The sequence below is a fragment of the Ischnura elegans genome, chromosome X (genome assembly GCF_921293095.1).
Source record: "Ischnura elegans chromosome X, ioIscEleg1.1, whole genome shotgun sequence".
Classification (NCBI taxonomy): domain Eukaryota; kingdom Metazoa; phylum Arthropoda; class Insecta; order Odonata; family Coenagrionidae; genus Ischnura; species Ischnura elegans.
The window spans coordinates 85,643,233-85,715,321 of NC_060259.1; the positions used below are offsets into that span (position 1 = coordinate 85,643,233).

Sequence of the window (72,089 nt, forward strand, 5' to 3'; positions counted from 1 at the left end):
AATCCGTGTTGTTCGCGATGAATCAACTTTCCACGATTGATTTCGACGACTCGCAATCTACTCCTTGCGAAGCACGAGAGAGTTGAAAAAAAGACATATCTTTATTTATACTCTGCTGCTGGAGGTAAGTACTCAACTTATCTAAAATTGAATTCAGACAAACTTAAACAGTCAAATTTTGAAGTAACACTTGATTAGATATCAGTATGTAATGTGTTTTCCTTTTAATTTCAGGAAGGAAGCCAAAGAGGCAAATGAATTGAGCGGCCATGCCTTAACAAGACTTTCATTTTTATGTTTATAATCATGAGTATATGTATTTGTATTTAATAAATTTCTTTTATTTTCATATCTTATTGTCATTTATTGTGCTCCACGGCGTTAGTACTGAAACTTCATCAACAAAAACTATCAAGGTGGGCATATTTGTGGCAACTAGACAAATAGCACTGACGTAAATTTTGGTGGTTTTTATGTTGAGTGCCCGTTGATGTGCAGAATAGGATTTGTCAATTTTTTTCATAGAACCTAAGTGCTTCGATAGCAATATTTTTAGTACCATAAACTTTGTTCATATTAAGGAAGTGGAACGTAACAAATTCAGTGAGTGTCTGTTAGGAATATGGTTTATCTTTCCTTAGACTAGTCAACATTCGAATGAGTGTAGTCGTTTTGGCCACTGTTATCTCTTTGCTGTTTTCTGATTGGATCAGGCAACCAATCTTCAAACACCCAAAAAGGGAACTATATATCTCTGCTAATTGTCCTATCTTGATTTAATTCTGCTTCTTGTTTTCAATAAGATATACAGGGAATGCAATAGCCACATCAAGACTCAATTATTGATTCGTGGAAAGAGTATTACAGTAAAAACTGTGCTATGGCAGCTGCACTGTGGCTGTGCTATGGCAACTGCACTATGACTGTGCTAAGGCAACTGTACTCTGACTGTGCTATGACAACTCCACTGTGACTGTGCTATGGCAACTCCACTGTGACTGTGCTATGACAACTCCACTGTGACTGTGCTATGGCAACTGCACTCTGGCCGTGCTATAACTGTACTGCGATGTTTCAATTCAAGTGCAGTTTAAGTAGAGTCCCAGTACAGCCCTTTTAGCACAGTTACAGTGCAGCTTTAGTACAGCCACAGCACAGATTTTTTTGTATGGGAATGCATCGTTGATTTTTTTCTAATTTTGAGGGATCGCCTGAATTTCCTTGGTTTGCTTGGTGACTTTTGTGGCATCCGTTTTTTTCTTTGTTTCTGGTTGTCATATTGAATCCGTCTAATATATAGTCACAGTCAATTAAAAAATGCATTAAATAAAATATTTTATTAGATTTCTAGATTAAAAATTATCTGCAATTAACAAAGTATGTCAATACTTGAGCCATTGAAATATGATTTGATATGTCTTTCTGAAAACTTATGAAATATGGACAACCAAAATATTGCTTGCTCACTCTGTTTCCATGCCCCCAATATGGGATTTTGCTGTTAAATTTAGCCACTTTTGGCAAGATTCTAATTTTCTTTCAACTCTTAATTTCGGAGTATGAAAAAATAATTTTTGGTATACCTGTACCGTCATTCCTTTATACGAACACTTCAATGATAAGTTTCATTATACCAATCGTGTCGTTCAAATCCAGTTTTTGTGATAGATTTTCTGAGCTTTCCCGATCTCTGATCGAAAGTTGTATGGAGGACATTTTCAAGCGCAACATTCGGTCCGTCGGATGGGACGTTAAGCCGTGGTCCCCTTGGCGCCTTTCGTTAAGAGAAATTACCAGAGGGCACCACGCCGGCGATTGGAAATGCCAAGGAGACAGCAAAGAGGAGGCCTGTTTCCACCCCATAGAAGGCTGATTTCCTACGCCTCCTCTGTCGCCTTTCATTCGGTTTTCAATACTGATCACGGCGCGGTTATGAGTGCAATGCAATCCACTTTTTTACCTATATTTTGCAGTATTCTGTTTTCAATTGCGAGGAATAGCATTGAAATTTTTCGAGTTTCAGTCAATGGCATCATCAAGTATATAAATTTCCGTTAATATCCCTAATAATTCCTTATGTCTCCATATAACTCGGATCAGTTTGTCCGTCAGCGCCGTGACTATTATAAACCCATTTAAATGCGCTGTGGGTGACAACATATTTATTCCTCTTTTGTAATATTCGTGAAAATTGCCATTCAAAAGAACCAGAATGTCTGACGGACGCAGCGCCACTCATCTTCCTTTTATTTTTCCCAGGTCCTCCATCCGACTCCGTGGCCACCATAGCGGACCTGCTACGGATTCCGAGTCTACCAGCCGAGAGGACATCGGTGGCCAAAGACTTGAAGAGCGCGGCTCGCGACGGTCTGGGGGACAGCGCTAAGTCGGTCTCGTGCTCGTGGAATCAGCAGGTGATCGGAGGGCTGACGGATGAGGAAAAAACATTCTAACAAAGTCTAATTTCAAATTGCCTTCTCTGACGCCCGTACTTTCTAAGCTCTTCTCGATAAGTAACCTTTAAATTTAGAGAAACTTCCTTTCACATGTTTGAAGTAATATTTCATTTTTCCTTCTTCAACGTAAATCAAATTTTAGAATCTCAAGCAAGGTGTCGAAACAAAATGAATGTAACATTCACATTATCATCGAAGTTAAATTTTTTTCGCATATTTCGAAGATTTTTGCAGCGTTGACCAGATAATCTCTGCATTCTCTTTGAGTTTTCACCACCTACGTTTGCTTTTGGCGACAACAGTTTCGCTGACATTGTAGTCAGGGTCTTCAGGTCCAAAGTTCACCTTCGATCTGACGCGGTGAAAATCCAAAGAGAATGTAGAGATTATTTTTTCGCGTGTTTCTGAAATAAAATTTCTTCCTCACCTGGGAAAAATCAATGAAATACTTAAAATTCCAACTATCAAGAAGGCGCCCTTTAGGCACCATGCATTTATCTCCTTCTACCCTCCTTCAGAATCATTTTGTCCATCTGCACTTCTCAAATCACTAAACCTTTTCTTTGAGAGCGTCTATCGCCAAATAAATTATGAATTATTTCATGAAAATGTAACCTCTTCTCCACCAATGAAAGTAAATGTATGTTGTAAATTATCTCAGTGACCTGAGTCTTATAGGCTTGTCTATGTTAAAAGGAGGAGTTTTTTAAGCGTAAAAATGTCATCTTGTAGCATACTAATTCCAATTAATTAAATTACATCACCTCACAAAACAGCATCATCATGACATGGGCTACGACAACAATGGCGAGGAGACTCGGAGACAGCGTTGCATGGCAACTCGGCGGGCACTTCGCATCCACCAATAACCGTCCCTGATGAGTACACGGCGGTTTGTTTGTGGTTTTCGCTGACGTCTCGGACGAATTTCAGATCACAAGCCTTCACGGAAGAGGAGTATAAATGATATCGATTCATTGAAAAGGCTTGAGGAGGAACATATCCTATAATGAGGACCTTGCTGTGTGTATTATAATTTTCTAAATGAGAGACGGTGTTCATTACTCAATTTTGGGGAATATCCATTTCATTACTTAACACAGAATTGATATATTGTTTGCTGTTACACATTATAAAGTAATAATTCATGTTTATGTTATAATTTACAACAGAAGCATTTTGAAACCAGCCACCAGATGCACTTCCTTGATTCAAGCAGATTAAATGTAATAATGTAATGAAGTTAATGCAATAAAAAGAAAGCTAACATGTCAGCCCCCATGAGCAGCAAGAGTGGGGAGGGAAAGGTAAGATAACATCATCACGGTAGTATCCATGGTAATTGTTTTATTACTTGGAACACCGTCCGAGGAAAGCAGTGCTGTGCTCCAAGTGCCTTCATCTAAGTACTCTAGCAGGCACCGGGAAATATTGGAAAAATCTCCGCCTTCACCGGTATTTGAATGCGGACCCCTAGGATGAGAAGCCAACACCTTAACGTGCGTTAACTTATGAATATAAATAAATTATATGCATTCTCTGTGCCACTGTTTAAATTTATTACTCAATGGATGTCGTATAATTGTTTAAGTACTCAGCTATTAATCTAGGTTTCTAATTACGAAATTTGATCAAATTCGAGGCTATGCCTATTGTTTAAAAAAGTGACTTATGAAAAATGGTTTTAGTCAAAACATGTAATAATTTATAGCCAACAACCGTGCCATTTTTCAACTTCCTTTCTAAAAAAAACATTTTTGAGGTTTTGTCCAGCTTTTTTCGATTTAAGCCTACTATGCCTCCCCGCTTTCAGAGGATATATTCAAGCGAATCTCGGGTAAGAAAAATCTAGAGGTGATGGGTTGCAAAACACATCAGTACTTTTTGTGCGATGTTCAAAGGCATAGATTTTGTAATACAGAAAATATTTGAAGAATTGGCCATTTTCGACGTTCGATGTATGCACGAATAAGAAACATGGTGACCAATTTAGTGAGTATTTGGAACTGTATTACCCCATAAGGTTAAACCGCCTCAATGTATTAAGTTTGCAATGAAAAGCGAGGGACGAAAAAAAAGAAAGTAGGTCAGTATAAAATTACCGTTGAAAAGAGCATTTAAAAAAGATGAATTTACCACCTGATAATACAAGCAGACATGTAAGAAAAAGGTTCACTTATTCAATAGACGGCACTTAGGGGAAAACGTATTTGAGCAATGATGGCGTGATGAAAACAATAGTTGAAGAAAAGGAAAGGAAAGCATGGTACGGCCCATAATAGAGTGTATACATATATCGATGGCAAAGTTCTAAAAATCAAACGCATCTCAAAATTTGTCCGGTTCGACATAGGTATCTTTAACATAGTGCAATATAATTAAAAAGTAAAATTCAAACAAAAACCACTCTTTTTTTGGCAAATGTATGCATATTTTTCAGTTTCATGAATTTTTGGTTTTTTATTTTAGCATACAATTGGAAATCGTTTTTTTGCTCTCCTGAAAGTTGCTATTTTTGTGATACGTGTTGTTAGAACTTAGCTAACGATATGGGGCTCTTTTCTGCATAGGAACGAGGCTTGGACGTTGACAGCAGGGGAGAAGTCAAGAGTGGAAGCATCCGAAATGAGGTTCTACTGGAGAACGATAAAATGGATCGACTGAGTAAGAAATAAGGATAATTGCAGAGAAGAAAAAGTCTTCTAAAAACCGAAAGAACATGGGACAATTTAGTTCGCCGCATCATGATAGCAAGGGCGGTCTGGCCGCAGGTCGGCGATCGCCGAGGGCCACGAGCTTAGGGAACCCCCACAACGCTCGCGTAAATCGCGAAGCGTATATGAAAATCGTAATAAAAAAATTACATTACTTGGGCCAAAATATTTTTTACAATTATAAAATTCTACGTTTTCATTGGTTGCTTTATTTAAAATATTCTCAGAGTAATAAAATTTTATAAAAATTATTAATAAAATAAAGGCGTCGAATAGTAAAAGAGAATATGGTGCTTCTTTGAAAGGGTCATTCAAAAAGCTTATTTTTAAGGATTTTTAGATTTCGGTGCTGTGTCAAAGAACAAATTCACTTAATAGATGATATAACCATAGTAATTTTGTACTTTTATAATCTCTGAAATTCTCATATTTCATAGTATTTTCCTTACGAAATTGTGATATTTTTGAATTAACATTTATTCAAAATAGCACCAAAATCTAATTTCAGGTATGTGGTATCATAAATTTTTTCGGGGAAAAAATCCCTAATACCCCGGAAAGAAGGGCCACATCATGAGCCCCCGTCCCCAATCGCCCCGGGCCGCCCCTGCAGGATATGCTGATGAGGACGATCGCGCAGAGGGACAGGTGGGCGTGAAGAAGGGCAAGGGACGGCCCCGAATGGTTTACATAGAACGGGTTATTAACTTGGGAACGACATTCTACTGCTCTAATGTTCCTCGCTCACGCAAGTTTCCATTTCAGCGATAAAAAAAAATTTTAAATAAAGAAAATCGTAAATTTAATTATGTGACAATTAGGACATGGATAAAATGTAGAAATATGTAATAAATTTAGCGTGAAATAAATGAAAAGGAAAAAAAATATCCACACGAATAAAAATGCTCTTTAAAAATACCTTCCTAAAATTATATAACGATATGTATTACTTCTTAAAGTTACTATTTGCGGTCATTCACGATAACTATCCCCCATCAATCCTCCCCATAGTTACGCCACTGACCAGGACCATTCTTAACGGCAAAATAAAACTGAAAAAAAACACTTCTTATCCTGATGCTCAGCTTAATATATTTAGAGAAGTGATCTCTTATAAATTTCCATAGGTGTTTCTATATTTTCAGGATTAGGGATGTTGAGATGCTAAGCATAGAAATCACCAGGGCCGCACACTGGGTGGTAGAAGGGGCAGATGGGGTAGACCAAGGCCGACTGCCCCGGGCCAGGGGCCTTAGATTAGTGAAATTTCAAACGCCCTTCGGGGGAGGGGCGCAGCCTATATTGAGCAGTGTCCCAAGCCTACAATGATGTCGGTGGGTCACTGGCACTTCAATGTCGTAGTAGGTATTACAACTTTTTGTTTTGCGAGGTAATGGCAATTTCCACCTCGCTTTATTTTAAAATATAATATGTGAGTAATCAAACCACTTTTTATGGTTAATTTCCTCCGCTAGCAATAATAATTTGTATAACTTTATTCAAAGTTAAATTGAACCAGCTTCTGATTTCTCACATGAGAATAAATTTAACAAATCAATAAAAACGAGGGATTTCAACTTGAAATCGAAATAATTTTTTATTCAAAGGATTAATTATTGTTTTATATCATGTCGCTTTTAAACATTTTTAACCTTTGATTACCCTAAAATCTCAATCATGTCGGAGGCAACAATTGATTTCAAATCCCCTTCATTCGTTACCATGGATGAGATGTTCAAGGCTCTGGCGCTGAGCAACAATGGGAGTTCCATGGAGACCACTTCTCGGGTTCCTCATTTGGCCTTAATAGCTCCTTAGTTGTGGACTTGTTTTCTTTAAGCCATAACTAAGAGACATAATGGGCTGCGTTCTTTGCTGCTGCCGACGCCAGGTGACGGTCCTGGCTGAAGCAGTGATGGAGGGAGTTGTGGAGGGAGGCTATCTGGGGGACAAAGGAGACGAAGGAGAGGAGGAGCTTCTACCTGTCCCCCACGATGGCAGCGGTGAGGGCTCGGGGTCCTATCACCACTTTCAGCCGCTGGTTGAGAGGGGCCATGGGTCTTTCGAGCGCAGCCTGATGGCTGGAGGTGACTTCTCAATGGATGACATCTTCCACGAGTGGTTCCTCTATTACTTTCTTTAATACTAGTATTAAAGGAGGCCATGGGTACCTCAGTCAGCAAGCTGTGGAGTGAGTGAGAATGAACGGGACCAGAGGAGGGTCACGGCCCTACTCTGACCTCGGGGTGCGTGGCATAGGCCTGACCGGAACCGCAGGGGACCGGAAAGGGAATCCCCACGTTAAACAGGATAACGAGCCGAAAGCGCGGCCTCCTGGGCTAGGCATGGAATGCGCTGAAGAAACGTGGAACGCAACAATTGTTCAACCCAAATGAAATTGAAATCAATCCATGTAAATTAATCACTCAAATAAAATATATTTTCGTCTGTGACTTGCCTTTATTAATCCTTCGTCCTTCAATCCCGACGAGAGTAATTGGATGTCCATGAGTTTTAAATATTTTTTATATTTCTCTGAGGCTTTGGAGGAGGATCTATCCCCCTCTCCCCCCCCTCTAGTTACGCCGTTGTCATGAGACATCAATGCCTGATGGAGTCGAGGTACAACTGGATGGCAGGAATGGAAAAGGAAGACCACGAAGAGAGGACGTGGAACATATTAAGAAGGACTTGAAATTAAAGATATACGTACAGTGGCGGCTCGTGAGTCAAATGCTGGGGGGGCGCACTCCACCGAGGGGTCATACATTTTTAATATTTTGTTTAATTTAGTGAGTTTTTTAAGTGAATATAGGTATTAAATTTTGTGGTACCATATGTTCCGTTTTTTTCGACAAAAATACCTAGTTTTCCTGATAAAGCTTGGCTAATAAATACTGAATGCAGTAGACTCTCGGTCATACGGATCAGCTTAGTCCGGACTCTCGATTGTACTGATCAATGATCTTGAAGAATAAAAATATATTTGCTGCGATATTTTACCAATACAAACGAAAATACGTAACTTTGCGTTTAAGCGCCTACATTTTTCGCGCGGATAACCCGCAATAGACTTCTTTTTCGTTTCCGCACTCATAATGCGTTATTAGTCAAATCTATACAATATTTGCAATGATTTAGGTAGCAATGACACTTGTAAAACCTGAGGAGGGGGGGGGAGTGTCAATGACCTCCACTAGGCAAGAAACACTTCTAGAATGCGCGCGCTTTGTTATTGCAGATGTAACCTTCGATTGCTGTGTTGTCGATGTTTCTTGAATACAGTATGATTTAAAATCAATAATTAAACATTTCTCACACATTTTAACAAAATCTGAAATACTCTACTTACCTGCCTTTAGTTATATTGCTTGTAGCAGAAGTCCATCCTTCTTTCCCTTTGTCCAGCAAAGTGATTAATTACACGTTCGTTGAAATCAGCGCCGGGCAAGAATTTTTTTCAAGCCGGCCGGCGCAGCGATGCCAACACACTCGTCGCTCTGCGCATGTCGGGACGGCGTCCCAAGACTCCAATAAGGCACAGGCTTAGACGCGTCATAGCACCAGCAGCCCCCACCACTACCACTCTCCATATATCTGCATTGTGATGAATTGGGACGTTCTGGCCAGCGCCCCACGGCTACAAATACGAACCTTTCGCGCTATTTTTTTTCGTGTTTTTCGTACACTCTCGATGCATGCGATTGAAAATAAAACTTAGATTAATTACATGTACAATGATAAATTAATGGATATTTATTTTTTTCCTTTTTTTAAATATTTGGGAGGGGCGGCGTCCGAGATTCCTTATGGGCAAGACGCCACTGAGCTTCACCCATATTGAAAAATAAATTTGCAAAATATTTTTTCGATTGTGAAATGTGTTAAAATTAATTTAAAACCCTCAACTTACAACTTGTTAGCATGGTGTTAGTACCCTTTTTTTTCAAAAATTTTCCCCCCTGGTTTTGGACCCGCCAAAACGAAATTCCTGGCTACGCCACTGCAACCAGATTTACCTTTAACGAGGAAATATACGTGAAAAGCAGTGGCGCAGCGAGGGGGGATGATTTCATTGAACAGCTTACGTCCATATTTCAATATCACAAAGACAAATTACCATCTCTCAATATGTTAATACCACCTGTGTGTTGCAAAGAACAGAATAACCGCCGCAATTTTGACCTCTATAAAAAATACTTGGAATTGGTCTTCGTAAACGCTGAATCAGACATGTGGCGGATGAAATGGCAGAAAGAGTCTGAAATAGAGCGCCCAGCCCCTACATTGGTTATTGAAGTTATTGGAGGTAGCAATGAGGGGTTATTCCCGATTATTCACAAACTTCTACAGATCTTTGCAACACTGCCTGTTTCCACATGTACTCCTGAGAGGACTTTCTCTTCTCTAGAACGCCGCAAAACTTATTCAAGAAACTCTTCAGGCCAAGAAAGACTAAACGGTTTGCCTTTGATGTCAATCCACCGCAGAATTGACATCGACACCGAGGGGTTAATTAATTTGTTCACTGCAAAGAAAGCTAGAAGGCTAAATTTAATTTTATAATAATATGTTTATATTTTCCTTTAATGGTTTATAATTAGTGTGTGTATATAACGGCATACGCTATTTTATTTATCTGATAATAATAATTTTACGTTTGTGTACTATTCGATTAAACCCCCCCCCCCCCCGAAAATATTTTCTGGCTACGGCCTTGCTTGGTACTACCCCTCCCCTATCGGCGAAGCCATCCGAGAGTGTCCGGGCTCTCACGAAAGCTCAGCCGCAGGCATAAAGTGAATAGACTATAGTGAGTTGACATCGCCGCACCGCCCGACAGCCGTGTAATCTTGGAGTTGCAGTTTTGCAGAATACCTTCTTTTGGTGACCAGTTTAAAATATGCTATTTAGATTGAGATATTATGAAAAAGTAAGAATGTTTATAATTCTATATTAGAGGTGCTAGTTGCCTTCGTCGGGGGAAGGAAGACCAGATGAGGATATATTATATAAAGATGGACATTGTGAGTGCTCCTTCTGTTTGCCTTGATGATGACGCTAGAGCCTTCGAAATTAGTCGACAGCAAATAAACGTTCGTGGAAGAGTGCTACTTGGTTTTCCCTTAACCATGAATATCTCATCGTTCCACGCCAAAATCAGTTGATTTCATTCGTTACTTTTATTCGGTGGTTTTGCCGATCTCTTATGGAATTGTACCCGAAAACAGGATAGATGTAGCAAAGAAAAACCAAAATGTACGCCAACTGCTAACATTGACTTAGAAAAGCAAAACATGCATTTTAAGGTTTTATAATGGGGAAAAACAAGGTTAGCTAAAGTACAACCAGATTAGGCCCAGAAGAAAAAGAGAAAAACCAGAGAAAAAGCTGGACCAAAATAATTTTTCTCCGCATCTCCACTGTCGACCTCAAATTCTCGGAACCCTGAGTGTGCAATGTGCATCCGCTTTTCCCCTGGCTTCACGAAGTTGACGGACAGTTTGACGACGTCGTATCCCTATTCGGCCAACCCACTATAGCCCCTCCACATCTACGAGGCACTGTGCAAGCCACCACAAGGGTGTGTGGCCCGGGGGTGATCCAACACTAACAATAAGTAGGCATACCTACAGCACTCACATCCTAACAAGATAGCCGCAATCAAGAACACGCTCGCTCGTCTGACACGGGCCAAGCGCACAGGAAAGGAAGATGCGGTCAGACCAGAGAATGCTAGGACACGAACATGCGAATAAAACCACTATGTAGAGATATGAAAACGGAAACTAGCGCAGATGAATGCCAAAGAAACTCATACAGGTAGTTAGTATTTAGAAATATAATAAGCTATTTACCTGTGCATTATATTCAGATTCTCACCGCGTCCGTTAACTTTTGTTGACAACAGTAATAAGTTATTACCTAAACATACAGAGCCTATCTCACCTATTCCGAGTTAAGCTACCCGAGAGCTAAATTATCGCAGGGATAGTGAATGGTCTCTGAATTTTTGCGGAATAAGCGACGTCTTAACTCTATCGGTTCTGCAGTCTATTTCCCTAACCTTCCCAGGTAAAAATATTTGGTCTGTAACTAATCTGGATCTGGTCTGTAACTGGTCTGAAAGGCTAAATTTTGTTCTGTAACTGGTCTGTCACAGAACTGGACTGGTCTGGATTTCAGAGAGGCAAAGGAAAATGGTCTGTAACTAGTCTGGAATTCTGGTCTGTAACTGTGCTGTAATATTCGATGGTGTGTAACTGATCTGGATCAACTGTCTGTAACTGTACTGTAATTTTCGATGGTCTGCATCTAGTCTGGATCTATTCTGTAACTATGCTGAAATATTCTATGAGTTTCAACTGGTCTGGAACTATTCTGGAAAAATTCCAAGTGAGTCAACTGGTCTGGATTCTGATGTGACATGAGATCTGATATTTTATTTGGTCATCTGCAATTGCTCTTAAATTTATTTGTAACAGTGAAATTATTATAATGTATATCAGGTATTACTACTTAATGGAATTAGGAATCCTGGGCTATGGAGTGGTCAATTTTTAATGTCCATTAATTTTTTTTCAAGAAGGGTTACAATTTTATATTTGTTATTTCATAGATGAATTTCACGTGGGTTCAAAGGTACCCACTGCCCACAATCATGGCTTGAGGAGAGTTGCGTTATTTGGATGGCATTAGAAAGGGCTGCATCATAAATTGAGACTAATATCAGAAGTACGTCTGATATTAGTCTCAATTTATGATGCAAACTTTAAGCATTTAAGCAAGCTTGGTAAAATAGTAAAAATATCACTTCTATATGATTGCACAAGCAATGAAGGTTGAAATATCAAATAGGGTTTTGGAAAGTAGTTAGCAGTCAATAAAATAATTTGCAATGGTTTATTCTAATTCCAATGTATTTACCAATTTCAGGCAAAACTTTTTGCCCGCAACTTCCACTGTAATAAAAATGAACTCCTCCATGGTGGGTAGACATAGGGTAAATGAAGGGTAGTACCCTCCATGGTGTGTAGTTAACCCTCCATCAACCCATGCTCTACATTCCAGGGAGGGTAAGGCAAGGGTAGCACTACCATGGAAGAAGGATTCTTCCATGGCACTACCTTTCCTAAGATCTCCTTCACTCACCAAACATCTACACTTACATGTTACATACTAACATAACTACTTCTTTCAAAAAATTGCATTGCATTTCTGTAGGGAAGGGGTGCAGTTAATGAGCTGATTGTAAGAAAAATTTAATATCTTCCAGCTAGTAGCGCTTACACACTTTATTTGGGCTTTGGAAGCATAAAATAATATACTTAAGTATCTATTTGCCCCCTCAAATGCAAATGGATCTCAATTCAGAACACCGTGTATAAAATGGTAATAATGTGAACGTAATGCATCATTTCAGTAATCCATTCAAATTAAAGTATTTGTTGAAGAGGAAAATATCTGAAAAGTCCCTCAGGTACCTTCGTGAAGGTACACCTCGCACCTATAAGAAGCTGGTGCACCTGCTCCAGAGAAATTTAGTTCTGTAAAAGAATGTAATAACTGCGGTAGATACATATTTTGCGGATTAAAAATTTGAGTTACAATTTTTTCCCATTATATAACGTATTAAAAATCGTATTTTGAAACTTGCGCCAAAACAACCAGCGGCCATCTTCTATACCACGTGACCTAACAGCCATTGGCACTGGAATTTTGTTTACACTCGTAGATACAGTAGTTTCCGACTTTGTGAATTAATCTGTGCCTTAAAACCGTATTTTACAAGCAACTGTATGTTTAAGAACGTATGGATGAGGAAAATATAACGTTTTTCAAAGTGAAAACTTCCAAAAAGGAATCGAAAAAAATACTGTTTCATGCCAATTGCATAGTATCACAATGAAATCAACGCCGGATAAAGTTTTTATTTACCGGGTTTGCGGAAAAAGTGGCTCCTTGCAGCACGTAGAGATTTAAAGAAGATGCATTGGTCAGCATCAACCCATCTCTACTGCGCTGACTATTTTAATGTAAGTAGGTACATGGAACATATTTTTACAATCCATAGTAAATCAACGAACTTGAGTATCAACAATTTTGAGGACTAATGCAATTAATGAACTACTTCTTTCAACCCAATAGTTATAAAAGATTATTAATTACTACGTTCTCACTGTGATTACAATTTAGGTTGATCTTTGGCTTAACTTGTATATTAAAAATACAATTCATTCAGATCGATTAAGTTGAAATATTTCAAGTTACTTTTCTCGCGTTAGAAACCACATTGTTAGCAGTTTTTCATGGCATAATAAAGTAGTAGCCACACTATAAATTCATTTGTGCGTGAAAGGTTTTTCTTGAAATTGAATAACCATATTAGAGAATATGTGGAACAATTTTAAGTTACTTTGAGTACTTATAACTTAGCTGGTTATTAAATGTTACAATTCTCATTTTCCAGGATTGATGGCGATGGACACTAGACGTTTTCTCTACTACAATACATGTTAACTGTGTTACTAGGACTAGAGAATGTTTTGAGTACATCAATAAATGTTAAATTGCCTGTATAGATTTATTTTATTGCATAGAAAATCATCCACCTCCATACGAATCCAAAATTTCCTGTTGCAGGGGATATGTTATTGATGGTTTGTCAAAAGTCATATGCTAACATGTTTAGAACTTTGATGGGAGTTCACAGCTGAAATGCAGTTGCCATGTGTGAGTACAATGAATATCTTACGATCGGATTGACATTTGTTAAATTCTGAATTCCATTTGCACTCATACTGGCATAATCGGGAGATACATCAACTCTGAGCTTTTGATTGTTGTAAGAATTATTCAACTTTCTTGCCCCTTACAGCTGAAGACATCCATAGAGATGTATCATCGCTTTTCAAAATTAACAATTTATTGAATTGATTATGTAAGAATGCTATTGTAACAATTGAAGATTACTGCTTTGAGAGTACGCCTTTATCTCTGTCATATTTGGCTGGCTGGGAAATGCCTTCAGTATGCTTCTCAGATTTATTTGTTTAGGCTGTTCCCTTTTCCTTACTAGCTGAACTGAACCAGTCAGATCAATGAGATTGACTGATCTTTTAGTTATCCTGAGTCTCAGGTTAAGTAGTATAAACCAAACTAGTCACTAGAACAGATTAGTTCCAGACCACATAGTCCCACTGAGAACAGATCAGATCCAGAGCAGTACAGACCAGTTACAGACCTGGGTCCAGACCAGTTTACCCACCCGTTGTCCAGACCAGTTGCAGACCAAACTGGTCTGGAGCAATGTTTCAATTTCTTCCCAGTTCCAGACCAGCTGCAGACCTTTAGCTCCACCCCCGTTCCAGACCTGTTCCAGCTCAGTTACAAACCAAATATTTTTACCTGGGTTATCCTTGAGATCGTTTCCACCATATTAATTAGGCCCTCTTAAAATATCTTGACACCAGGCAAAAAAATTACTTGAAATTTCCACAAAGTAATTAATCTAATTTTAACCTCTCAATCGGTCAGACCTTGCCATTCTTAAATCAAAATTACATACACACTACTATTTCAACACATCTTGCTGCTCGCCTCCGTATTCCATTTATACCCAAAACCATTCCTTTTTCATTAGAGTCCCATGCACTAGCGGTGTACACCAAATGGGGTCAAACCTAATATTGTACTACAACTCTGATATCGATGTTTAAAAGTTCGCCTTCAACTTAATTTATTAGATTAAAAGAAAATTATCATTTATTATTATGAATCTGGACGATGCACTTTGTTTTTAGTTGTTATTTAAAAATATGAGAGTAGTAAAACCACTTTTTCGAAGGTTCATTACAATCCGATGACTACAATGGATATTAAACCACTCCATTAAAAGCATAAATCAACCAGCTCCCCACCTCTCATTTCATGCAGTAAATTTATTTTTAAGGTATTAACCCGCGGTAGCACGCGCTTTTCACGCAACGCGATAGCTCGAGGGGCGGGAAAAAGACGGTCGGGTGTTAGGCAGCTAAACATACATTAATAAATAACGCAACGGTCATGTATTTGATACTTTTGAAAAGCTAAATATTTTGTAAACATAAAAACTTATTTTCGATGTAATAAGGAACAATAAGTGACCGAGGCAATGAGAATTGGACAATTTTCAGCTTTGAAGGTAAGCAAAAATAGGCTTATTAGACGGCTAAAAGTTTTACCTGCTTACACTACTCCGCAGATAAATTGGATTAAACCGCTGACAAAAAGGATACAAACATTCTTTTAAAAGAGACATTGCAATGTTTCCACTGAATTTATTTTCACTCGACGAGTTTCGTTGTTACAACAACATTTACAAGTTAATCTTCCATCATATCGTGCCACATATCATACAAGATATAGGATACCAATAGTTTGGGAAAATAAAAGACTCTTCACCTTTGACCCATGGCTTGGCATGCCTGACATTGCTGCCCATTTGGCTAATGGCCCAGGGCTGGCCCATTAGCTTGCAAATGTAGAAGGAAACAATTTATATCAGGCGCGGATTGATAAGCAAATCGGAAACATCGTGCTAACAAAATGGGCTTCAGACGGGATTAATATTAATGTTTCCCACAGGTTGATGTTTGCAATGGTGAACGGTGAGGTGTTTTCGGTAGTCATTGGAATTCCGTTCTAAAGATGGTGCATGTGAGGAGCAACTACCGTTGAGACAGAATGGCTTGGGCGGGAGCGGAGTCGCGTGGCGCGTGTTGTCACAAAGTGGCTAAAACCAGCAAAATGTTATTTGGAAGTGAAACTAGTTAAGTATTGAAGGATAAATAGCAAAAAAAGTTTCCCTTCCCTAGTTTAAGGATGAAAAAGGGAACACATACGTCCCTATGAAAAGACCAGCAGATATGAAGTCCGAATTGAGAGCTGCGTCGAACCAATGATCGGATTGATGGCATCTAATGAAGGTGAAGCACAAAAATGATGAAGGAAGCAAACACCAGGAATTCTCTTTCCATTAAGCACCGTTCAAGCAAGTCGTGGTAACCATGAGACTACGCTCTCTCAGCAGACAACACGGTCGACTCTGTTACGTCAGAAGGACGCACGATTTTCATTTTCCCAAACAGTCGAGTGGATGTGGATACTACTCACAAAGTTCCACGAGTGTCAAAAATGTTTAGATTTTCGCTTATATTTACCTTATTACATCACTCATGCTCATTTTAACGTCCGACGCATTTCCCCCATGTTGCAGAGGAGAGCAAGGAGAGACGAAGCACATTTACCTATTTACAGATATACCTTCTTGCACTTTATTCTCGCCGTGAGGATAAAAGTCTCAAATTAAAAAAAAGATGTCTCTCCGACGTCTTTTTTGCCTTATGACCGATATTTAGAAAATCAGATATTAGTGCCGTATGTTATGTGAGATGGTATCTTCGCAAATGGTATCATTAGAATTTGTTTACTTTTTTCTTCGCGTTCACACCATTTCGTGGCTGTTGCCTGTTCCCTGAGCGGCTGCCTTATCGTCCCTTCCCAAAACGGAAGGCTGTTACTAATGACACCCCTACGCTTATCCTCTTCTCGCAAAGTACATCCCTGAACAACAGCAAACAAAGCAGTGAGAAGGGGGAGGAATATTCGTCCGAATACGTCACGTTTATAGTCAAGTGGAGCAACTTATAGATATACCTTCTTACATGTTATTCTCTCCTTGGGGATACAAGTTTCAAACCTCGAAGAATGTCTTTCCTGGACGTCATTCTATCCCTAGAAGGACATTTTTTGAAGCCAGATATTAGCGTCTCGTATAAAATGTCAGAAGGTATCTTCGTAGATGGTATCAATAGAATTTATATACCTTTTTCCTCTCGTTCTCACCATTTCGTGGTTGTTGGCTTTTCACTCAACGGATGCTTCATCGTCCCTTCCCATAACGGAAGGCTATTCCTAATGACTTCCCTCAGCTCATCCCCTTCTCGCTTACTACCTCGTCGAACAATAGATAAAAAAGGATTTGAGAAGGGGGATGTGTTGTCGCGCGTATATGTCACAGTTATAGTCAAGTGGAGCAGCTTATAGATATACCTTCTTGCACCATATTCTTACCGTGGTTATACACAGGCCCGTCGCTAGCTGATCTGGAGCCCGTGGCAAACTGGGATCGTGCCAAAATCACCACCCCCTTAATTAAATGATATACCTTCAATTGGGAGATATTCAAAATATAATTTAAAACATTTTTTCATCATAAATATATTTTTAGATTATGAATGTAAAACCGACCAGAATAATTAAATATTTCGAAATGAAACAGTACAATAGAAATGAACATACTATAGTATAAATAGTGTTATGGAGGAATATAATTGTTAAATATTATAATAGAATTTTTCTCGCATTACTTTAGCGAAAGAATTGATAAATTCTTGAAAATTTAATTATATACCTTCCTCATTCTCAATAGATAACGTTGCTATTGCAACCAATCGTTCTCACCGACGACCTCTAGTAGGTTTTTGTTAGTTTCAGGTTGCTTGAATAACAGTGACCGCTATCGTGATTAATATCCACAGGTATGTGAATAAGTCCTGGTGGTCACCCTTATTGATAGAATTCAAAATCTTCAATTTCGCTTGTGTTTTTATTTCTTCGTGAATAACTGTGCCGACATGCTGTAGTTCATTGTACAGTACATTCCCGTTAATGCCAGAAATACCTTAACGCGTGAAATAGTTCTGAAGTTCCTGACAACGCATCTCATATAATTGATCCTTTTTCGGGAGGTTGTTTCGATAGGATAGGAATCCCTATTTCTTTTTATGTTCATTGAGCTGGCTGAATCGCTCCTTGAGGGATGTAGATACAGCGTCTATCAGAGGGTAGAACACGTCTCTCGAAAATTCTTCTTCTTGCGTGGCCTCGTAATTATCTGTGCTTTCGTAAGAAAGTTGTTTTTTCTTCTTAACACGTCGATTTCTCGGGAAATCACATAGGATTCCCCACATTTCAGCTATACATATAACATCTATAATGGATTGACTGAATCCTTTTTTTCGATAATTATCAACAAAATGGATACATTTTTCAATTAGAGTTACTGCTAATGAAACATCTGCGGTTCATCTTTTTTTACTGACGAGAGTTTTACTGACGAGATTAACCTGGAATAATAAGGTATGCCAAATCTCTAAGCAGACCAGAAATGAAAAATCTTCGAAATCAGACCATCGGAATTCATCGCAAGAAGGTAGGTGGAAGGGGTCTTCCTCCCCCACAGATACCACGTGATATATGAAGATATTTTATTGCTTGTAACTTTGTACTCGAGGATGACGCCGCTGCGTCGAAACTAGTCTTACCACGAAAATAAAATGGTGGATTAATACCAAGTTTGTTCGTTTTTATTCATTAAAATGAACTTCCACAAAGTTGAGCCTGTGACTATAGAGATTATTAAGTAATATGATATGTGCCTTCGCGATAGAAACAACTGATATTATGCAGAGCTTTCGGAATTACTTTATTTCGATGAAAAAAATTATATACAGATATTTTGAAATGCTTACCATATTATAGGTATACATATTAGATGGATATTTAAATGATATTTCCACAAAAAACGTTTAAGTTTGGCATTGGAAGTGAAGTGATTTATTGCATTATTTCCAAAAATAATATCTTATACCTATTCACCAATTCGTAACTGCACATGTCTTCTTTCTATCGGCACTCAAAAGGCTATAGCGTGCCATTTAAACATTATGAGTCTCAAGCAGTCTTAAAAGCCGCAACAAAGCTTCGATATCATTTTAGTTTTGAAAGAAAAAGACATTTTATTTAAAAAAGTTTCTTGGTCACATATTTATTTGTATATGAAAGGAGAACTGCATTGCAAATCGGTTATATTATCGTCACCTAAGGCGATGTAACGCATTGCTGAGGTATTGGAACTAGCCGATGAAGATTTTGAAGTTGGCTGAGCATCGCTGAGTGTTTGAAAATATTTTAACTCTGAGGAGTCAGCTCATCTCAACACTAGTACTGAAGAGGCTATTACATCCGAGATAATATCTTGATTTACCTCATTTTTAAATACATTGTTGGCTACATTTAGGTTTTTACGTTGATATTATGAGAATAGCAGGTATCTTTCATATTTTTCCTTTGTAACTGCTCTGGGAAAAAGTTTGCTTTGCAACTGCATTGGAACACTTTTGAAACTGCTTTGAAACTCAGTTACCCCACCAATAATAATAGAAGTTTTCGAAAACAATTCAAATGTAAAAAAATAATTCGTCGCTTAAATAACGAAAATGTGTTTGAGCTCAAATACAAAAAATATCAAGGGGACAAAATAATAAATTACACAGCATTAACATTATTTGGGGTAACAGTGTTACCCCGCACAGTCACGGCAGGGTTAACGACAGCTCACAACATCAACAGGTTGTTTTTTTTGGCCCACAGACAAACTAGAAGAATCAGCACTGATAGATTACTTGGACCTTCGCAAGCGTTCGCAACAATTGACTTGGAAACCAGAAACACATGACACACGAATAGTAAATAAAAACAAATTCGAGAAGTATGTGAAGGTTATGAAGGCTAAAAAGACGGCTATAACATTACCCAATCACTCAGATGACGCAATTTAGAGGCTATCGCTAACTTATATCATTCTTAGATCGCCGTAGCGCACACAAAAAGCTTAGAATAATTGCACCATTACTCGCGAATCTGAATCAAAACTCATATCATATCATTCGTCACACGATTGTATACCTTCGTACGCTCACTCAAGATAAACAAATGCCTGCCTGAGGCGACGGCAACCGTAATACCAACACTGAAATATTGAATATGCACCTAATTATTTCTCTCGTCATATTTTGGATATTAACACATCGCAGTAAACAAATCAAATCTCCATTCCAACAAATATGTTTGGCGCGATCACTTCACAATACAGAAAATGTCATCAACCTCACGAAAATGCAATTAGAAATCGAGCGAAGTAGTGCACACTAACCTCAAATATCTACTTTAGAAAACACCGCAATGCACTATTTTACGCACAGAAGTAATCATAAACTTAAAGTTACAAATGGCACCCATACACGTGAGGTTAAATTGAAACAATAATCGTATTTATTAAACACGAATTGTTCCATGCAGTGCAAGGCTTAAAATTCGCAAAGTACAAACCCACAGGAACTCTGGAAGCCAGAAAGTCATTGGAGCTCACGAAAAAAATCATTTTCAACTAAATAAATCAACGAAAGAAAGATAAATATGCAATAAAACGGTATATTCTACGCTCTTACCTTCGAGAACAACATCTATTTACAAACAAACGAAATATATGTGGCGCGTAACCAAGGACAATAATAGCACTAAGTGAAGCTCAATTTCTCTGAAGGAGCAGAAGTAGCGCCGCTCAATTTGCTAAGAAACTTTTGGAAACCACTGTGCTTCATAGAATATATACTTCGTGATATTTTTAGGGCTTAAAAACCAATTATATGTTATATATATAACGTAAAAAAAACCTAGGTTGGGTAGAATCACAAAATACACTAAGAAAGGATAAAAAACACTCACAGCAAGTACTAAATTTTCGGTGGCGTATTACCACCTTCCTCAGAGTTAGGTAGCGCGGCTGCGTACCTTGTCTACCGCCTACTGGCCCTTTTCTTTATATTATGTATGCTATAAATTATGCTCCCCCTTACACGGGACGAGAGTTGCCGTTCGTCTTATATTTATCTCCAGCAAAACTTTAAGCTCTCGCTTAAAGAGGAGCTTTAAACATCGCAGCAAGTCTGCAGATTATTTTTCATTCATGAGCATTTCGGAACCCTTCTTGCCTTAGCAAATTAAAGTAGTCCCAAAGTACGTTTACAACTCTCTTAAAATGGTCAAAGAACAGTTCACCATTTTTCCCTTCTTGTGCCTCTCATGTATCAGTATTTCTGTGGATCACAAAAACAATGAGTGTGAATATAAGTGACTTTGGGAGAATTAAAAGAATGCAGGTGTAGTATCCAAAGAGGCAGTGGCGTAACTACGGGGTAGAACGAGGAGAATAGATCCCTCTTAAAACCTCGAAGGAATAAAAAATTATATAAAACTATTGTTTAGTTTTGACTAATAATAATTACATCCGATTAAAGTTGAAGATCATTTCATATCATATTACGGTAGTGAGACGAACCCCGACCGGAGACTAGGGAGTCAGAGTAGGACGCCCGCTGCCTGAGGGGAGGGTTGTCCGCCATGCCACCCCATTCCCTCCAAAAGCGTATTCCTAGTTACGCCGCTGCGATGAAGTAAATACGTTCCTGTTCCAAATGCATTCATTCATCTTTTATACTGCCACCCTTCTTCATCAGTTTCGATGAAACTGAACGAAATATCCGGAACTCCATTGCTGTTCTCCATTCATGATTAATTCCTTTTCATCAAAACCAGTAATATGAGAAGGCACGACCATGGAGATCCAAGTACGTAACATTGAGGAACTATGAAATGTGTTAATAATTAAGAATCCGGGAAATCAGGGTGAAGACGATTTTTTAAATGTCTTGCGAAAATATGTGTAGCAGATAAAGTTTAAAAATTAAGAAACGTATATTTATCTTATCAATATTTGGTCATTTTTTTTATTTATGGTATCTGTGACAAAATAATTTGCAGCAACGCAAAAAATGAGACAAAACAATTGAAATCCTATTAAACTAATCACGAGGCTGGCCATTCCCGTCACCGCCACCACCGTCTGCTAATTGTTGGTCGGCCTGCTCATGGCCACCGTTCTCTTGATCCGCTTCCCTTTCCTGCACCGGTGCAGCTTCCCGCTCTTCTTCAGCGACTGGCTCCCTCGCCCTCTGGGGTGAGTCCCCACCAGGGCCAGGTGTGTGCACAGGCCGGATGGGATTCTCATCGGCTACCTGGATGATCTCATCGCGGATTCGCTGGCGCATTCTTCTTAGCGCCAATCGGACCAAGGACTGGGCCCGTGACTGGTTCAGCGGTACGTTGATGCGAAAATTCCTTCGTCTTTCCATTGCCTAAAAGAGAATAAGCAGCGACTTGGCATTAGCTTTCAATTTTTTTAAATGTTGACGGGTTACATTTGAGTAAAAATGGATGACTTTGTCTGAGGTAATACTCCCAGTCAGATCAGTGGCGGATACATATATAACATACATAACTTTTTTATAGCTAAAGATGATGTCTTGTATACGTGGATGATCAGTTTGAATAAAACTGTCATAAACTTTGCATAAGGCTTTATGTCATATGACTGATTTTTTTATAGAGTGATAAGTAGAGGTAGCTCAAGAAATATTTTGTGCTCCACCCCGTTAAGTATATTCTGTGTCCACTACTGCGTTAGGTGGCCCATGTTGGCCGTGTCAGTTCTTTCCGACCATCCTCAGTTTTGAGGTATGATACTGGAGATATGTTTTCTCTGGATATGTTTACCATGCTGCATCAACGATGTCGTCGCTAATAGGTAAAGGGTCCGTACTTCCATTTTATTTCTGGGTTTATGTCATGTACGCCAGTATATTGGTTTAAACAGAGATACCTATCACTTCTCATGAAGTTTAAGTTATGCTTCGCAGGAAGAAGGACTAATATTATTTTACAAGGGACAACCAGCTTTCATTTTGAAAACAATAATGAATGGTCATTAAATGGAAAGGAATCATCTTTATAGTTGGGAAAATGAGAATAGAAAACAGAAAGGTAATAACAAACAGAGATAGAATAACAAACAGGAATAGAATAACAAACTAATAACATTATTGATACTTGAAAGTATTGCTCAAAGGATTTAAAAAATCATATACTTAACTGGGAGCAGTTAATTGTAATAAATAAAGCGGCCACTTTCTTCGCTACTTTTGTTGAGATAATGCAAGGGATTTGTCCAAATTCACTGAAAATGTAGTGTAAAATCCAAACACGAATATTTCAAAGAAGAATGGACGAAAACCCAAAGTATAAATATGATGGAAGACAGGGATGGACTTTGAAAACATGGAAGAATGAATTTCGTAATGTAAATTAAAAGGAGGGATATCCAACTTTTAGGATTAACGTATCAAATGGATAAGGTTCCTTAATCGATATGGAATATTGTTAATGAAAGAGCAAAAGGCAATAGCATTGAGTGGAATATAAATGATGTTATCTTAACTTATCTTAATGACCATTGTGAAAGCAAGGAAGCGTGGAATAAATATGCTGACCTCTTTTCTGACGGAATAAGCATATCTTTGCACAAGTGTAACATTTAAGTCAAATAAGATTACATAAAAGGATGTATCTATTCTATAGCTCCTCATTTTGATCATAAGTGCTCCATTTGGGCGTTAAAAAAGATGGATGATGGTCAATTGCATTTCGACTTAGCCATTCAACTATTTTACTCTTTTGAGTCTTTTAATTATTAGATATGTTTTACGCTCCCATAATAATTAAGTATTGACAAGAGGCGGGAGACTCCAAATCTTAAAGAAGAGGAGCTTCTTAGCAAACAAGGCAGGCAGGTCAACTAATTTGGCAAGTGTAAGAATTAAAAGACTTGATTCAAAATGAAATTATACATACTGTGTTTATATTATCCATTAATATTGGTATTTTCAATTGTAATGTAAAAACTGCAATTATATGACCTATTAATAAGTGGCTACTCATAATTACTTATATATACAGGCTAAGCACTATTTATCATCAATGAGTAACATTATGGAAATATATATGGCTGATGCTATTATCACTCACATTAAAACAGCGAATACTAAATGAACATTAATACATGCATATCAAGAAAGAAGAAACAATAAGGGTGTGAAGTATTCTCTTACAACATTAAGCTGAAAATAAATAAGGTAAATCACACGTTGTTACATAAATTGATTAGAGTAAAGCCATTTATAGAGTAAATACAGAACTATTGTTTGCACTAGTTCATGATGTGGGAGCGAGAGGTAACTTTTACCCTCCAAATGATTCATCATATGAAATTTTATTAATCTCATCACCATGGAAAATTAGCCTTGCCAAAATATGAAGGGTATGGACGATGTGATCCCTTGGTCAAGTATACTATGACAGTTTTTATAAGTGATAATAGACTGAAGGTTGAAAATCCATTACCATGCTTACATGCTCATTTATAGGCTTAGGAGAGTAACATATTTGATGCATCACACAATACTTCATGTCACTAAAGATGTGCTTTCGATGAATAATTTGGTATTATGGTGGCATTGATCAGATATGAAATCACAACTTCGTGCTGTAAGCCAATAATAACAAAACATTCTTGGTAAATACGCTATATACGATAGCTAATAACATCTCTGAGAAAGGTTAACAGTAATGCATTTCACCCTGATATGAATTACCACCTCCTGATGTTGAATTTTAATGAGTTTCTAGCTGCAATTCTTTCAGTAGGTGCGATTTGCAAATGTTTAAAGCCAAATGGCTTATCCAGTTTGAATTATTCACATCATGCTTATATTCCATGGAAATAATTGTGATATGTGATTTCATTTGATAAATTTGATATCAAGCTTTCAGTCTTAACTTGATGGAGCCAAATATCTACAGTGCTAAATAACTCGCTTTGTGATGTTACACAAAAATTTATTATTCCAACCCTGAGTTTCAACTACCAAATTAACAAAGTGCCTTGGCTTTGATAATGACATGCAGAAGTTGAAACCCAGAGTCTAAATAATGTTGCAAGTAGAGAAAACACATCTTCGCGGGCTCCTCAGTCATGCATGAGAAGAAAGTAATGGGCATATCAAGCACTAATTCAAATTAAAGCGATTGTTCGGCTGCGGTCAATCCGTGTTGCGGCTTATCCGTGCATGAGTATTACACTTCATTGATGTTTTCCGCGATCTTTATTTTTAAAAATGATCGTACGCGTAAATACCAATAAATTTGCATTTTTATGCAAGACTGTAATGCGATTATTGTTTCCATTAGAATCCTCTTTTTAAAAGGGATTATTTTATTTACTTTTAGACAAGGAATGTTTCAAGTTTCCTTGGACTCAAGAATAGAAGTGAAGGCAGCGAGGGAAGTCCCAGTAGAGATAGCATGAGTCATGGCCAGGCATTCGCCTGCGTAGACAAATTGCCAACAGTCCAGGTTTCAGGGGACATTAGTTTCCCTGATATTTCAAAATATACCTCTATGACCTTTGACCCCCATTATAACCTTCGGAGGTCAAAAAATCAACAATACAAATCCATGAACTTCAAAACTGACTTGAGCGCCCATTAAAACCAATGGTTCCACACGCTGTTAGTCATGGTGACGGTTAACTCTATGACCTTTGACCCCCATTATGACTCTCGGAGCTAAAACCACGACAATATGGATCTATGAACTGCAAAACAGACTTGGGCACCCTTTGAAACCTATGGTTCCACACGTTGGTTGTCATGGCGACGTTTAAAACAATGACCTTTAACCCCAGTATGACCTTCGGAGGTCAAAAAATGAACAATACAGATCCATGAACTGCAAAACCGACTTGGGCACCCTTTAAAACATATGTTTACACATGTTGGTTGTCATTATTGCCCGACGGTTAACTATACCTATGACCTTTGACCCCCATTATGACCTTCGGAGGTTAAAAAATCAACCATACGAATCTCTGAACTGCGAAACGGACTTTGGCACCCTTTAAAACCTATGGTTTGACACATTGGTTGTCACGATGGCTCGACGTTTACCTCTATGACCTTTGACCTCCATATTAGCCTTGGAGGTCAATTAGTAAATTAATTCCGGTATTAGGACAATACCATTGACTTAGGCGCCCTTTAAAACCCATGGATCGACACCTGTGATGGTATGCTATTCTTTTGCCACCCTTATGACCTTGACTGTGACCTTACTGGGTCAGCGGTTGAATTTTCGTAAATAAAAGTGGTACTTTCAGTTCTCTCGTGTCCAAAAACCTAAGAATTTACATCTTGGTCAATGAAATTCAGACTTGTTTCTCTCTCGATTTTTTAACATTGAAACCCCATAAGGCAAAATCAAATCTTTCGTTTGGACCCACATTGTGAGGTCAAAAGGTCAAACTTGTATACTTTTGCTTACACTAGACAAAACTTAGGAACTTTCCCCATAATTATGCCAATTTTCATGAACATTGCTCGATGCGAAGTTTCTAAAGTTAGAGGTCAAAAATGACAAACGACCTGTGGGACAGTCTGTACATGAAGTATTTCCTACATTACTGAAACCTATAAATACAACAAATAAATTACAATCCCATGCTACTTAAATACTGCAATGGGGAAACAGACACATTCCTTCACGATCCTGCCCAAGAAGAACCCAATGTTGTACTATTTTGCATTAAATGATATTGTAGCGATGACAATGCTGAAATTCTTGGTTCTCAATCCTTTATATATTTTATAAAATGGCAAGGAAACGTAGGAACGCTACTACTTGGACTTGGCGTAGTTCAGATAAAATCCCTACCTCCTAATTTTCAACACCAATTTGGACATGTAGACTGCTGTCACGATTACATTCACGGTGTCACTCTGTTTACATTTAGTACCTCTTTACCTGTGATAAAGAGGCTTCTAAAAAGTGAATTTATCTTTGCAACATTCAGTTTACATTTCTTGTCCGCAAAGCGTTTATTCTTGCTCGGACCTCGATTCGCTCAATATGAGTAGCAAAGCAAATAGATTAAAATAGCTTGACAACAACGAGAAATTATTATTCCTATAGCTTATCGTCCAAACGGAGACGCATGACATATGCCCAAGAATCTTTGTAACTGGATATAACTACATGCGAACACAATTCTCTCGTATATTTCAACTGATTTGAATATAAATAAATATGTTATTTCTGACTGGTGGTAAGCGTTTCAGCTAGACTACCAAGGGAAAGCTGTCAGCATACACAAAATCAAACGTTTGGTTCATTAGTTGATCACATTATTTATAGTCACACGAGTCAGTTTCTAATCATTCCAAAATGGCAACCACAATTGAGCATAGCTCTAGATGAAAGTAAAACTAAATGAACCGATTTAAAAGCACTGAGTACTTAATTTTAATTATTACAACACGATGAAGTTCCTCATTTACACTACCCTTTAAATATTAGACATGAATTACCTTAAAAAAATATGAAATATTGTAACGAGAAAAGCACATACCTTCGCACGACGTCCGTAAGAAGAAGAAACCTATCGGCGAAACCTTGCACTAATTTCAATTTATATTGTATCGCACCAATGAAGATATTATTATTGCTTTTTTTTGTTAGCTCAATAGATGGCCCAGGGAAACTTTATACCTTTAACCTGAAGTTACATTGGCAGAAGTAGTTAAAAAGCCGTCCGAATCCTTATCCTGCTGTGACTGCATGAACTTCTTTGGTTAGGACCGGTAGGACCATGACCTCCTTTCATACTTGGTAGGACCGAAACCCGAAAATAAAATAGGAGATAAATATTTCCTGATTGATTCCAGAATTTATCGTCACCTAATAGCGATTGAATGCATTGTGACGGATGAAATGTTGGATATCCCGCCAAAACTTCTTGTTGGCGCGAGATATACTTTTCCCGCCAAAACAGGCATTCGGCGGGAGAGCGAGTTACAATTTTGTTAGTCAGTCACTTTCTTTCATTAATTTGATAAATCGACTGAGATCAGAAAATTACGGCATAAGTAAAACCATAAACATTATACTGGTTGGTCTGCAGAAGTTCCATAGGAAAATTTAACATGGCGAGCATGGGAGAACCGCGGACGTGAGTTGTTTTTGTCTGTGTTTTCAGTGATAAGGTTTATTTTTGACAGTACGAATTAGTGCCAAAAAATTGGTGATATTATAACAGAAAAGTCTGCAATGTTTCAGGAGAAGTGACTTGAAGTAAATCCCGTGCCGTCGGTCGTTGTGAAATCCGGTTTACTTCCCTGTGAGCACGAAGGTTTACGACGATGGATTATGTTTTGTGCCTGGTTTTAAGTCAGGATAAAGGCTACGAAGAAAGAAAATTCCAAACTGGTTGTTATAAATACCCATTTGTTGAAGGCGGCTGTAGGTACAACGAATGCTGTGATGGCTTTTGGATAAGTTTTTTCTTGTGCATATATTTCAGTTGTGATAACAGTGAAGGGAATCGAAGTCTCACTAATATTAGTAGTTGTATATAGGTACAAAATACGAACTTTACAGCTGCGTATCCATAATAACTACATTTACCGAAGATGAAACTGCTTTCCCGTTCATAGTATTTAGTCGACCTTATTCCAAGATGGCAGAATTTGGTAGAAGCGTAGATTTCAATTTTGTAAGTAATTTGTGCCACCTGCGGTCTGTCGTATGACACAACGAGTACGTATTCGCAATGTAATTTAATATTTTTTAAACGATGTCTTGCTGTATCGGATGTAGAATTAAACTCTTGAAAAGTAATTTGTAACTTCACTGGTTGTTTTACTTGGTATGATACTTGATGTTATGGTTTGGGATTCAAGTTTCAATATTACTAGCTGAGAAGCCCTATGTTTTTCAGCAGGACGATGATTAGTAAAACAAAACTTTTGGCTTGTTCTTTCTGTGCATAATTTGGCCGTTGAGCTTGAACTGCTGTTTTTCATTTCCCTTCGACACAAGATTAATAAGTTTTGTTCATCGCGCTCCGTTCGGAATGAAATGGTTTGATTACCATAGAAATACGTATTTGCTATCTTTCTAGACGAACACCGAGTTATTTTTCTTCTCTTGGTCTCTATTTATAACATCATGGAGGGTAGGTCTCAAATAATACAAATGCAATGCAATTAAAAATCCTTATAACTATTTTTCTATGTTATTTTAGCTCGATCGGATACAAATTATATTTGTATAATGGTCTAACAGGCACAGACAAACTTTCATTTTTTATGTATCATATAAAAAGGGCTACAGTTATCTAGCATGGTCGCTCTCGCAATAAATTATCAGCAACGACCTATGGTTGAACTCGGAACCTTTAAAAGACTGGTGCGTGATATAAAAAAATTGAATTTGTTATTTCATAAATGTAAAATTTTGGGAAATAATTGGACTAGCTCACCGCTGAGGTTTATGGATTCGTTTCAGTGCAAATTTAGTGATTAAGTAAAATAAATTGGCTACCTTTCCCTACCAAGTCGCGCGTCATGCATGTATCATGAATGATTTCTCTCTAACCGTGCTCATATTTGTAAATACATGAATGCACAGTGGCAGATCTATGAGGGGGGTCTAAGGGGGCTATAGCCGCCCTTGAACATCCAATTTACACTAGATAGAGAGGCAGTTTTTGTTATGGCCCACAATACTTCTGGGTGTTTACCCCATACTTAGCCCCCCCATTTTCCTTATCCTGGATCCTACTGTGAATGCATATTGATGTCTGATCTGTCAGGGTCCTCAGAAGTAATTATTGTTTTTATTTCCTTAGGATTAACAGGTATATGTGACCAGTGTACCATGGAAATCTGTGGATGAAATTTGATGCAGAGTAATTTTGGGAGATGATATCTAAAAATACTGTCTGAAGGAGTTGAACATTTAGACATAGATCCTCAGATCCAAATGTACAATACTTCCCCCAGAGGAATCTCGCCGCCTTCCAGCAATGTAAATTTTAAAATGCATGAATGCATATTGATCGATCTTAGTATGTTCTTCTAAACTTTTCTGTCAAAGGAATATGAAAATTATGCTCACCTCTGGTGGCATATTTATGAGTATCACCATCTGTGTTTATTAATTTAAGTCAGGTGGCATCAGCCCAAGTTTTATTTTATGAATACAGTTCACAAGCTCCTAGTCCAACATCTGTTGGAGATTTAGTCAGTTAAGATAATTAAGTATGACATCAATCTTGACTTATTTTTAAAGTTGAATCTCTATTTTGTGATTTCAGTCATCTTCGTGCATTGTAACCTTGCATCACCAAAAATGTGGTAAGATATCTAATTTGAAATCCATATTTTCCATAAAGCAAACTTTAATTCCTATCATTTAGGACACCAAGATATTTCATGCGTTCAGTGAACTTGACCTCTACACTATCAATGACAATTATAATTTTTGTCGCAGTATTTAATTTTAGCTTGTGTGCATGAAACCATTAAATAAGTAGAAACTCTCCATTTAAAATATGTATAACAGTATTGACTTCAGAATACTAATAAAAAATCACTGCATCATCTCCAAGTAAAAGAGATTTGCATTTCTTCAATGTGTTTCCCAACTCATTTATGTGCAATATAAATAACAAAGGCACCAGTAAACTGCCTTGAGGTACTCCATGCAAAACATCTTACTTAGCTGAGATAATATTTAAACAACGCCTTTAAGGTAGCACAAAGTTAAACAAATCTAACTATTTATTTTATAGCATTCCACATTTTAGTCTCTGCCATTCAGGTCAATTTCTTCTTTATTATACCTAAATTTTTGTTGTCTAACTAGCTGTGTCACCTTGTTTCTGGCTTCAATATACATTACCCAATATTAAGTATCATTACTCTTGTGTTCATTTTATATTTACTGTATCTATCGTTTACTACTTCCAGAATAATGTGGGGTCATTCCATGTCAGTTCACCCAGGCATGGCACCCACCGACTCGGATTTTAATGAAATTTTTCTCACTATCTACTATCACGTATCTAATGACCCATGTAAAATATTTCCTCTCTTACTCTCATAGTTTGCAAGATATGAGGAGTCCAAGTTTGAGATGTTTGCTCAGAAGTGGCACTAAGTAGTAGGAGTCAAATTCCAGAGTGCAGGGCACAGGGTAAAAATTCATAACTCAGAAACCACATAATATATTTGAATGAAATTTTGAATTCTTGTCTATCCAAGTACATAGCTTCCATATTAATGTCTTTTATTCCCCTTGCATTGTTATTTTAGCCAAAATAATGTCAACAGTTATTAATGAACCGATTTTTTTAGCTCAAAAACATTACTTTATATTTTCAGAATTATCACCAAAAGGCAGAGCAGTAAACTCATCCAATTTTTTTTAATTGAAAGTTAATATGTGCTCCAATATACTGTGAAATAAAAATGGTGGTGTCTTGACTGCCACTATGAGTATTTCAGGTTTTACTTTTTTCTGCCTCCGTGAGAGGGATTTTGGACACGTACTGTAAGATAATAAGTATAAGTGTATCCATACCTTTATGAGGATATATTTGAAATAATGGTCAGTAAATCTAAGACCAAACATGTAGTCTAGTGAATGCGGCTCCAGTTCGTACAATTTTTTTAAGAACAATACTTGGCTTGTGGTAGCTGAGGGGAAAAGAGTCCAAATGGCTCAGAAATGTGAAATGATGCTCTTTTCCTGGAATTTACCCATTTTTCAAGTGTTTAGTTTACGGAAACATGGTATCAACATACACTAGACTGTTACTGTGCATTAGAGGATAAATGGAAATACTAATTTACATAAAATTATTTAAATAATACACTTCAATCATAAAACTTACTTTCAAAGATAGGTGAAATGAGTCTGGCTGAACTGCTGTTGTACAAAGTCAGCCTCACTTTCACTGAAGAAGTACATTCTTCCAGAACCTTTGGTGATGGGAGGGCTGACCGAACAAATGATGTTGCTCATGGGTACATAACAGACATCTCTCTCCCTTGAAGGCCAGTGAAATGATCTGGCAGGGCCACAAGGGTGCATAAATTTCACTTACACATCATGTTCTTCCTCGTGTTTAGAAATCACTAATCCAAAAATCACATGGCATGCCTGAAAATAAATTTTACATCATTTTGGCTCCTAAAATTTTAATCAACGCAGTTGCATTTATTATACATAAAATCTAGACTGGTTTTAAATATTTTTTCATTTCTCTGAGGCTATAGGGAGAATCTACTCCCTCATCCCACTCCCATAGTTACGCCACTGACCTGAACTATGTAACTCATTATTGGCCGTCCCTTACCCTTCTTCCCTTCCCCCTGCCCTTCTTTGATTGCCTTCATAGAGAAATAATAGGACTGTCATATCCTTCATTTCTCGCCAGGCAAGGGCAATCAGGAGGTAGGTAAAGCACGGAAGGAGCGAGGAGGATAGAGGTGGCTATGAGGTCCTTCTACCGGTGAAGCACATAACATCTACGAGTCCGGGGGCTACAGAAACCCAAGGAAGCATTTACACTGCCACTTCATCCGCAAAGGGTGACTTAGCACTGCTACCCAGCACCATGAGCTCCGAGGCATTTAGGAGAAGTCCACCACACCCTAATTCTTTGGTGGAGGAGGAAGACGATGATGGACTCATCCCCGATTGGTTTTTCTGGTAGCCTAATCTTGGAGCAGGTGATGCTGGCCAGGCCCCTCCGTGGCATCCACCTGGGGAGCCAGGCGTGGACACAATGCCAAAGGGCGTTGTGAACGTCATCATCCGCGTGTGGGCAAAAGAAAAGGAGAAGAGTAGGTGGTGTGGGCGGTGTAGTTCGACTTCCCCAATGACGTCGTGGTGGTCTTCCACGGCCACCCAGCACCCGCCGCGGAGGTGCAATGGCCGCGGGCCGGGCCCCAAGGCAAGGGGGTCCCATTTGAGGCCCGCAGCTGGCCTCCATCAAGAGGTGAGTGAATCTTCTTTCACGTAGCTATAATGACTATTGTTAACACTTTGAAGCCCAAGTCCGATCCACTCTCACCGGATGACAATGAAATCTCAATGAAATTCGCGAGAAATTGGCAAGATAATTGGTCCATTTACAAATAAACAATTGGTATTGGTCAACATCCCTACACATGGTGATATAAAATTCATAAATACTAGCACATTTATCCGTACCATCAGTTCTCAACTCGCCGCTCTATTGCCACTTCGTTATGTAGTCTACATATACTATCTACACTGCAAACCGGTACTATAGGCATGTGGCAGAGGTTGTTGAATCACCAGCCGCGTGCAAAAAAGAGAAAACTAAATATGGTGAGCGTTAGAAATATTTAACCGCTGAATCCCACCCAGAATATATAAAAGCCGGGGATCTTGAATGTTCAGGGGAAATTTGAAAACCTAAACCTCCATATATCTCTCTTATACCAACGTTTTTGTCAGGCCAATGGGCATGGCAGATGTGCCGCTTATTTCCATTCAAAATGTAATTTTTTAAGGAATTTCAAATGCATAAATGTGCTAATAATGCCTATTTGTAGTAGCTATATCATATAAATAGAATTATAAAACAAGAGAGGGTTGCCAGAGGTGGAAGACCGAGTGACAATATCAATGATACACAAACATCAAGTCAGTCTACCACTGCCTACGAACCAAGAAAGACCGCGTGATGTAAACGATCGGTTGAAGATATGCCCCAATAGCTGCCCTGTTTTAGCACTTGCGTGATTTGAATTTCCATCATCTCCGAGGAAGCATCCAGTGCTAGCTTATATGCCAATGCCTCATTCTATCCTAGATTAAAATGTCCTTCGTGCAGTTCCAATTCAACGGAAATTTAAGATTATTCAGGTATGAGAAATTTGTGTTTGTCATTGTGATTTCATTCTAATTTTAATTTGCAAGATGTCATTCACTACCCAGGAAAATGTGACATCAATTGTAACTAATACTCATATTTTTTGGTTCACAAGGCTTCATTGAGAATAATGAAATTGCAAGAGAAATGGTGGGAAATACCAAGGGTCTAAGGATAGACGAGAGACGAATTGGGCAGTGGGAACATGAGCATCAACTTATCGCATTTTTATGTAGCAAAATATCAAAATATGCCGTGCTGCAGAGATTGCGTTAACGCAAGTGCGGAATCCTGTCCCCATTCTTGCATCCTCTTGCCTCTTTCAAAATTACTTATAGAATTTGCTATTTCTTTAAGCTATTTCACCGTCAAAACGGAATAAAGTGAAAGGCAATTGGTATCTTTGGTACTATACACATTGGATAAAGCACGTTTACCGATATTTTTTCTTGGGTTGACTTTAATATCCGAAAGAAGATGGAATTTTCTAATCATTGCTTATTCTCTATTTTACCAAATATTCCATCGGTAGTATTTCCTGGGCATACTGGTTGACAAATATTTTCTTAATAATTCATTCATATTATAAGAAATCATTTTCTCAAGGAAATCTTATTTCCAAGCTCCTTTAATGGCAGCAACAAGCACGGAAATACCGCCCATGACTAACACTTTGCGTGCCATGGGCCTAATATTACGTCCTGCTAATCCTTCAAAGGATTGCCATGGACGTAATATTACGTCTATCTGTTTTATTGACTTTGTTTGCGCAAAGCTGTAATATTTCGCCCATGGTACTCTTCCAGTTTACTGTTTAGTGGTTCTGTTATTTCAAAAATCAACTGCTTGATGGAAAAAGAGTTCTTTTAATGTCTTGAGGACGAAAAGTCCTCTGTAGCTACTGGCACCCTTATCTCAGCCTACTTTGTGTGAAAATTCTTTGGAGGAAAGAACCGATCGTTGAGGGTGCAGTGACCCTTATTGTCATCCAGGATTTTGAATGATTTACTTGGAACAATACTTTTGTATGATTTCCATGGTTTAAATAGTTCAAATTGAGCGTAATAAAAAATATTATGCATTTTATGGCGGTACGTCATTTGTTGCAACCTTTTTATTTTTTTTAAACAGTGGGTTTTCATTATTAAAATATATATTTAAAAGTTAGCAATAAATGTTATTCAACTCATACATAAAGAAGAGCAAAGTCCATTTTTATTGAAATACACATCGATATAAATATATTTTTGATGCTAATGTTTTAAAAAAATTTGTGACTTTAGTAAAAATGGCTGGATTTTTCAGTAGGGCTTTAAAATTAGCGGCCGGCACTCAAAGTGCTAATAAACCACATGGGGTGAATGAATTCAATGAGGTGTGAAGCATTCATTTACAATTTTTTCCATCTATTTTTCGCTTCTATTTTCAGTGATTGCTGCCAATGGTACTTTGATGGTAATTTGAAGCAATAATTATGAAATTCCATGGATTGCAAAGTGTGAATTCATGATTCTTACCATACTTAGCTAACATGCATCCTTTTGCACCGATGTTATTCCTCTATGGGCTTGCATGAAAAATGCCAGGGGGCTGTGGGTTTACATCGCATTGAGTCGAGTTCATACAGTGTTCAATGTATCACGTCAGCCGTTATGTACCCATTAAATAATTACATACATGTGGGTGTTTGCTGTCCCCATGGTGTTTCATATATTTGCAGAAAAGTAAGCAGGCAAGGACTGGGAGATATTAGATCTGGAGGTTAATGTGGTTGGATTGGGGGTGGTATCAGAGGATGCTTGCGTATTATTCATGATAGAATTACCTTACAATGGTACTCATGTATTTTTTCTTTTTGCATTCTTCTCAATAAAGATATCAACAGATGATACAAAAATTTGATAGAAATGATGTATTTATTGACTTATTTGATCCCTTTAACTTTATTAACCTCCCTTCTCTTAAGTTCAGCATTCTTTCGGGCTGCATCCGCGTCCGTTGTTGAAGAACCACAACAGTTTCGCCAGCTCTCCTGCCAGCGTCCTCAGGTGAAGGAGCGTACGAACGTCCCTTCTCTTAAGTTTGATTATATCAAACCCCCCTTCGGCTTCTCCAGTACACTGCCAGCTGTGAGACATGGGGACAGCCCTGATGATTCAGGGGAAGAATGATAAGAAATTACTGAGCTGTATTTCTATGTTTCCTCTATTATAAAAGGTTTACATTATTAACTTATCCATGCAATATCATGAGGAATTAAGTCAAGGGAGGGCTTTAGGCACAACTATTACTGGGAGGTATGGAATACCTGCCAGGGTAAGAGCAGGAACTTCCCCCTGAAAATTTTAAGATACATAACTGGTTCAAAATGGAGAGATAATCCTTACGCCAAACCATAAGTAATATTAATCCAATAAAGTATAATGGATTAAACTTAAAGAACTTTATAACAAATATAGACAGAAACTTTGATTCTGAGAATAGTTTGATCTTTTGTTTGTGAGTCATCTGTCCCCCTAATATTAGTTACAAAATTTGCTACATTAAAATATCCTAATAAAAAGAACTCTCTGAGCTCTGGGAGGATTTATCCCCCTAAACTCCCCGCCCCACCCCCATGGTGCCACACTGCAGAGGAGAGCAGATGATGGGAATCTAAGTATGCAACTTGAAATCAGCTAGTAGGTAGGTAAATTTCGTTAAAATTCCAGCAATGCAAACATATTTAACCCTTCACAAACTCATGAAAAGGTAATTATTTCATTGATTTACTGCTGTGAAAATAGCTTCAAATTTAACCTTAAGTTTTACTTTAATTGCAAATAAATTGCGGAAACATATTTTTTTGCAAAAAAATAACACCAATTTTGGAATGAGAGGATCAAAGACTGCTGTAATAAATCCAGATTGGCAACATTACCATTTACGACAATACCCTATAATATATATCATACGGCTCTCAGATCCGGCTTCGAAGATTTCTCTTAATAGCCAATTTGGAGTCCCAGGAACAGAAATCGGTGTGATTTGGGGCTTTTATGTCTACGGTGAGAAAAACGTGTATGGAGAAATACCTGTATGTTGCACTGCTTGACTTCAGCTGTTGCTGTTAGCAGGCGACTACTCACCCTGCTCCACTATGCTGCGATCACCATTGACTGGCTTGGTATCCAGCAGAGGGTGGTAAAGCTGGAGGGGTGTATTACGAGAATTCAGCCATTACGAACGGCGGTGAGCATGTTCAAAAGCTGTAGAAGGAGAGGAAAAACGTAAACAAATTCTAATTATACCATTTACGAGCATACCTCCTGACATAGCATCGGACAGTAATAGCCGGCTTCGAAAATGTCCATTTTAGAGAAAATCTGACGTCCCAGAGGCAAAAATTATGTGATTTGGGGCCTGTATCTCCAAGGCAGGAATAACATATAAGGAGGTATCCCTGTAAGTTGCCCCACTTAACTTGAGGTGTTTCTGTTGGCGGACGACTACTCACCCTCTGTCACAATGCTTAGCTTGCCATTAGCTGGCGTGGTGGTTGGCTCGGCGAAAAGAGGATACGTCAGTCAGTAACAAGACGAGACGACAAAACCGCATCGGCTGCCAGACAAAAATGCTCATTTGGTGATTTCTAAAAGTTCACACCGTGATTTTCGAGAGAAATTTTATCCTCCAGTTGTCGACCAATTAGAATCTGTAGATTGGATAAATTCGTGATTACATAAAATTTATCGGTCAACATCAGTACCTGGTTTGCAATTTGCAAACGAAAAAAATGTTTCCAATATATCAGGAAAAAAGTAGCATTTTCAACGCAGTATGCAGTAAAAAGGGATTATCCCTTTTATATATATAGAGATAATTATATATTATATAATATATTATAAATATTCCTCTATCAAAATTATTTTTATTCACATTTTAAATATAAAATTTTGGATTACAGATAAAAAGTAACTGTTTATACGTAATTTTAAAATACAACCACTTAAGATATCATGGTTGGCATAAATTGTTTTTAGCAATAAGGCAAAAAAATATTTAGGTCCGCCGATATTTAATTCCGCTTTTCTCGCGGACCCAGGCCGTGAGGAAAGCCGTGACATTTATTCTAGGTTAGGCGCATGGTGTGCGAAGAGCTACCTCTGGTTTTGTTCCACACGCCCTTGGCGTCGTTTTCTCATTACCGTTTGTTTCTTCACGTCGTACAACTACTGTGTTTGGACATCCTGCCGGGTAGGCATACCTCTTCACTCGCTCAAAGGGAAAACATAACTCAAAGGATTCTACACTTAACTATTAATCCTCCTGGTGCAAATCTTTTTGCTGGGGTGTGCGTTCACACGATGGTTTTGGTCTGCGCACAAACGGACAGACATAATTATCTAAGTTGTAGAGTAGGGTACTTGGTGATACTGTGGGCAGTATATGGAAATATTTTTTTCCATAGTTTGCTTTTCTGCATCTTCAACTCACCACCTTACTTGAATTTTCAGTCAGCCGTAGGATCCATTAGGGGAGGTCGGGTTTTATATATATTTTCTTCGAAAAGTTCCTCGGCGAGGTAAATAACATAAAAATATCCCAGGTTGGGTAGAAGCACAGGACACAAAAAGATAAAAAACATAAAAAAACACAGTACTAAATTTTTGGTGATATACCTCAGATTTAGGTAGGATATGATTTGATTAAAACATAAATTCCCAGTGAGAAATGGGTGGTGGAATCCACGTGGAACCCACGTGGAATCCACGTTGAGTGGTGGATATTTGGTGGTGGTGGATATTGAGTGGTTGGACCCACGTGGAATCCACGTTGATTTCAAGTGGATTTGTGGTGATTATCATAAAATGTTAAACAGAATTTCTAATTTGTGGAACTTAACTCTCTGGTGACATTGCGTCATTTATCATCCTGAAACCACGCTAGTTATGTGAAAATGTATCGCACATTCTATTTTTATATAATTCGTGGAAAGGCAGCCATGAGAGCACATGAAAAATCGTAGACACATATATAGAAGGTTTAGATATAGAGTGGTTGAGGTTTTAATGGTTTTAGGACAGCACCAACTGCTGTTTTAATTTTTCCACCAAATTTCCATGTGGGTTCCACGTTGATTCCACGACCAAAAACACGTGGTATCCACGTTAATTCTCCACGTGGGTTCCACGTGGATTCCACCACCTATTTCTCACTGGGTTGAATGTATAAAAAAATTAAATAATTAATATATTAAATAATAAATAGAGTTTAAATTATTATTTAAGTAATAATTATATTTATATATATTTGATATAAAAAGATTTACACCAAGAAAGAGTGTTCCAACACTGCTAATTTTGCCATGACATCACTGGTGGTAGTGCCACTGAAAATATAGTCATGTGAGTGCTTCTGTGTCTTCCATAGTCTTTAATACTGGGCCTTACCCAACCTTACTTATATATACATACTTATTGACATCCCTCGATGATGTATTTAAAGCAAATATAGCCCGGGTTGGGTGAGACACAGTATTAAAGACTATGAGAGACACAAAAGCACTCACATGACTATATTTTCGGTGGCACTGCCACCAGTGACGTCATGGCAAAATTAGCAGTGCTGGAACACTCTTTCCTTAACTTTTTTTAGAAGTAAAATATTATTCTGCTTGTTTTGTATTGCAAGATATTATTTAAATTTTATGACATTTTTTTGTTTTGATTACAATTCTACATATAAGCACTTTTGAAGCAACAAAACTGATAAAAGGGTTATTTGACTATTATGTCTTTTGTTTACCAATGTTAGAATGGCATTCCTGTCACTTTCCAGTACCATGACACTGCTGACTACCACCTTCTTTGGAGTTTGGAACAAGAGGGTGGGATAAGGTTGAAGGAGAGCTGAGTGAGTGAGGATGGTGAGGAGGTAGGGTCAAGGGGGTAGAGAGAGTGGGGTGAGGCAATTAAAGAAATTATCTATTGATGTTACATCCAGGAGGATGAAATGCTTTAAACAGCCATATGTATGCTAATTAAATTAAATTGAGTTTAAGTGGGCGGCCTGTGAGAGAAGGGAGGCCAAAACAGGGACATCATAGCTATCATTAAATGGACGCTGATGAGTGGCTGCATGTTTTGCCACAGGGAGGGACTCAGCATGGGGAGAAGTGTGTGATGCCCTGTGGTTGTTAATTCTAAGGTTGAGGGGAGTTGAAGATTTTCCTATATAGATGGAGGGACAGTGCATGCATGGAATATGGTAGATTACATTCCTGGATGCTCATGAGGCTGCTGGGAGGAAGGTAAACAGGAGATGAGATGACTGTGGATAGAAGGTGGGGTGAAAATTGGGCAGGTCTTACATCTGGGTCAACTGCAGGGCGCTGGTGTACTGTTGGGAGTAGTGGGTGACCTTTGTAGAGGGTTTGTTGAGTGGAATAAATCAGAAAGATTTGCTGATCATCTGAGGGTGATACTTGGGGTTTGACAAAAAGACTGGCTGTAGACTAATTATTTTTTAAGATTGGGAAAAGGCCTTTAAGAATAGATAGCAGTGATTGTATTCCAGGAAAGTAAGTGGTGCAAAGGGAAAGGTGTTTTGTTTCTGTTGCAAGGTTTTGGTGGGCATCTGTGCTTGATAATTTTTTTATCCAGGAGGGACTCGATGGAAGGATAACAATGAAAACTGTGGAGGAAGTTGTTCAGGGCATTAGGGTTATTACAAATGCAGTGATCTTGAATAAAAAGGGAGTAGGGAAGGGAACGTTTAGTGTGGGAAGGATGGCAATTGCTAAAGTAAAGACATTGTTGCTTATTTGTGGGTTTTACTAGGACAGAGGTAAGAAATTTGTTGTTGACAAGGGAGAGATATTGTTATCAAGGAAGGTAATCTGGGAAATAAAAATGGTTGAGGTGAATGAAAGAGAAGATGAGGAATTGAGAGCGGCAATAAAATTGTAGTGGGAATCATACCCATGTGGCCACAGGAGGATATGCCATCAATAAATCTGAGCCAAAGGAGGGGTTTCAATGGATGTTGGGTCAGGGGACTTTATTCAAAATGGCCTATGTAGAGGTTTGCATAGGAGGGACTGAATCTACTACCCATCAAGCAACCTTTGATTTGAAAATATACAGTTTCTGTCACTGAAAGAGAATGAATTGTACGTTAAGACGATATTATTGAGGCCTAGGAGGAAGTCAGTGCTGGTGGTATGAGGAGTTGGGCATTGGGATAGGAAGTGGCAGAGGGAGGCAAGACCTTCGGAATGAGGGATTGATGTGAATAGAGAAGTTGTTGTGGAGGTGGGGAAGCTATATTAACGAGGGTGGCTAAATCAGGTTTGTAAAGATGTAGAGGAGGTGGAGAGGGAATGACCAAAGCTACATTGACAGGTAAAGACAACCCGGCAAAAAAATGAGACACATAAAGGAGGAGAGCTTTTTTAGGGATTTGGTTTGGTGAAGTTGTAGTGAGCGACAGTATGCAATGAGTATTTCATCAATATTAGGGAGAGAATATTTTATAGAATTGTGGAATGTTTTAGTCAGCATATCATTGGTCACTAATGAAACAATAATGAAGAGATGAGTGTTGGAACGAAAAGGCATGAACCCAGCTAGCACATTATAAGTCATTGAGATAAGGTGAAAGGAAGAAATAAGGAAGGCGCCTGTAAAATAAGCTTGTTATGGGTTTATTACGGCCAGTCTAACAAACATCCAGAGCAATGACAAAATGGATGCCACACTTTCAGCACTTTCGTAGATGTTGTTTTTATTCCATCGTTTTAGAGTATTCATCAAGGGATTTATACATAGGAAAAATTTTTCCATTCTTGGCCCTTCTACAGTATGAGTTGAAATAACATTGCCATAATTTGAAAATCATTCACATTTATTAAATGATGATGAAATGACTGTCGTAAGAAAAACACATAATTTCACATGAATAAGTGACATAGAATAAAAAAATGCCAGGAATCTCGAATATATATATAAGAGACCTTGAATAATTTTTTTTCTTTTCAGAAATCTGCAGATGTATAGGTCACATGTTCACATCTCCCTGGTGTTATTTTTTTCTTTCCGCCACAAGGATAAAGTACATGTATTATGCTTTGTATCTTCACCAGCCAGTCGCTTATAGTTGTTAATTTTTTCTATTTACAGGAAAATCTGTTATCAGTTGTAATGCTCTTATAAAAACTCACTGAATTTCACTAGTAGGCTTTAAATTCATGCCGGGATGAGGAGCGTAGCATGTGTAGTACGCTGTTCACCTGCCTTTGGTGCTCCAAGAGAAGCAACTTAACATTATCTGAGGATTTGTGACCGAATACCTTACCTATTCTTCCCTAAAATCTTACCCTTGCTTAATATATGCCCCTTTGCTTATGATAAGCTGCTTATCAATTTTTTCTGCAAGAAAACCATACGAAACGGATAACTCTCTTTCTTGGTGCTCAACGAGGAAGAGAATACTCGTTGAGATTTATTGTTTGTGATTGACTATGTGCCATTGTTGGGTCGAGAATGGTCGATGCCATTGTGTCTGAATGGAGACTTATGTTAGGTTTCCATCGAATTGAAGTTGAGTCCCAAGTAAAGGCCGTGGAAAATGAAGCAACGAAATTAAGCAAGGAAATATTATTGAAGAGCAAAGCTTTAGCAGTGTCAAGGACATACCCAGGATCAAAAGTAGGGGGGGGGCAAGTTGGAAAGCTTAATGAAAACAAAATTTTAAGAAAATTATGAGAGCGATTTATTAGTTTTTAATAATTATCTGCTTGAAAAAATATTGATTTTTATTTTAGTTCCCTGTCTATACTAATACAGTTTTTCTTTAAAAGAAAATTTGTTCAAAACTTTCGCTTTGAACTAAATTTATTTTCGCTTCTGGGGGGGGGGCAGCTATCCCCTCATGCCCCCCACTGGGTATGCCCATGAGCAGTGTATGACCCTTCAAAAGACCTATTTTTCATTAGTATTGCTTCTCCTGTTAGAGTGGAGGATGTTTTGGCTATTAGAGAAGGGAATGAAGAAAGGCCAATTGAATTTAGGTCCAAGATGTTGACAATCACGCAGCAACGATGTTCTCGGTTAGAAAGAGAAGCTTTGGGAATAATCATTGCTTTGTAGAAATTTCATAAATATCTATGGGGCAGAAAGTTTAAGATTGAGACTGATAACATGCCATTAAAATCTATGTTCTCACCCACTAAAACGACACCAAAAGTATCTGCTCAATGATTGCAGAGATGGTCAGTCATATTGGGCAATTATGACTACTAGCTGGAGTACAGAAAATCAAGCCAGATGGGCTCAGCTGGCATGCTATCAAGGTAACTGGTTAAAGAGCATATGGTGTGGATGAAACTTGCAACTTTATTGTAGACCTGCCTGTCCTATTGTAGACCAGTAGGTCATTCACGATGAACTATATTAGCTTAAATAATATTAATTGAACGCTTTGATTTTTTAATTCGGTGTGTTACGGTGATTTTTCCCTGCATGGCCAAATTGTCTTACACATCACACGATTGATGTCATCAAAGGCATCGTCACATCATCACCATGCCATGCCAAAGCCAAGTTATATTTCATTGAATGTACCTAGGGATGCATTAAAATTTGATGACTTAGTTGGCTATCTAATTGCATTGCATCATAATTTTTTACCCTTATTCTCCCATTGATCTCCATAGATTATATATTCCACTGAATTTCATTATTTGAATGGCATCCAGTACGCGTTAATTTTTTATCAACGACCCAGAGCTTCCCTTCTCGCTTACTACCTCGTCGAACAATAGATAAAAAAGCATTGAAAAGGGGGATGAATTGTCGTTCGTAGATTTTCTTTGTGACAAAGAAAATCCACGCGGTGAAACCCAGGAACATGGAAACATCAATTAGAATTTGTTTACGCTCATCCTATTTAATCTGACAATACCACGGTATCAATATTTGTGAATACCACGCCAGACAAAGGGGATTGAAATATTAAGAAGTGGGGTAGTAGTCGCCGCGAAATGGATAAACAAAAGTAGATTGACTATGTAGAGTAGGGCAACTTTCAATTCTACCATCTTGCACATTATTCTCGCTGTGAGGATGAAAGTCTTCAGTCTTAATATAAGTTGTCTCTGCGACGTGATTTTGGCCTTAAAAGGATATTTAGGAAGCCAGATATTAGGAAGCCAGATATTTAGGAAGCCATCGCCCATTGACGTCATCAATAACCTCGGAATGAACACACCCCAATAACCCCACCCCTCCCCTCCCTCCCCCTCCTGAAAAACCTGTAAAAAGGCTGTCACCCACGGCTATGTGCCTTTACAATGGCACAAGCTGCCGAAATCATGGTCGGTGATAATAAAATAGTGTGGAAGCAGACAAGTTGTTTTAATAAGCAGAATATGTTTACGCTTTTTCTCGCGTTCTTACTATTTCGTGGTTGTTGACTGTTCACTGAACGGGTGTCATATCGTCCCTCTCCACAAAGGCGGGATATTTGTAAAGCACCCCCTTCGCTCAATCTATTTTAACGGAGTACCTCCCCAAACAATGGCAAACAAAGAAGTGAAAGGGGGATGAATACTCGTTCGTATACGTCACGGTTATAGTCAAGTGGAGCTACTTACAGATATACCTTCTTACATGTTGTTCTCGCCGTGGGGACAAAGGCTGAAATCTCGAAGAATTTCTTTCTGGGATGTCATTTTATCCTTAATAGGATATTTTTTTAATCCAGATATTAGTGTCGTATAATATGACATAAGATATCTTCGTAGATGGTAACATTAGAGTTTGTTTACGTTTTTCCTCGCGTTCTGACTATTTCGTAGTTCTTGACCGTTCATAGCCTTATCGTCCCTCCCCAAAACGGCAACCTTTTCGTAATACACCCCCACGATAATCCTCTTCTCACTGAGTGCCTCGCCGTACAATACCAAAAAAATCATTGAAAAGGGGGGGAATTATCGTGCGTATACGTCACGGTTATAGTCAAGTGGTGCAGCTTACAGATATACCTTCTTACACGTTATTCTTTCCGTGGTTATATACAGGCCCGGTGATAGCTGATCTGGCACCCTGGACAAACTGGGATCGTGCCACCCCCCCCTCCCCCCCCCATAATATTAGCATTAACAGGGGGGGAATAAGGGTCACTTTCGCACCGTTTTTTAATGATAGCCAGTTCCAAGGACATGGGCGTACCCAGCGATAGATAGATGTATAAATGATATAAATGTATATTTCGAAGCAGTTGGAGATGAAGCACCTGAGAACATAATAGGCATTTTAATACTGCTGCATCTTCCTCCAAAATGCAGATTTTTAGTAATAACAACTTATGGAGACGAAGAAAAGAAACTAGCATAAGCAGAAGGATGTCTTTCTATGCTATTTTTCATTATCAATCCTTCAGATCTAAGGCCTGTACATCACAAGTTATCAAAACGGTTTTGCATTGCACATGATACATTTGCAATGCAAAACAGCAGTGTTCAAATGTGTGTTCAAACAGCTGCTGATTTGTTGGCCGCAGATGTGGAAAATATTGTTATAAAAATATATTTTTATTTCCACATTACACTGTGCGTATTCAAATGCTGAAAGAATTTTGTGAAACTGCGGAAGTCGAATGTAAGAAAATACTTGGTTACTGTAAAACGCGCTAGTTAGCTCTTTCGTCAACTGTAGATAGAATTTTAAAATTATACCACACTATGAAATCCTACTTTCTGTCACAGGTTTAATATCCTAGAATTTTAGAAGAGAGTTTTGAAAAAAAATCCCCAAATTTAGCTGGAGTTTATATCCAATCAATTATTTATACACAATCAATCACCTATTTTTCAAAATGCTATTGAAGTTATTGAAGGTGATAAAATTTTGGTAATCGAAGTAGCCAATGAAGTTTAAAATTTAAAATTTCTGTTTCAAAAGCGGTAAGGGAGTAATTTTCTTCCGTTCACCATCGCTAAGAGTAAACGTGAGCTCGAAGAACAGGGAGCAATAAATCGTGCAGATATCATGATTCACATTAAAAATTTCTACAATAATTGCATAGATTATTTACAAGTGCTTTAATTAAAAATTATGTTGAATATTTTCATTGGATTACATTAAAACATGAACTTAATTGGAATGATGTTCGAAAATCATTCGATCATTGTACACAAAATTTCCCATATAACAGTATTTCCGAAAAGGATCTTTTAACTGAGGACCATTATTTTAAAAAATATATTGGTTAGAAAAGGGTAAATCTTGGGCTTCAGCACAAATCTTGATGGAGTACAAATGGTTATAAATACTTCATCATTTTTAAACAAAGCATGTTCCATACAATAATGTATTAAAATTTAGGAATATTCGTCGCCCTTACCACAAACTAATGCTGCGAATGAACGCGTTTTTTCTACTGTAAATGAAGTACCTATGTGCATCAGAAAAATCACTATCAAGTGTTGACACTTTGAAAGTGAAAATTTCATGACCCTTTCCGCAAAAGAAGTTAATAAAAATATAACTCAAATATAAGAAATATGCCAAGGAAAAAAATTATACTAAACTTAATTTCAAATGCATCATATTTGTAAATTGTAATTGTGTTGGCATTCATAATATAAAAATACTATCTATCCCCTTGGTCCATGATGTTTGAATGGTCTATGAATGTTAAAATTTGGTCACCTTAGGTAAATATCTCGTAACGTTTAATGCTCTCGTATTACGTGTAAACATACAACGTCGTACCAGGATCGTAAATAGGGGGGCGCCATGGTCTACAGGAGGGAAGCCATGGTCTACAGGAGGGAAGCGATGGTCTTGGGGGAGGAAAGCTATGGTCTAGGGGGTGAAGCCATGATCTAGGTGGGGGGGCAAGCCAAGTTGTGACATTTTAGCATGGAAAAGATGAATGAAACCGGGATTTTAAGAAAATAATAGCAGCGCTTTATTAGTTTATGAGATTATTTTCTCGAAAAATAGTTTTATTTTAGTTACTTATCTTAAACTAATACATATCATTTTTCGCTGGTTTGCAGAAAATTTGTTGTTTACTTTCGTTTCAATTTAGTCCTGATTTTGCTTAAAGACTTGTACGATTTTTGCTTCTCGGGGGGCAGCTGCCCTTCGCTGGGTACGACCATGTTTACATATGACATTCTTAATCAATGTATTTAGTACGATCGCTTCTTGTTTAATCTTGCTTTGTGTAACGTTTTGCACACAGTCAGTGCTATGAGATGCCTTAGTTCATCGTAAAATTGTATTTTTTAATTCTATAATCATTTTGCCTGCCCAATATCTTCACTTTTTTAGTGACTTTGCAGCGGATGAACGTTAAAATATCTCAAGCGCGTATTCGCTATATCGTCTGCATTCCAAACCGTGACGTCACGCTCACCCATCCCCCTCACTTCCCCGCTGTGCGATGTTGGCCACAGCATTCCGCCCGAACGGCAGGTCTAATTGATTAGATGGTATAAGTTCGCCATAGGTAACATTTAAATTTGTTTACGTTTTTCCTCACGTCCTGACTCTTCCGTAGTTGTTTACTGTTCAATGAACGGCTGCCTTATCGTCCCTTCCCAAAACGGCTAGCAATTCCTTATGACATTCCTGCGCTCATCCACTTCTCGCTTCCTACCTCGCCGAACAATAGATAAAAAAGCGTTGAAAAGGGGGATACATTTTCGCTCGTATACGTCACGGTTATGCTCAAGTGGAGCAACCTACAGTTATACCTTTTTACACGTTATTCTCGCCGTTGTTATACAAGTCACAAATCTCCAATAATTAATTTCTTCAACGTCATTTTTGCATTAAAGGGATATTTTTGGAAGCTAGATATTATTGTCGTATGGTATGTTAAAGGGCACCTTCGTAAATGGTAACATTAGAATTTGTTTTTTTTTCTTGCGTTCTTAGCATTTCGTGGTTCTTCATTGTTCACTGAACGGCTGCCTAATCGTCCCTCACCACAAAGGCGGGATATTTGTAAAGCACCAACTTCCCTCAATTCATATCCTTAAATCATGGGGGATAAGAGAGAATAAGCACCGTTTTTTAAAGACAACCAGTTCCAAGGACATGGGCGTACCCAGCAAGGGGCAGGGGGCAGCTGCGACCCCCCCTCGACCCCCAATAAGCAAAAATCGCATTCGTCTTAAAGGAAAATAAAATTTTGCCAGCAAATGATTTTAATAACTAATTAAGAGCTGTTACAGTTTCCTTAAAATGTTGATTTCATTCCCCTTTTCCATGCTTAAATCTTACCTACAACATGAACAGCCATACCTTCTTACACGTTATTCTCGCCGTTGTGATACAAGTCACGAATCTCTAATACATAATTAATTTCTTGGACGTCATTTTTGCATTAAAGGGATATTTTTGGAAGCTAGATATTATTGTCGTATGTTATGTTAAAGGGCACCTTCGTAAATGGTAACATTAGAATTTGTTTTTTTTTCTTGCGTTCTTAGTATTCCATTATTATTTTATTGCGTTCTTAGTAGTTCTTAGTATTATGTAAGCATGGAACTTAGTAGTTGCGTTCTTGCCCCCTCCCCCCTAGATTTTACCCTGGCTACGCCCTTGTCCTCGGAGCCTGCATGAGGAGGCGCAATTCAATCCTAGGAATAGTGGTTTTCGTCGCCACTTTGGTCGTATTTTAATCGACTTTAAATACTGTCCGGGACGCGATAATGAGTGAAACGCAATCCACTTTTTTTCCTTTACTTCGGAGTATAGTCTTGGCGAATGCGAGGAATAGTATTGAAGAGTTATGCATTTTATAAATCACACCATCATCATGAAATTATCGCGAAATCCAAACGATGTAGTTTGCGATGATTCTGAAGGCCGTTTTCGCTTTACAACTCAACTGTGACATCATATGATGACGCGCATTAAGGTAAATTAAGCAATTTCGATTATCACAAAATCCGCATACTTCACAAAGGTGCCAATGAGTTTCCAAGTCTTACAGAACAACAGAGAAAATCGAGGAGAGTGTGTAGTAAATGACTTCTATCAAATAATTAAAACCAACATTTTTCTGAGCAGAACAATATGTTCCTAATAATAAAACAAAATATGTGACCCCTTTCACCAGTTTATGAACTGCTCGTTAGGTAACGCTACGTCGGGTTTTTATCCACCCTTTAAAATCAGCTAATCCCCTTTTACGGATACCTACCCCTAATTAATAATGAGGCCATTTAAAAACGATAAGACAACGCTTGCCCCATTCCTAATGTTTAATATGACTCATGGCCGCATAAAAAATTGAATTTATATAATGAGCTGCGACAGCAATTTAAAATGATTTGAAACCTTCAAGAAATTTAAAGTTTGTGAATAATCTGATAAAAGTTAAAAACAAAGTATTCCGCAACGTGGATTCGGTCCAACAACCACAACCACTATAAGTCAGACGCATTACGATCACCACTCCCTCCGTGCATAATGTGCGTGTTGGAGTTCTTGTCCGGCGGGAGACGAAATCCAAGCGCAGTCGACTGACTTCCTCCGCTTACATTGTGTGTCTGAAGCTCCTTATTACACTTAAGCCTAAGGATCAATTTGGCATGATGGCTTCCCACCCTGTGGGCTGGGGTTCAAATCCCGGCGGTGGCAGAGAATTTTCAGAGACTGTCCGATCTCTGCTTGAATTGTTGAAATTGCATGTGGGAGTCCAAATGCATGCTGTATGCTGGTGATTGATCACCCCTTGCCAAACTCCCTAGAGGTGGCTCGCAGGGTATTATGTAGATGTAGATGTGAATGTTGTGTGGAGGACATTTCAAGCTCAACACTCCGTCCGTCGGATGGGACGCAAAGCCCTCGGCGCCTTTCGCTAAGAGCAGGCTAATGTCGACGCCGGGTTTCTCTCCACTCTTCCTTACCTACCCTTCCCTCACGGCAAAATTGGCCTTAGCTGCCGGTAGCCACCGCCAAATACCATACTTATTGTCACCCGTCTTCCATGAAAGATATAACATATCGTCACGTATAGGGAAATAAATTTTAACCTAGTGGTATTTGCCTTTCAAATTACTTATAAAAATTTGTGAAAAAAACAGATAGCCTCTTACTGATTACCAAGCACGAAGAAACTTTCCAACGAACTCATCCCCTAGCTATTTGATATGACGAAAGAAAGGGTTAGAAAGAAGATTTAGAAAGGGAGGTACTCAAGTACCTCTACATATGGTTGGACTTCCGAGTCGAATCAAAATATATTTCCCGTGACTGAGTACTTAATTGATGAAGAATTTACACTGAAAAGTGATTTCCTTTAGTACATATTTCCCTTTTGCTGAGAAGAGTTGAACAGCGGTGTGCGTGAGTGGGATATTGAAAATAATGCCGTTACGGTAATCAGTGAAATTGCTCCAATTATCGTCGCTGCCATTGAATTAGATGAATGGAGAAACTAACCCCTGCTTTGCCAACATTATGAATCCAAAAAAAATAAATTAAATTGTGGAGTAGTCATAAATCTCAGAACCCCAAACGATGTGACATGGCCGAAAAAAAGTACTTATAGTAAGCGGCGCATGTAAAAATTAAGGCTAAGGGGGGTTTTGGGAGCAACTAATACTTTGGGGTGTGGGGGTATTGCATACCCGCCAGGGTAAGTGGGAGTTGCAGGTGAGTCCTCAAGAAATTTTTTTAAGATTAATGGTTCCAAATGGCGAGTTTTACGGTTATCTGAGGGATATTTGATTAATCCTAACACTTTTATGTAAGTAATACTAATCCATTACGTAAAATGGATTAAATTTAAAACTTTCTCTGAGCTCTGGGGGGGTTTCAACCCCCAAAACCCCCCCCGTCGCTGCATCACAGCTTATAGTCACCGGTAGCTCAGTTCCAAGCGAAATAATCTTTTCAAAACCTGGGCAAAATATACCTAAGAAACGAAAGAAACTTTCAGGAAAAAAGGTTCCCAGATTTTGTTTCTGAAAGTAAATATGTAATTAATTTGAAATGAATACATCAATTAGTGATCCAGTATTTTTTTTATTTTTAATATTCTCTAAATAATAGCCTCCTCACCATCCCCATGTCCCAGAAACGCTTTGCTGAGTCTCACTGTCTCAACGTCTAATGACATGGATATAAGGCATGTATATCAAATCCACTCCTATTATAAACAAGAATTGTTGGGTTATAATTAAGTTATGACGAAATACCCCCTAAAATAAAAATAAAATGAAGAATGCGGTGAAAAAACATGGCAGGTTGAAAAATTGAAGGAGGTTCAGCATCAACTGACTTTTAAAGAAGCAGTAGAAAAATAATAAAACGTGTGTCCAATAATTCAGGGGGAGAGAGGTGGGAAAGTCTACAGGCAGAAGCCGATTAAGTTCTTGCAGACGAAAAGACGTTATGGAAAAACCATGGGTCATGCAGGAAGTATTGGATCTCATTGAAGAAAGAAAAAAGTAAACAATGTGAGAACAGAGGAGGGGCAGAAACAAGAGAATAGGAAACAAGATATGCCGTAAAGCGAGGAAAAGCTACAGGAGCGTGGATGAAAAATATCTGTGATCAGAACAATCTTGTGCATGGAAAAGTAGAGGCCACCAATGGGAAAGTGAGAAACCACCCTGAGGAGAAGATGTAATACCCTAAAGGAAAAAATGGAGAACTAACGATTGATAACAAAGGGAAGAACAGCCTAGGAACGAATGCTAATGAAAACGAGAGGGAAGTAAATGAAGATGACATTATAGCCCCTATTCGTCAGAAATCGATGATGAAGAAACCTTTGGATAAATAAGCCATCCGCAAATGATGACATTCCAGCAATCTAATTAAAAATACAAGAGAAAAAGCATTGAACCAGCTTGAAGCAGCCTTGAACACGACATGATAGACAGATAATACGATCTGGGACTCATAGGCCTGGACATAATTCGATTCGTATTCTTTCATGAAGATACTCCTAATTAAATAGATCATCGGCACTCGGTATTCATCCATCGCATTAACGCATGTCCACGAGAACCTCCCAGAGTAAAAGGATATTCCTTAAACTGCTACATAGATTCACATTTACCGTCAGGCATACGACGATGTGTATTTGGAAACCCCATTTTGCATTCTAAGAGTTCAGTTGTAAGTCGAATTTCAACCTCCACTTCTTACACCTACCAAAACCTTATTAACCGATTGAGGGGAAGCATCTCCCACTTACAAACAGCCAACCAAATAACGTGAGGAGGAGGCTAACAAGCGATGGCTGGACAGCTTCTCATTGTAATCCAAACGAAAACAGATTTCATAGCTATCGCTTTCATGGCCAGACCCAGGATATCTTTCTGGGAGGGATACAAGGACAAGGATACCTCTTAATACAAAACGAACGCAATGAGAATGGGAACGTATTAAAAATATTGCATTGGCATAACTAGGAATATGCTTTTGGGGTGATGAGAGGGCTGTGGGGGGATGATCCAGCATTTGGGGGGGGGGGGGTGAGAGGGGTTATTGGGGTTAGCCCCCCAAGAAACAGGGAGGTCAGGAAAAATTTTGAAAAACAACATGTCTGAAAATGCATGTTTCATCATTTTGGCATATAAAATTCAACTTTAAGAAGATGAAGTTATTATATATATAAAATCCAGAAAAGATATTCAAATATTATTTTATTTCTCAGAGGCTTTGGGGGGGGGATAAAACCCCTCATTCCCCCCCATCGTTACGCCACTGAAATATTGCACATATTTAGAGGTTTTGGGGGGGGTATGCACCCCCGTGCCACCCCCTAGGTACCGACTACGATCACATTAGACAATGATTTCCACCTACCAAGAAAAATCCTAGGAAATAGATCCAGCCCAATAATATTTCCACGGGGGTGACCTATCAAAATAGGTAACTTAGGTAATTGGTATCAGATTTAATCAAGAGCCCTAAAATTATATTAAAAATATATGTTTGCATACCTCGGTGAAAGTTTTTTTATTATTTTGTTATAATATTTCCACAGGGGTGACCTATCAAACTTGGGATTTGCGAGACGCAAATGAGAATTTTTTGATAATATATTGCGAGTGGGTAACTGTTGGAAGTGTAATTATGACCTCGGATACTACAACCGACTTCGAAAACGAGTACTGGATTTGTGAAAATTGAAAGAACAGAAAATTTATAATTACCTCGAGAAATAGAGGGGGTAGATCTGTGGATCGCTCCCCTAGACGTTTACAGAATTATAAATTGTTCATTTCCTAAATTAGTTATATCCGTTACCGAATGATACATATTTCCACTTAGCGTTCTCTCAAATTGGGACAATGTCTCTGAATTCAAAACGCAAGCGGCCAAGCGGAATAAAATAAATTCTCCCAAATCCGGAATTTTCAAGCTCCTTAAGGCTGCAAAGATTTCCGCAAATATTGACATAAATTGTCTTAACTCTGCGTAAACATAAAAAATTTCTGAAAACGAAAACATCTTATCCAAAAATGAAAACCGAGGAATGAGAGAATTAGGAAAAAAAATCGTTTAATTCTCCCCAGGAGGATGTATAATGCACTTTGCCGAAAGGAATAGAAGCAATCATCACCAATGCCTCGCCTTGGAGAGAAGATATTAGATCGTAAAACTTTATATTTTCGGATGTATCATTCCATTAATTTACCACCGATTTAAATTAATCACGATAAGCTGGCCATTAGAAAGCCACCAAGAAAATTTCGGAACGTCAATGGCTGGAAGTCTATATTTTCGAAACAGCACAGAGAAACTGGCTTTCCCATCCACATCACTCATGGGCAACGTCAAACTGTCAAAAACAGACAAAATAAATTAATAATTCTCTTGGAACTCATTTGCCATGATAGAATCTATCTTATGCACGTCCGTGCGATAGCAATTATTGCTGTACTTATAGATTAATGGGTTTTCAGCCAGGGAACTACCTATTTTCACCTGTCCGTAAATACCCCATAGTTGGGATGTACGCTGACTTGCCCCTGTTATATTCTCAATTCACTTGTGCGACTACATACGAGACGGAAAGGGTAGCCTCTGAATCGCAGAATTGGATTGACTCGATTCGCAATTTTCTCGTGGTTATCTGACTCACAGGCACGATTGCATTAAACGATCGAAATAATTAAATTATGTAAAAAACCAAGTGATTTCCAAATTTTCCAGGGTATCGGCCACAAAAATGTCGCTTTGTCCCGCCCGAACATAGATCTTATCTTAAGACATTATGGCCGGATTAAGATAATTGTCGAGAGGCAAGTAGATGCAAATGAAATAAATGGGACATGTAAGATGGATATGAAAGATACGAAATTGCTTGGTGTGAAAAGATTGTCTGATATGAGAATTGAGTGGAGAGCTGCTTCAAACCAATGTAAGGATTATTGACCGGTTATAATGATACTGGATTTAATAAAAATAATTGTGTCCACTACAGAAAGTACAGCTACTCATATAGAGTATAAAGGAGCAAGATTGGTAATAATCTCAAGTATACAATATTACTTAAATTTGATTTTATTTGTTTATAAAATTGTCCACATACAGCATAGTTTGCCATTTTATAGTGGCACAGTATAACAAACATAAAAATCACAAACACAATCAAACATAATAAATTTAAATAAATAACAATATATTGAGTAAACTTATTGACCTTATGTGTTTCTATTAAGGTAGGAAAGAGCGAGGTTTGTAAAGGAGTGGTTTGGAAAGGAGAACGGGTCAATGTGATCTGAAAGGGAATTTATGAGGGAAGAGAGGATGGAACGTTTGGTTAGTGACAATCTGGGAATGGGCAAATATATGGAGGAGCGATTTGAGTTCGGGTGGGTCTGCATGGAACTTTGAAATTTAGATTGGAGACGAGATCAGGACAGTCTATGGCACATTTTAGAATGCTATGTATTAGTTTTAAATCAGATTTGAGGATTAAACATGGATTATTAGATACAGAGAGTGTGTGCAAAACAGTATCAGCGGACATATTACGAAGATGAGGGGCTCTTAACTATATTAGTGAACAAATTTGTCACACTTTTAAGAGTCAAAATATTGGGTGGGGCTGAGATTGTCCAAATGGGGGAGCAATACATTACAACAGGAATGAATATAGTTGAAAATTATGCATGTAATGCTATCGGGTATGCAATTTCTGAAAAGGGGTAGAGGAGGCCAAGGAGAGACATAGCTTTGTTTTTTATTTTTGTAACATGCTCACAGTAATTTAATTTTTGATCCATTAAACCACCTAAGTTTTTGATGGTGGAGACTTGTCTGAGGGAAAGGGAGTTTAAACAATACCTGAAATCATAAGGGGACTTTTTTAGCGAAATTGAAATTATGCTGCATTTATTAGCAATTAGGCGGAGTTTCCAATTGTTGCACCACTCTGAAACCTTATTCAATACATTTTGTAGGTTATGGCAGTCTGCGACATTGTTAATTTGCTCAAAAATTTTGCAGTCATCTGCGTAAAAAAGGGTATGGGCTTGAGAGGTATGTACGAGGGAGGCCAGATTGTCAATGAAAAGATTAAATAAATATGGTCCGAGAACACTTCCCTGAGGTACTCCAGATGTTGTGGTTAACCATTGGGATGAGCAGCCATGAAGTATTACACGCTGGAATCTTTTGTTGAGGAAAGAGTCTACTAGGTTTAGAAGACTTCCTTGCAGGTTAAAGTGATGAGAGAGTTTGTGAAGGAGAAGAGAGTGGTCAAGAGAGTCGAAGGCTTTCGAGAAATCTAAGAATATTGCGTCAAGTTGAGCTTTATTGGAGATGGAAACGACTGCATGATGCTGAAAAAGAGCCAAGTTGGTCAGGCAGGAGCCTCCCGGAAGGAAACCATGCTGATTATTTGATAAAAAAGGAGAAGTGAAGTAGTAGAGCCTGTTGAGAATAATCCTTTCGCAAACTGAAGATAGTATCGGAAATGCCGATATTGGATGGTAGTTTGAGACTTCATCTTTAGGGCCAATTTTATGCATGGGAATGATGTTTGTTTGGGAGGGGAAGGTGCCGAGGGAAAGGTGCCAACGGTTCAGTAGGAGGCTCAATGGAAGAGAGAGGGAGGGAGGAGGCGCAGTGTGTAATTAGTTTGGGGCTCAAACCATCGGGACCAGGGGCACGATGGAGAGGGATTTTGCAGAGATACTCAAATGCTTCTCTGGGATCTGTGATAATGTTAGATAGACAATGGTCACAAATTGTTGGGGGGAAGTGATCAACTTTATTAGAGAGAGTAAATGAAGGAGCAAAGCAATCTGTAAAGAATTTATTGAATGAGTTTGGCCTATCAGGGCCCCCAGCCTCGAGATTGTTTTGCATTCTCTCACCAGATAGAATTCACAGCCCACCCAATTCGCTTGGATACCTACAGTTGTGGACTTCCTACAGTTAAATAATAATCTATCCCAAATTTTGATGAAATTATGATTTTATCAACCAATTCAGGGGGTAAAGTCCATTACTATTTCAGAACCGCATCAGATAACCACAATGCGAGGATTATATGAGGAGTGGCGATAAGGAATTCACCCAGATTTGAACCAATGACCGCATATTGTGTTTGAGAGAAGAGGCCAACAGATAACGCCACTTGAGCCTTGAGTGCAAAGAAAGCCGGTGCCGGCTTTATCCTGCTTTTAACGAAAGCCACCAAGGGCCCAAAATCTTAACGTCCCAAATGACGGGTGGAACACTGTACTTGCAGCTCCATGCACACAGCTTACAAGTGGGGAACGATCTTTGATGGGAAAACTTCCATCACGACCCATGTTTGAACACGGACATACTGATTGAGTTACCAAAACCCTACCTACCCAACACAAAACCTTAGACTATAGATTCAATATAACTAGACACTAATACTATATATCTGGCGTACTATCAATTAGCTCACTATTAAACCTATTATATCCAATAGGTTTTTTAAGTAATCTGAGGCCCTTATTAGACGAGGTAGCCAGGCGACGTCGCCAGTGACGGTAGCTGGCGACGTCGCTGGCTACCAAACCTAGTAGCCAGTTATGTAGCCAGAATTTTTCCGTTTTCTCTCAGTTTGCTGTGAACTATAGTGGACTGCGTTGTGTGAGTGGTAACGTTATCTTTATTTTGTGTCGGCCGACTTTTGGCACTTTTGCACGAGCTCTTCATGCTTTTTCTTTTGGTCGTCTTTCTGCGGCTCTTCTTTTTTCTTCTTCTCTCCGCGTATCCCTTCCACTGAATCAGAAGATGCAGGCATTTTCTCAACTGGCGTGGACATACTGAACAATTCACCCACTCACAACAGAACACAACACAACAGTGAGCAGTACCAAGCGAGGTGTACTGACCGAGTAGCCTGGCGACCTCGTGTAATAAGCTCCGTATGCTACAACGCAGCGTCGCCAGTACGGGTAGCCAGTGGCGACCGGAGTGGCTACGGGGCTCAGTAGCCAGTCAGTCGCCAAAGTGTGGCTACGTCGCTGGCTACCCTCGTGTAATAAGGCCCATAAGAATCAATGACCCACGACAAGCTGGGTAGCCAGGTTCGTCGCTGGCGACGTCGCCTGGCTACCTCGTCTAATAAGGGCCTAATAGCCATTTCTTAAAAGCATCTTTCATAATGAAAAATGTAAAATAACGAAATGAGAAACTTAAATGATAACAACTGATGAAAGAGAAAAACTTTAGATTGGAAAAGTTTTGGAAATAAATTCACTCATATCAGAATAATTGTCAAAGAAAAATAATTAATAGTGAAACTAAGTAATAAGTAACAAACTATATAAATACGAATCCCAAGTAAAATACTATGTAATGATTCTGAGGGCTGTTAACGTTATGAAACCTAGCCGGAAAGTCATGTGAAAACAGTGGTCTGGGGTGTTCGGGGGGCAGTGGCGTAGCCAGGTATTTCATTCGGGGGGGAGGGGAAACCAAGGGGGAAAATTTTTGAAAAACCAGGCACTAAGTAATGGGTTTTAAATTAATATTAACCTTTTTCAAAATCGAAAAAACTTAACTTGTTAAATTAACATTTTTGTAAATTCCTGATTTTCCATTATTTTGTTTTCTTTTACGAAGGACAATAATTGTGTTTTTTATATCTCGGGGGGTCCGGACCCCCCCCCCCTGGCTATGCCACTGTTCGGGGGCCCTCGGCCCATGGTGGGACTCTCCTTAGCAAATGATGCAGGAGTCCTCTCCAGGATAATTTTAATAAAAAAAACCCGTAAATGGCTTTTAACGCTATTATGGCTCTTTAAAATAAAGAAAAAACTAGATAAAACTTAATAAAAATACCAATTTCATGAGATAAAGTACTATGAAAAGTGAGATTTTCACAGCTTATGAAATTTCCAAATGTATTATGGCCATATTATCTATTTAGTGAAATTGTTCCTTAAAACTGCAATGAAATCAAAATAAAACCTCTAAAATAACCTTTTCGAATGACCCTTCCAAAATAAGAATTAGGTTATCTTCCATCTTCTGCCACAGTGGCTTAGCTAGGAATATGCTTTGGGGGGATGAAGGGAGGTTAGTGGGGGAGTTATTTTGATTTTCTGTTGATTGAATAGTGAAGCCCCCCCGAAAGACTGGGGGTGTAGGAAAATTTTTGAAAAATAACATGCCTGAGAACTCATTTTACATCATTTTAGGACTTAAAATTAAACTTAATCCAGATGCAGTTATTATATATCAAATCTAGACTAGACTTCTAAATAATATTTTGATTCCTCTATAAGGCTTTGGGAGGGGATACATTCCCCTCTCCCCCCATAGTTACGCCACTGTTCTGACACATTTCCTTTATATACTTTTATATCATCATCTTACAATTAGTATGTTGTAAATAAAGCATCTAATGAAAACATAGCATTTTATAATCGAGAAAAACATATTTGGCTCTATTAATCTGTGCCTTCCTTATAAAAATACACTTCACGATAGATGCGAACGAGCATTGTGGGAGCCCCCTTTAGCTCGTGGCCCTCGTCGATTGCCCAGACCGCCCCTGGATGAAGCATTTAAAAGTCAATCAACCAATATCGATTATCAAAATATTCCTACACTCCATGAAAGGTGCAAATAAGACGTCACCAGGCTAAATTATGAGTGAAGCTCTTACGCTAAGCTGAAATTTTGCAGACTTTGATTGTAGTTCAAGTTCCCATTTGTTTTAGCTGTCTACTGAGAGGTTCTGCACTTTCGATGGTTTCAAATGATTAACTTTATCGGTCTGATCATGGCATAGTGTTGTAGGCTAGATTAAGTGGCGGTGGGAATGTGGGAAGGGATAATGGCATCTTGGGGACTTTGTGTTTAGCGGATGGTGATGGGGTATAGTCCCAAAGGGATATTAGGAGTTAGTTGTTTATAGCAAGGAAATATTTCTCGATCTGGGGAAGGTATGATTTCAAAATGAAAAGGATAGGGGATAGTTTTAGGTCTTTTCTAATGTTTTTGTTTGGCATAATCCAGGGTGCTCCGAGAATTCTTCTAACTATGGCATTTTCTGTTGATTGAATAGTGAAGCTCTTTAATAAAAGGGCGCTCTCATACCTCTCTCTCTCTCCAAATGAAGCCAACGAGGAAATTTATTTAACAATGACCTAAGAAATTATTCCAATGGTCAAAAATGAATTATCAATAAATGTACGCTAATGCACCATGAACTATAATGGCAGTGAATAATCGATCATCTTATGTAATAAATGAACATGAAATCTTCAGTCGTCAAAACTTGACTAGAAGAGCATCAACTGGCCATTCAACTGGGTTACTCAACAAAGCTGAACACGAAGCAACAGGACACGTAATCGATTTTGAAAAATCTAGAATTGTCGCGAAGGCGGAATATTTCAAACCTAGACTCAACCTTGAAGCCATCGAAAGATATAAAGACAAAATAATTTCAACAGAGACAACAAATTTATAATCTGAAATACATGGAACCCAGTCATCTACAACATTCATTTCTCAAGCACACCCCTCCAGTCCTTATAAGAACCTCTCACACTTAACCTCTTACATCCAGAAGTTTCATGTAAGTGGTAAGAAACGTTAAAACAATAAATATACATCTAAACTATATTTAAAATTAAAAACATGCCAAGGTACAGCCCACATTTCTTGAGCTGGTGACATCATTATATATCTCTGATAAATTTAATAGTTCACGTGCACCTGATGAGACAAGGTAATAATTTCCTTGTTGCTCCATTAAAATAATAGCCAAACCCATTAAAGCAGTGCTTTATGTTATGTACAAATACCTATACATTTCTTGGATAATAGTTTTATTTATTTTCTATATATTTATTCTGCTTGGAAAAGTTGAGACCAACAACAGTATAGTGAGGAACCACTTCAATTAAAGGCAGGTTAGATGTGTTACCCAAAGGCTTAAAATGGAAGACCGATGATTGAAAACGAAGACAAAGAGAAGAGACGAAAAGAATATCTGGAATAGTTGTGCAATGGAAACAGTATAAGAATGAATGCTACTCAAAAGGAAATTAAAGTTGATAAAGATGAAAGGGGAGCCCCAATTTCAAGATCAGAATTTGATGCGGTAGTAGGTCGCTTGCGATTAGTTAAACATTTAGAATTGACGATATTCCAGCAGGGCTAATGGAAAATGCAGGGAAAAACACGTTAAACTGGCTGCATAAATCACTAGTGTACAAGAAACAATGAACCTCGCTAGTCCCAATCTGGGTGACTAAGGTCGAGTACTTGCTTCGCAATAGCTCGTGACGTCATCAACTTTTCCATCAAAGTGCTGACACCATCGATTTTTCGTCGGTTACAGCTCGAGAAGTGGGCACGTGATGGGTCGTAAACGGATAAATAGTGAGTTAATTCAATAAGATTGACAATGAAAGAAAGTTCAAAAGTTGCACAATTTGTCATTATTATGCATGTGCTAAAATTAATACTATTCACTCCAGCTGAGAAAAAAGTCAAACTAATAAGAGGCGAAGGGATAAAGTACTCAATAGGTGAGATACAATAAGTCAAGAAATTAACAATGTAAAACGAGGCATTATCATTACCTAATGCTCTCATGTAATTGTTTTTAACATGCTCGAAATTATTGTGAAGATATAAAACATCTTACTGCATCTGGTTTTTTGGGGTAGCTACCTTACCCCACTAAGAATATATAAATATAACCAATAACTTACCATCATAGGTGGACCTAGGGATGGGGTATGGGGGCTAGTGCTCCTCCAGACCCTTAAAAAAATATGCCATATTTCTAATACAGTCCCATAATCATTGCGTTCGCTTTGTATTAGGAAGTATCCTTGTGCCCCCTAGAACAAAATCCTGGATACGGTCGCGCTTGTGACACCCCACCCCACCCCAGAAAGAAATCCTGGATCTGCCCCTGCTTACCATTATGTGTATAAATAATTCAGAAAATTCCTCTGTGAGGTGTATAGCACAAAAATGTCCCAGGTTGGGCGCACACAGTAAAATACACACTTAAAGATGAAAATAAATAAATTTTCAAGGGCACCTGCTACCTTCCCCCTCAGGGTTAGGAAATATTTTTATTAAATTGTCTTGTACTGTGTGTGCCCCACCTGGAATATTTTCATCTTATATGTATAAATATTCCAGGCTGATATCCCAAAGCCCCTTACCCTCAATCTTACTGTCTAACAGTGAGTGTTATATATTTAACAAAAAAATTCAAATTAGCTATGCAAATGAGGTTCTAATTTTCAGGGTTGAACTGACCTAGCAGATCGCTACTGAGTTCTCAGTCAGCCACATAGCCAGAAAGGTATGGAGAATTTTGGTGTTATGTGGCTTGCCTGCACTGATACTCTTTTGTCGTTGCTATGGATGTATCAGACAACAATACACTTGTCAAAAACTTTTCTGCTACTTAACGATGAAATAATCTTTCAGCAATATAACAATTCATTGATTACTGGAAGAGATAATGAAATGTAACCACATAATTTGAAAATTGGAGTGTTGGAGGGCCCTGTGATCATCTCAGCAGATGCGTTGCAGGTAGTCACCCCCAGGGGAAAAATGTGGGGGATGTTTATGCTCCCAAAACACCCCTATGCTCATAAAAAATTAAAAGTCCATTATTAAAAACAATTTATACTGATCAAGCATTACCAGTACTATTATTATGCTTCACCCCAGCCCACCCCAATTCTGTAATCAATTTTCAATGACCTAGTGCGATAGAGTTAACCAACGTAGGCTGGAAGGTCCGATGGTATTGGCTAGAGTTTGGGAGGCCCCAGGATGTCACAGGTGAGGTGACCCCGGCTGAGGTCTCTGGAGGAACCGTGAAGTTGGTTACTGGTACTGCCCGATCGTCTTGCCGCCTGTCTGTCTGGCCGCCGGCATAGCATACCACCGACCTCCTTACTCCTCGGCAGTCAGCGATCGAGAGAGAGCCAGATATCCCCTCTCTTCGTTGCGGCAACCGGTCTCCTCCTTCCCCTCTTTTCCCGTGCCTTCTCAGCCGACTTCCCCTCTCTTCGCCTCACTCTCTTCTCCCTTCCCCTCTCTTTGCCGGTCGCTCAGCTGACTTCCTCTCCGCCGCCTTAGCCAGGTAAACTCTACCGCGCACGGGTTCCGTCTTTTACAAACCCTTATTTACCGCTCGTGCCCTCGCTCTCGTAATCACCCAGCGACCTTGTGTTGTTACAATATATCTTATATGTATAAATATTCGAGGCTGATATCCCAAAGACCCTTCCCCTCCATCTTACTGTCTAACAGTATTTTATATAAAAAAACACAATGCAAATTAGCTATGCAAATGAGGCTCTAATTTTCATGGTTGAACTGACCTGGCAGATCGCTGCTGAGTTTTCAGTCAGCCACATAGCCAGAAAGGTAAGAAGAGTTTGGGTGTTATGTGGGTTGCCTGCACTGATACTCTTTTGTTGTTGCTTTGGAGGTAGCAGACAATGATACACTCGTTACAAACTTTTCAGCTACTTAGCGTTGAAATAATATTTCACCATTATAACAATTCATTGATTACTGAAAGACATAATGAAATGTAACCACATAATTTGTATATTGGAGTGCTGGAGGGCTTGTGGTCTTCTCAGCAGTTGCATTGCAGGTAGTCACCTCCAGGGGAAAAATATGGGGGATGTTTACGCCCCCAATACACCCCTATGCTCATAAAAAATTAAATCGTACATTATTAAGAACAATTTATACTGATCAAGCATTACCAGAACCATTACACTTATTCACAAAATCACATTCATCCATTGTTATCCAATCCATTATTAAAGCTATACCTAACTAAATACCTCAAAATGCACGCCTGAATTAATATAACGCCATAATATGGACTCATTGTCACGATGTCCGAAGGCTTGCCTAGTCTGAGTTATTTATAATCAAAGGATTATATAATTAATATATAACCCATATTCTCCTGATGTGAATTTTCACTGTAGCCGGAAAAATACATGTTCCTAATCTTTTTGTGTAACTATGTCATATTAACATTACCAAAAATGGATTAACAATGTTATCAAATTGCCTATTTATATACAATTGAATGAATTAAAATATTGTTATGCACACAATATATGCCCAATGTAATTGCACCTTGATTGATGCTTTCTGAATATGTTCACTTTATTAAGGTTAATTATCAATTGACCAATGTTAAATTTTGTCAATTCCTTAACGGCATTCCATTTTACTGGATTAGCACCAGCACTTTAATTTTCACAAAAATTACATGTAAAATGTTTTATTTTATGTCATCGATTACAAAGATATTAAATGCCCCTCCCCACATAGAGGGAGCAGTTTGGATTTTGAGGGGAAGGGAGGGTGGGGAGGCATTTTCAGTGTAAGGAAGGGACAGTTAGTGTCAGTATTGCCACTAACACTACTACTACAAGGACACACTCATTCATAATATCACACTCCATTCACTCATTCATAAAATCACATTCCATTCACTCATTCATCTAAGCGGAAGCCATCAACATGGATGGCAGGTTAGAAACTCTAACTGAGAACATTATAATAGCATAAAAGAAAAGCCTACCCAAAAAAGGGATTCAAAAAGCACAGTACTTCAAATTTTTATTAATTCAAGCTAATTCTACATATGCTTACAAAAAACAATATGCACACGGGTAATAGAAAAATTATTGCCAAATTTAGAATGCAGAGAAAGTTGAATCATGCATTTTACAAAAAATCCCCAACACCAACGAAAAAGGAGGAATAAAAATGTATTTTACAAAAAATATGCTTAAATGGGAATATAAGTTAATATTTAATTTTATATAATATACCATTACACAACACATCATTATCAAGAGCAGTGACAATGAATAAACGCAGTAAATACATTTTAAATTACTTTAATTCCTTAAAAAACAGTAATATTTATACACCATAACATAGTAATGAGAAAATATTAAAAAAACAACACCAAAAATTGGTGGATAAAATCAGCTAAGATAATAAAAAAGTGAATGAAAAATAAATGTCACCATGAAGCATATTTCAAACAAAAGAATAAAAATAACAAAAAAATGAAAACATTATAAACAGAACAAAATTATACGAGCCAAAAATTTGATAACATTCTATCACTTCAAACCTCCTAAGCACAAAGAATAAATACAGAATATGAAATTGCCCTAGGATACCATACTGCTTTAGCCAGAGGAAAGTCCAACGCTATAATTCAAGCAGGATATAACATAAATGATTCATTAAAATCAACAATTGATTGGTATAGACTTTCCTCTGTTTATCCCCCTCCCCACGTAGAGGGAGCAGTTTGGATTTTGAGGGGGAGGGAGGGTGGGGAGGGATTTTTAGTGAAAGGAAGGGACAGTTAGTGTCAGTATTGCTACTAACACCACCATTAGTACCACTACTACTACAAGCACACACTCATTCATAAAATCACATTCCATTCACTCATTCATAAAATCACATTCATCCATTCATACAGCCCTGCCTACCTATTTACTGCTTTATACGCCTGAATTAATTAAACGCCTAAATACAGAATCGTGGCCACGATATACGAAGACCTGCCTAATCTGAGTTATTTCTACTCGACGGTAGGACGCAATATAAAATCCCTACTCTCCTGCCGCAAATCCTAACTATAGCTGGAAAAAATACATGCAATAATAAAAAATATACAAACACCCTGTACAATAATTGCAACAAAAAATGCAAAAAAATCATCTTCAGGCTCGGTGTCTTCTTTCTTCCTATCTTCATTCTTCCTTCCATCATGATAAAATCCTCAAGTCTCTAGTAGTAGGCGCAGTAACCTTCAGGTGTCCATGTCATGGACCTGAACAGTTGTCTCCAAAAGCAATCGCTGTCGTTGTCCACAAGCTTGACCTGTGGTAATATACCAAAAAAAATTCTCATAATCCAACAAAGGGGAGACCTAAAAAGTTAACATTCAGCTCAGAAATATCATTTCGAGGAAGACGTTTAGAAAATATTAACTTTTTAAGTGTCCAGAAATTTTTTAAATTAAAAAAATGCAAGAGTGGGTAGTTCCAAATTATTTGACGCTAATCTCATCGGCCATATTTCAATGTATTTTCATTATTATTTAAACATTTTAAAGATATGAATGGGCAATATTAAAATTTTCCCGGAAACCATTACAGTGAGCTGAGTGTGTTATTTATGTATACCTTTTTTTACGACTTACTTGGACTTCATGGGTAATACTAAAAATTGATAGCAAAAATATACCACTTATTATACTACCATATATGTACTATTTTATGAAATGGAAAACTATAATGAAATTATAAAAATCAATACGATGAAAATATTTAAAAACACGAAAACAGAAGTTACAAATATGGAATCCATCCATGAAATATGGAGCCAGAGGACTAAGTAATCACTTCAGAAACAAAGCAACCGAAAATAATGAAAAATATATACTGATTTTTCCGACACTATTGGCATAATAAATATTTAATATCAAGGAAAAAAAGCGTCAACGGAAATAATTACCCAAAATTAAACAAAAAAGAGTATCGATCATTGTGACATTATTGTGGCGACTTTTTTAAAAATATGTCAATTATACTCGGAATATATAATTCACGGAAAAATTCAGAAAGGTAGAAATTATGACCGGAATCTCACGTTTCCCTCAGGTAGGGTTTCCGAGGAAGTTATTACTTGAGCGCGCCTGAGGGATGCTGAGTTACCTACCAAATGCAAGGCCAATATTGAAACCTCGACCACCACATATCATGGAGAAAATTAAACAGCAAAGTAAATACTTATGATAGATTCACGAAAATCCCCATAACTGTCCTTCATTCGAATTATCAAATTTAATGGAAATGAAGATTCAGCGCGGGATCCACATGATGTAAGTTTTGTGAGTGTTACAAAAAAGCGCGAGATCTTAATTTTGGGTGCGGTTTAGTTAAATATTTTTGCGTTGGAAAAGTGAAAATATTAATTTATTTTCTCACGCAATCATTACCTTTATCATCGAGGTTCCTGAATGTAAAAATTATGGTGTACCTATGTGATCACTAAATAATGGCTCTGAACTGAACTCAAAACTTTGAAGAAGAATGAATGAAATCTTACCGTCTGCCTGCGCCAACGAGCTGTATTCGTTCGATCTCTTTGCACGTGCTTTCATCGAGGCCTCCAGTAGTCAACTCACACAATACTATCCAACGAACTCTGCAATTGAAAAAAAACGAACACTCATAAAGAGACAAAGCAATGTCCTCGAAAATCGGCTTCATGGCCGAATCAATCAATAAATTTTCTTATGGTGCATGGACGTTACACAGTGAATAGGCTCACCTTTTAATTAGATTTAAAAAGCTTTGAGTGAAAAATAAACTTTCCCGTAATGCAAAGGAAATTAAAATAATATTCAATTAATTAATAATACTTGTTATGATAAAATAATTCCAATCAAATGGAATTATATCTTAGTTTAAATAGGAAAAATTAAGGATTGATTGTGAAGAGGGTAAACTTTCAAAGGACAAAAAAGAGTTAAATAATTCTGTTTCAGAATGCAAAAACATGATGGAGAATAAAATTTGTAATGATTAAACAGATAATTAGAAACTAATTATATATAAGAGTTATTCAGAATGCTTCATAATGTGAAAATATTTTGCGGACGCTGTTAAGGGAGGTGATATTTTGACTCAAAAACATTAGTAAAGAAAATACGTTGATGCGTGATCATGAGTCATCCAGAAAAATGTTGGCACAAAAAAATACTTGCAATATTTTTTCTCGACTTTTCAATTCAATTCAAAGTTAATAGATCAATGTAATATCGCTTCTAGTTACTTAGTACCAAGTACAATTTTCACACTAAGTAGTCAATGACTAAATTCAAGAGGATATTAAGTTTATTAATTAATTTTGATGGCATTTTGGACAATTGAGAAGTTCAGTATAAGCATGAGCACAATTGAGTTCCGTTAATGAATGCAAAATTGAACATTCTCAAGCAGCTCGTTAACTTAAAAATTTATATGGGAAAAATGAACCAAATTTGAATGAATATTATGAGATCATACCACTCCTTATCTGCTGCAACTCATGTAGAGCCGCAAGAAGCCGGCTCGGTTAGGTGCACCATCCCATCTTCTTCCAGGTATCTTCTTTCTCCTTATCATCATGTCCAGCGATGGCTTGCGGACCTAGGGAGAGAGCGGGTTAGTGCATACACAAATAAATAACCCTTCCGAGGATTTGCACCACTCCAAAGCAGCACACAAGAACGTGACAATGGCATCAATAGGAAATCAAAAATTTCCTACCTAGCCACCGCCATATTCCTGCATGACGCAATGGAATACGTAATGCAAAACCACGGTACAAAACACTAAAACTAACGCAGGGAAAAAACGCCTAGCCTTACGCAAATTTATGTTTTTTGGCCAGAAGGGCCCAAAGCTAAGATGTTGTCTTCTTCTGGTTCCGCGATGCCATACATCTTCTGTCTTCTCTTCTTCCAATGAATCTTCATTCTTCTCTTCACATCCAGCGATGGCTTGCGTACCTAGGGAGAGAGCGGATTAGTGCATACAGAAATAAATAACCCTTCCGAGGATTTGCACCAGTCCGAAGCAGCACACAAGAACGTGACAATGGCATCAATAGGAAATCATAAATTTCCTACCTAGCCACCGCCACATTCCTGCATGACGCAATGGAATACGTAATGCAAAACCACGGCACAAAAAACTAAAACTAACGCAGGGAAAAAACGCCTAACCTTACGCAAATTTATGTTTTTTGGCCAGAAGGGCCCAAAGCTAAGATGTCGTCTTCTTCTGGTCCCGCGATGCCATCCTCTTCTGTCTTCTCTTCTTCCGATGAATCTTCATTCTTCTCTTCACATCCAGCGATGGCTCGGACCTAGGGAGAGAGCGGGTTAGTGCATACACAAATAAATAACCCTTCCGAGGATTGCATCACTCCAAAGCAGCACACAAGAACGTGACAATGGCATAGGTAGGAAATCATAAATTTCCTACCTAGCCACAGCCACATTCCTGTATGACGCAATGGAATATGTAATGCAAAACCACGGCACAAAAAAAAACTAAAACTAACGCACGTAAAAAACGCCTAGCCTTACGAAAATTTTTATTTATTTGCCAGAAGGGCCCAAAACTAAGCCGCAAATATCGCACGCGTCTTCTAACGATGCTCCTCTTCTGTCTTCAGTGAATACTTGCGTCTTCAATCTCCTCTTCTTCGTGCAGTGTTCACTCTTCCTTCCTTGAAGTCCTGCGATGGCTTGAATCTGTGAAGAGGTAAGATTAGTGCATGCGCAAACAAATAAATAAATAACACTGAAATGCAAGCCCTAACGCGACGCAACGCACAAATACTCGCAGCACACGCAAATATAAATAATCACACGCAGAAAAATATCACACGAAATCACACGATAGATAAAAAACACACGCAATCGGATTCTTGCCGTTCTTCGAGCTCAATTTGATGTCTTCAATCTTCATGACTGTAAGGGAAAGAGTTACAGACATGTTACAAGTAAGTACAAAAAAAATACTCTCAGTTCAGGCGAGGGATTATCAATATCCATTCAATCCCAATACACACACGCATTATCTTCTCTCTTCATTCTTCGAGGCCCCCTGCGATGTCTTCAATCTTCGGGGCCTCAGCTACGTCTTCTTTCTTCATTCTTCACTCCTATAATAAATGGTGTTAGTACAAAAACCACCCAAATACCTTAAAAAAACTACACACACAAAAATACCCACATGGATTTCCTGCCTAAGAATGCATTCTTTGTCTCCTAGGACCGGTGTCATTCGTAGTAAATAACTTTATAGTGCACTTTCTGGTACCTTTGTTTCAGCGCTGTTTCGAAACTTTTCTAAACTTGCTCCTTCGAGCCGTTGCCTTTCGTGTACCATTGTTACCTACAGCTTGTGTTTTGATAACCGAGGGTGAATTCACTTTCCACCAGGAGTCTCTCATAACTCCAGTTGTGTGGTTCAAGTCGGCCCTAATTTACCATTTCACGTTGAAGATAACCTGATGTAAACCTGATGAAAATATACGGCAATGCACAGCGTCCGAGGAAAACTGCTCTCTTCCCAGCTTTAAGTCAAGTCGATGAATGGTGTTCAATTTCTTCAATATTCATTCTGAAAATGAAAAGGCAAAAAATTTGGATTAAAATTCGAGTCAAATCTCATCGAAACACATAAAAGGAGTAAGCATTGGATGTCCCGCGAGGCCATCGTCTTCTTCTCTTCTTCATTCTTCCTGCTCCACCCTTCATCCTTCCCTTCACGTCCGGGGATGGCTTGCACCTAAGGAGAGAGCAAAAAATTAAATTAAATTCGGGGGTTAGATTATTAAATATGGGTCACTCCAACTTAAATCATATAAATCCCATAATTTAACTATCAAATAGCCTTAGAGCCGTTATTTATTGCTTATTCTAGAGCTTAGTCCTTTCGGAAGACACTCTTAGTAAGAAATTTATAAGGGCACTTCCCTATTATTGTTATACTTAAATGTTTAAAACATTGTTAATCAACTTTTCTCGAATACTGCTGGTTTTCCGGGTTTTCTTCCGCGTTTATCCATTTTGTAGGACGATATTTCGCTAACCTTCCAGTTGGCGAAATATCATCCTACAAAATGGATAAACGCGGAAGAATACCCGGAAAAACCAGCAGAATTCATCATAATCTCCGCGGAAGCCTACTTGGAAACTTTTCTCGAATAATCCATCTCAGAATTGACCAAAGCTTTTATTCTTTAGAGTGTAGGCTCATTCATTACCTTAGAATTACAAAAATTAAATATAAATCAACTCCTGAATGATATTTTTTTGAAAATATTTAAACGTTTACTATTTCTCCCGTGCGGCTCTCTGATTATTCCTAATACCAGTCTATGGACGTTTACTCATAGACTGGTAGTCTATATCATAGTAGTATGATCTATAGCGTCATTTATATACTATCAACCATGAATTCATCAAAATCTGAGACCCTAAGGGACAAGCTTTTTGGAATTGAGGTGGAATGATTCAAACTATTATACCCGTTTGTCTTTAAAAATCGAGGAAATGGATACTAAAACAAAGGCTGTTTATTTAAAATGAAGGACAACCAAATAATTCTTGAGAAATTCACATATTTTCTCAATGACTTTTAAACATCAGACTATTTCATAGGGAGCTCGCTAAAGTGATATTGAATAGGGTAGGTATATTAAAATCTCTCGTAAACAAATTAAATTATTGTACTTTAATGTGGATTTCTTTGTATCCACTTGATTTTTGCAATGAAAAGTTTGTATAAAGATGTAAACTAACTTAGAAATATATAACTTTAATTATTATATTAGCAATACTAGTGAATTCGTAGAATAAGCAGTAACAAAGAAATACATAGCAAACAAACATTTTCGGCAGTATATTACAACGTATCAACTATTTCTTTTAAATAGGGAGACAAAAAATTTAAATACATAAATAAAAAATTGGAGTTATTGACCACACGATATTAGTATATTACAAGTAGAGCAAGATTATTCAACTATTTAGGATTTGTACAAATTGGAATTCAAAGTTTCTTTGTTCTACCGAGATCACGATTTAACTTTATCTAATTTATTTTGGATAAATTAGTACGGAAGCATCCATAATCAGAGTCAATATTTATGTAACAAAATTTTTCGCTTTTTACATAAATTGTTGAAATTGATTCTGGAAACAAAAGAGACAGTAAAGTGAACCTTATTTCTATGTTTTCCGGGTTATCTTAGTGGTAAAATGAAAACTAAATAACTTAAAACCATGACCCATAACCATGCGTTATTATAACGACATAATCGAATGCGTATTTTTAGTGTAAATACATTTATTTAACCTTCATTCGTTAGATTTATTTTTAAAAAGTGTTTAATCATTTTTAATGAAAAAATACGTGATACTTGCAAGGTCCCCCACCTGAGATTGGGTGACAATCGGCTTGACCCCCTCGCCCCTCCTAAGCGCCACATCTAATTAACCCTTTCGCTACTAACAAAGGAAATATTCGCCCTGAAGGTTTTTGACACGGAAGACGAAACCAGCAAATTTTCGTCTCATATTTTCCCACGCAAACGAATGAATGACGCTAATATCCGTTTCGTTGCCCTTTTATGCCGGTCGCAGCTACGCGAAGTCTTATCGGGACCCAACAAAGCGGGGACATAGGCCGTACCCTCGAAATCCGGGAGCCGGTACACATCGTCCGCGCTTCATCCGTGTACGACCTCGTCGGCGATGTAAAGGAATAGGAAGCAGCTTGCATTGAGTGCCAACCCTGTAAGTGGTCACCGACACGGCCCCATCAATAAAATGGGTCTGATGGGTGTCTGCATACTATTGAAAACGATAATACTTGTTTACATTAATGAGACCCTTATGTGCTGGTAGAAAGGTGGGGTGGCGCAGAATGATAAACACTGTAAGTAACTTTGGATTCGTGGAGGTAAAATTTATATGCGAAAAGTAGGAAAGGAGCCGACAATTGTAGTTAGCATCATGGATGATGTAAAACATCTTTTATCATTGCTGTTGTGATTCATACTTCAATGGTATAGAAGGCATACCTAAACTATAAGCCAAACTTATGGATGTAAATATTACTGTAAATGCCTTTAATGGAATAATTCCCTATTGATCTTCCATCAAAATATCCGAAGTGTTAGCCGCAATTTTAATTTACTATTTTCACATTTAAATAGCATGCCACAGTTGCCGGATATTATACCTTTGAAT

The 72,089-nt window shown here is 38.1% G+C and overlaps 3 long non-coding RNA genes across 3 annotated transcripts in view; all 3 read left to right on the forward strand.

The window, feature by feature from the left end:
- The window catches only part of LOC124170716, an 8,913-nt gene extending 5,510 nt beyond the window's left edge, over window positions 1–3,403 (forward strand). Inside the window, exons 2-3 of the long non-coding RNA XR_006867569.1 lie at window positions 2,260–2,414; window positions 3,233–3,403. This is a non-coding gene — a long non-coding RNA (uncharacterized LOC124170716). The remainder of the gene's footprint in view (window positions 1–2,259; window positions 2,415–3,232) is intronic.
- A 9,379-nt stretch (window positions 3,404–12,782) lies between these two features.
- On the forward strand, window positions 12,783–13,749 carry LOC124170709. Its single transcript, XR_006867562.1, has 2 exons — window positions 12,783–13,206; window positions 13,641–13,749. It is a non-coding gene; the product is annotated as an uncharacterized LOC124170709 (long non-coding RNA).
- A 16,003-nt stretch (window positions 13,750–29,752) lies between these two features.
- LOC124170718 lies at window positions 29,753–32,471 on the forward strand. The gene is made up of 3 exons (XR_006867571.1): window positions 29,753–29,869; window positions 30,159–30,198; window positions 32,286–32,471. It is a non-coding gene; the product is annotated as an uncharacterized LOC124170718 (long non-coding RNA).
- Window positions 32,472–72,089: the final 39,618 nt, after the last annotated feature.